Genomic DNA, 72,089 nt, shown 5'->3' on the forward strand with positions numbered 1-72,089 from the left:
CAATGTATTTATTCTGCAAGTGTACAGTGTGTATACTGTCTCCCAGTGTTCTCAAGTGTACTTACTTTTGCAGAGTTCCCAGTTTAGTTACTCTCTCACAGTGATGCTAGTGTATTTACTCTCCCTGTGTTCCCAGTGTATTTACTCTCCCAGGTGGCCCATTATATTTACTCTCCCAGTCTTCACAGTGCATTTACTCATTCCCGGTGTGCCTAGTGTATTTACTCTCTCCCTGTTTACCCAGTGCATCTACTCTTAGTGTTCCCAATGTATTTATTCTCAAAGTGTTCTGGTGTGTTTACTGTCTCCCAGTGTTCCAAGTGTACTTACCTTTGCAGAGTTCCCAGTTTAGTTACTCTCTCACAGTGATCCCAGTGTATTTACTCTCTTCCTGTGTTCCCAGTGCATTTATGCTCCCAGTGTTCGCAGTCTATTTACTCTCACAGTTACCAGTGTATTTGCCCTCTCCCAGTGTTCCCAGTTTAATTGCTCTCCCAGTGTCCCCAATGAATTTACTCGCCAATGCACCCAGTGTTTTTTCTCTCCTAGTGTCCCCAATATATTTACTCTTCTAGTCTTCCAATTGTGTTTACTCTCTCCCAGTGTTCCCAGTTTATTGACTATCCGATTGTTCCCATTATATTAACTCTCCGAGTGCTCCCAGTGTATTTATTCTCCCTGTGTTCCTGGTCTATTAACGATTCTAGTTTTCCCAGTGTAACTGCTCTCCCAGAGCTCCCAGAATACTTATTCTCCCCATGTTGCCTGTGTTTTTATCCTCTCCTACTGTTACCAGTGTATTTACTGTCCCAGTTTTTCCAATGTACTTACTCTCTCAGTGTTCGCAGCTTATTTGATCTCCCAGAGTTCCCAAGTTTTTTACTCTTTCGCAATGTTCCTAAGATACTTATTCTGCCAATGCCCCCAGTGTATTTCCTCTCTCCCTGTGTTCCCAGTGTATTTCCATTCTCCGAGTGTTCCCAGTGTATTTACTTTGTTTTCCCAGTGTAGTTACTCTCTCTGAGGCTTCCCAGTGTATTTACTCTCCCACTGCCCCCAGTGTATTTCCTCTCTTCCTGTGTTCATAGTGTATTTGCTCCCTCCCAGTGTTCCCAGTTTGTATATGCTCCCAGTGTTCCCACGGTATTTACTCTGTGTCCCAGTGTAGTTATTCTCTCCGAGGCTTTCCAGTGTATTTATTCTCCCACTGCTCCCAGTGTATTTCCTCTCTCCCTATGTTCCTAGGGCATTTTCTCTCTTATTGTTCCCCGTGTATTTACTCTCCCAACGTTCCCAGTGTATTTACTCTCTCCTAATATCCCCAGTGTATTTACTCTCCCAGTAATCCCAGTTTATTTAGACTGCCAGTATTCACAGTGTATTTACTCTGGGTGTTCCCAGTGTATTTACTCTCCCAGTGTTTCCAGTGTTTTTACATTCCTAGATGGCCCATTATATTTACTCTCCCAGTTTTCCCAGTGCATCAATTCTTAGTGTTCCCAATGTATTTATTCTGCAAGTGTTCTGGTGTGTTTACTGTCTCCCAGTGTTCCAAGTGTACTTACTTTTGCAGATGTCCCTGTTTAGTTACTCTCTCACAGTGATCCCAGGGTATTTACTCTCCCTGTGTTGCCAGTGTATTTACTCTCCCAGTGCTCCCAGTGTACTTACTCACTGCCTGTGTTCCCAGTGCATTTATGCTCCCAGTGTTCGCAGCCTATTTACTCTCCCAGTTAACAGTGTATTTACCCTCTCCCAGTGTTCCCAGTGTAATTGCTCTCCTAGTGTTCCCAATGTATTTACTCCCCAATGTACCCAGTGTTTTTTCTCTCCTAGTGTCCCCAATATATTTACTCTTCTAGTCTTCCAATTGTATTTACTCTCTCCCAGTGTTCCCAGTTTATTGACTCTCCGAATGTTCCCATTATATTTACTCTCCCAGTGCTCCCAGTGTATTTATTCTCCCAGTGTTCCGGGTCTATTAACGATTCTAGTTTTCCCAGTGTAATTGCTCTCCCAGTGCTCCCAGTATACTTATTCTCCCCATGTTCCCAGTGTTTTTATCTCTCCTACTGTTACCAGTGCATTTACTGTCCCAGTTTTTCCATGTACTTTCTCTTGCAGTGTTCGCAGCTTATTTGATCTCCCAGAGTTCCCAGGGTTTTTACTCTTTCGCAATGTTCCTAAGATATTTATTCTGACAATGCCCCCAGTGTATTTCCTCTCTCCCTGTGTTCCCAGTGTATTTGCTTTCTCCGAGTGTTCCCAGTGTATTTACTCTGTTTTCCCAGTGTAGTTACTCTCTCTGAGGCTTCCCAGTGTATTTACTCTCCCACTGCCCCCATGTATTTCCTCTCTTCCTGTGTTCCCAGTGTATTTGCTCTCTCCCAGTGTTCCCAGTTTGTATATGCTCCCAGTGTTCCTACGGTATTTATTCTGTGTCCCAGTGTAGTTATTCTCTCTGAGGCTTCCCAATGTATTTACTCTCCCACTGCCCCCAGTGTATTTCCTCTCTCCCTGTGATCCTAGGGCATTTTCTCTCTTATTGTTCGCCGTGTATTTACTCTCCCAATGTTCTCAGTGTTTTTACTCTCTCCTACTATCCCCAGTGTATTTACTCTCCCAGTAATCCCAGTTTATTTAGTCTGCCTGTTTTCCCAGTGTATGTACTCTCAGTGTTCCCAGTGCATTTACTCTCCCAGTGTTCCCAGTGTTTTTACACTCCCAGGTGGCCCATTATATTTACTCTCCCAGTCTTCACAGTACATTTAGTCTTTCCCGGTGTGCGCAGTTTATTTACTCTCTCCCTGCTTTCCCAGTGCATCTATTCTTAGTTTTCCCAATGTGTTTATTCTGCAAGTGTACAGTGTGTTTACTGTCTCCCAGTGTTCCAAGTGTACTTACTTTTGCAGATGTCCCTGTTTAGTTACTCTCTCACAGTGATCCCAGGGTATTTACTCTCCCTGTGTTGCCAGTGTATTTACTCTCCCAGTGCTCCCAGTGTACTTACTCACTGCCTGTGTTCCCAGTGCATTTATGCTCCCAGTGTTCGCAGTCTATTTACTCTCCCAGTTAACAGTGTATTTTCCCTCTCCCAGTGTTCCCAGTGTAATTGCTCTCCCAGTGTTCCCAATGTATTTACTCCCCAATGCACCCAGTGTTTTTTCTCTCCTAGTGTCCCCAATATATTTACTCTTCTAGTCTTCCAATTGTATTTACTCTCTCCCAGTGCTCCCAGTTTATTGACTCTCCGAATGTTCCCATTATATTTACTCTCCCAGTGCTCCCAGTGTATTTATTCTCCCTGTGTTCCGAGTCTATTAACGATTCTAGTTTTCCCAGTGTAATTGCTCTCCCAGTGCTCCCAGTATACTTATTCTCCCCATGTTCCCAGTGTTTTTATCTCTCCTACTGTTACCAGTGCATTTACTGTCCCAGTTTTTCCATGTACTTTCTCTTGCAGTGTTCGCAGCTTATTTGATCTCCCAGAGTTCCCAGGGTTTTTACTCTTTCGCAATGTTCCTAAGATATTTATTCTGACAATGCCCCCAGTGTATTTCCTCTCTCCCTGTGTTCCCAGTGTATTTCCTTTCTCCGAGTGTTCCCAGTGTATTTACTCTGTTTTCCCAGTGTAGTTACTCTCTCTGAGGCTTCCCAGTGTATTTACTCTCCCACTGCCCCCATGTATTTCCTCTCTTCCTGTGTTCCCAGTGTATTTGCTCTCTCCCAGTTTTCCCAGTTTGTATATGCTCCCAGTGTTCCTACGGTATTTACTCTGTGTCCCAGTGTAGTTATTCTCTCTGAGGCTTCCCAATGTATTTACTCTCCCACTGCCCCCAGTGTATTTCCTCTCTCCCTGTGATCCTAGGGCATTTTCTCTCTTATTGTTCGCCGTGTATTTACTCTCCCAATGTTCTCAGTGTATTTACTCTCTCCTACTATCCCCAGTGTATTTACTCTCCCAGTAATCCCAGTTTATGTAGTCTGCCTGTTTTCCCAGTGTATTTACTCTCAGTGTTCCCAGTGCCTTTACTCTCCCAGTGTTCCCAGTGTTTTTACACTCCCAGGTGGCCCATTATATTTACTCTCCCAGTCTTCACAGTACATTTACTCTTTCCCGGTGTGCGCAGTTTATTTACTCTCTCCCTGCTTTCCCAGTGCATCTATTCTTAGTGTTCCCAATGTGTTTATTCTGCAAGTGTACAGTGTGTTTACTGTCTCCCAGTGTTCCAAGTGTACTTACTTTTGCAGAGTTCCCAGTTTAGTTACTGTCTCACAGTGATCCCAGTGTATTTACTCTCCCTGTGTTCCCAGTGTATTTACTCTCCCAGTGTTCCCAGTTTATTTACTCTCTGCCTGTGTTCCCAGTGCATTTTCGCTCCCAGTGCTCGCAGTCTATTTACTCTCCCAGTTACCAGTGCATTTGCACTCTCCCAGTGTTCCCAGTGTAATTGCTCTCCCAGTGTTCCCAATGTATTTACTCTCCCAATGCGCCCAGTGTTTTTACTCTCCTAGTGTCCCCAATATATTTACTCTTCTCGTTTTCCAATTGTATTTACTCTCTCCCAGTGTTCCCAGTTTATTGACTCTACCGATGTTCCCAGTATATTTACTCTCCCAGTGTTCCGAGTGTAGTTACTCTGCCAGTGCTCCCAGTGTATTTATTCTCCCTGTGTTCTGCGTCTGTTAACGATTCTAGTTTTCCCAGTGTTCCCAGTATACTTACTCTCCCCATGTTCCCAGTGTTTTTACTCTCTCCTACTGTTACCAGTGTATTTACTCTCCCAGTTTTTCCAATGCATTTACTCTCCCAGTTCGCAGCTTATTTGATCTCCCAGAGTTCCCAGTGTTTTTATTCTTTCGCAGTGTTCCTAAGCTATTTATTCTGCTAATGCCCCCAGTGTATTAACACTCTCCCTGTGTTCCCAATGTATTTCCATTCTCCGAGTGTTCCCATTGTATTTACTCTGTCTTCCCGGTGTAGTTACTCTCTCTGAGGCTTCCCACCGTATTTACTCTCCCACTGCCCCCAGTGTATTTCCTCTCTTCCTGTGTTCCCAGTTTATTTGCTCTCTCCCAGTGTTCCCAGTTTGTTTACGCTCCCAGTGTTCCCACGGTATTTACACTGTGTCCCAGTGTAGTTATTCTCTCCCAGGCTTCCCAGTGTATTTGCTCCCCCACTGCCCCCAGTGTATTTCCTATCTCCCTGTGTTCCTAGGGTATTTTCTCTCTTATTATTCCCCGTATATTTACTCTCCCGATGTTCCAAGTGTATTTACTCTCTCCTACTATTCCCAGTGTATTTACTCTCCCAGTAATCCCAGCATATTTAGTCTGCCAGTTTTCCCAGTGCATTTACTCTCCCAGTGTTCCCAGTGTATTTACTCTCCCAGTGTTCCCAGTGTTTTTACACTCCCAGGTGGCCCATAATATTTACTCGCCTAGTCTTAACAGTGCATTTCCTCTTTCTCGGTGTGCCCAGTGTATTTGCTCTCGCCCTGTTTTCCCAGTACATCTATTCTTAGTGTTCCCAATGTATTTATTCTCCAAGTGTTCCAGTGTGTTTACTGTCTCCCAGTGTTCCAAGTTTAATTACTTTTGCAGAGTTCCCAGTTTAGTTACTCTCTCACAGTGAGCCCAGTGTATTTACTCTCCCTGTGTTCCCAGTGTATTTAATCTCCCAGTGTTCCCAGTGTATTTACTCTGTGCCAGTGTTCCCAGTGCATTTACGCTCCCAGCGTTCGCAGCCTATTTACTCTCCCAGTTACCAGTGTATTTACCCTCTCCCAGTGTTCCCAGTGTAATTGCTCTCCCAGTGTTCCCAATGTATTTACTCTCAAAATGCTCCCAGTGTTTTTACTCTCCTAGTGTCCCCAATATATTTACTCGTCTAGTGTTCCAATTGTATTTACTCTCTCCCGGTGTAAACAGTTTTATGACTGTCCCAATGTTCACAGTATATTTACTCTACCATTCTTCCCAGTGTAGTTAATCTACCAGTGCTCCCAGTGTATTTATTCTCTCTGTGTTCCGGGTCTATTGACGATTCTAGTTTTCCCAGTGTAATTGCTATCCCAGTGTTCCCAGTATACTTACTCTCCCCATGTTCCCCGTGTTTTTACTCTCTCCTACTGTTACCAGTGTATTTAATCTCCCAGAGCTCCCAGGGTTTTTACTCTTTCGCAGTGTTCCTAAGATATTTATTCTGACAATGCCCCCAGTGTATTTCCTCTCTCCCTGTGTTCCCAGTGTATTTCCTTTCTCCGAGTGTACCCAGTGTATTTACTCTAACTTCCCGGTGTAGTTACTCTCTCTGAGGCTTCCCAGTGTATTTACTCTCCCACTGCCCCCAGTGTATTTCCTCTCTTCCTGTGTTCCCAGTGTATTTGCTCTCTCCCAGTGTTCCCACGGTATTTACACTGTGTCCCAGTGTAGTTATTCCCTCCAAGGCTTCCCAGTGTATTTACTCTCCCACTGCCCCCAGTGTATTTCCTCTCTCCCTGTGTTCCTAGGTTATTTTCTCACTTATTGTTCCCCGTTTATTTACTCTCCCGATGTTCCCAGTGCATTTACTCTTTCCTTCTATTCCCAGTGTATTTACTCTCCCAGTAATCCCAGTTTATTTAGTCTGCCTGTTTTTCCAGTGTACTTACTCTGAGTGTTCACAGTGTATTTACTCTCCCAGTGTTCCCAGTGTTTTTACACTCCTAGGTGGCCCATTATATTTACTCTCCCAGTCTTCACAGTGCATTTACTGTTTCCAGATGTGCCCAGTGTATTTACTCTCTCCCTGTTTTGCCATTGCATCTATTCTTAGTGTTCCCAATGTATTTAGTCTGCAAGTGTGCAGTGTGTTTGCTGTCTCCCAGTGTTCCAGGTGTACTTATATTTGCAGAGTTCCCAGTTTAATTTCTCTCTCACAGTAATCCCAGTGTATTTACTCTCCCTGTGTTCCCGGTGTATTTACTCTCCCAGTGTTCCCAGTGTATTTACTCTCTGCCTGTGTTTCCAGTGCATTTACGCTCCCAGTGTTCGCAGTCTATTTACTCTCCCAGTTAACAGTGTATTTACCCTCTCCCAGTGTTCCCAGTGTAATTGCTCTCCCAGTGTTCCCAATGTATTTACTCCAAAATACGCCCAGTGTTTTTTCTCTCCTAGTGTCCCCAATATATTTACTCTTCTAGTGTTCCAATTGTTTTTACACTCTCCCAGTGTTCCCAGTTTATTGACTCTCCGAATGTTCCCATTATAGTTACTCTTCCAGTGCTCCCAGTGTATTTATTCTCCCTGTGCTCCGGGTCTATTAACACTCTAGTTTTCCCTGTGTAATTGATCTCCCATTGCTCCCAATATACTTATTCTCCCCATGTTCCCAGTGTTTTTATCCTCTCCTACTGTTACCAGTATATCTACTGTCCCAGTTTTTCCAATGTACTTACTCTCCCAGTGTTCGCAGCTTATTTGATCTCCCAGAGTTCCCAGGGTTTTTACTCTTTCGCAATGTTCCTAAGATATTTATTCTGCCGATGCCCCCAGTGTATTTCCTCTCTCCCTGTCTTCCCAGTGTATTTCCTTTCTCCGCGTGTTCCCAGTGTATTTACTCTGTTTTCCCAGTGTAGTTACTCTCTCTGAGGCTTCCCAGTGTATTTACTCTCCCACCGCCCCCAGTGTATTTCCGCTCTTCCTGTGTTCCCAGTGTATTTGCTCTCTCCCAGTGTTCCCAGTTTGTTTATGCTCCCAGTGTTGCCACGGTATTTACTCTGTGTCCCAGTGTAGTTATTCTCTCCCAGGCTTCCCAGTGTATTTACTCTCCCACTGCCCCCAGTGTATTTCCTCTCTCCCTGTGTTCCTATGGCATTTTCTCTCTTTTTGTTCCCCGTATATTTACTCTCCCGAAGTTCCAAGTTTATTTAATCTCTCCTACTATTCCCAGTGTACTTACTCTCCCAGTAATCCCAGCATATTTAGTCTGCCAGTTTTCCTAGCGTACAGTGTTCCCAGTGTATTTACTCTCCCAATGTTCTCAGTGTTTTTACACTCCCAGGTGGCCCATTATATTTACTCACCCAGTCTTCACAGTGCATTTGCTCTTTCCCAGTGAGCCCAGTGTATTTACTCTTGTCCTGTTTTCCCAGTGCATCTACTCTTAGTGTTCCCAATGTATTTATTCTCCAAGTGTTCCGGTGTGTTTACTGTCTCCCAGTGTTCCAAGTGTAATTACTTTTGCAGAGTTTCCAGTTTAGTTACTCTCTCACAGTGATCCCAGTGTATTTACTCTCCCAGTTACCAGTGTATTTACCCTCTCCCAGTGTTCCCAGTGTAATTGCTCTCCCAGTGTTCCCAATGTATTTACTCTCCCAATGCTCCCAGTGTTTTTACTCTTCTAGTGTCCCCAATATATTTACTCCTCTAGTGTTCCAATTGTATTTACTCTCTCCCGGTGTACACAGTTTATTGACTCTCCCAATGTTCCCAGTATATTTACTCTCCCATTGTTCCCAGTGTAGTTACTCTACCACTGCTCCCAGTGTATTTATTCTCTCTGTGTTCCGGGTCTATTAACAATTCTAGTTTTCCCAATGTAATTGCTCTCCCAGTTTTCCCAGTATACTTACTCTCCCCATGTTCCCAGTGTTTTTACTCTCTCCTACTTTTACCAGTGCATTTACTCTCCCAGTTTTTCCAATGTATTTACTCTCTCAGTGTTCGCAGCTTATTTGATCTCCCAGAGTTCCCAGGGTTTTTACTCTTTCGCAATGTTCCTAAGATATTTATTCTGCCGATGCCCCCAGTGTATTTCCTCTCTCCCTGTCTTCCCAGTGTATTTCCTTTCTCCGCGTGTTCCCAGTGTATTTACTCTGTTTTCCCAGTGTAGTTACTCTCTCTGAGGCTTCCCAGTGTATTTACTCTCCCACCGCCCCCAGTGTATTTCCGCTCTTCCTGTGTTCCCAGTGTATTTGCTCTCTCCCAGTGTTCCCAGTTTGTTTATGCTCCCAGTGTTGCCACGTTATTTACTCTGTGTCCCAGTGTAGTTATTCTCTCCCAGGCTTCCCAGTGTATTTACTCTCCCACTGCCCCCAGTGTATTTCCTCTCTCCCTGTGTTCCTATGGCATTTTCTCTCTTTTTGTTCCCCGTATATTTACTCTCCCGAAGTTCCAAGTTTATTTAATCTCTCCTACTATTCCCAGTGTACTTACTCTCCCAGTAATCCCAGCATATTTAGTCTGCCAGTTTTCCTAGCGTACAGTGTTCCCAGTGTATTTACTCTCCCAATGTTCTCAGTGTTTTTACACTCCCAGGTGGCCCATTATATTTACTCACCCAGTCTTCACAGTGCATTTGCTCTTTCCCAGTGAGCCCAGTGTATTTACTCTTGTCCTGTTTTCCCAGTGCATCTACTCTTAGTGTTCCCAATGTATTTATTCTCCAAGTGTTCCGGTGTGTTTACTGTCTCCCAGTGTTCCAAGTGTAATTACTTTTGCAGAGTTTCCAGTTTAGTTACTCTCTCACAGTGATCCCAGTGTATTTACTCTCCCAGTTACCAGTGTATTTACCCTCTCCCAGTGTTCCCAGTGTAATTGCTCTCCCAGTGTTCCCAATGTATTTACTCTCCCAATGCTCCCAGTGTTTTTACTCTTCTAGTGTCCCCAATATATTTACTCCTCTAGTGTTCCAATTGTATTTACTCTCTCCCGGTGTACACAGTTTATTGACTCTCCCAATGTTCCCAGTATATTTACTCTCCCATTGTTCCCAGTGTAGTTACTCTACCACTGCTCCCAGTGTATTTATTCTCTCTGTGTTCCGGGTCTATTAACAATTCTAGTTTTCCCAATGTAATTGCTCTCCCAGTTTTCCCAGTATACTTACTCTCCCCATGTTCCCAGTGTTTTTACTCTCTCCTACTGTTACCAGTGCATTTACTCTCCCAGTTTTTCCAATGTATTTACTCTCTCAGTGTTCGCAGCTTATTTGATCTCCCAGAGTTCCCAGGGTTTTTACTCTTTCGCAGTGTTCCTAAGATATTTATTCTGCCAATGCCTCCAGTGTATTTCCTCTCTCCCTGTGTTCCCAGTGTATTTCCTTTCTCCGAGTGTTCCCAGTGTATTTACTCTAACTTCCCGGTGTAGTTACACTCTCTGAGGCTTCCCAGTATATTTACTCTCCCACTGCCCCCAATGTATTTCCTCACTTCTTGTGTTCCGAGTGTATTTGGTCTCTCCCAGTGTTCCCAGTTTGTTTACGCACCCAGTGTTCCCACGGTATTTACTCTGTGTCCCAGTGTAGTTATTCTCTACAAGGCTTCCCAGTGTATAAACTCTCTCACTGCCCCCAGTGTATTTCCTCTCTCCCTGTGTTCCTAGGGAAATTTCTCTCTTATTGTTCCCCGTGTATTTACTCTCCCGATGTTCCCAGTGTATTTACTCTTTCCTACTATTCAAAGTGTATTTACTCTCCCAGTAATCGCAGTTTATTTAGTCTGCCTGTTTTCCCAGTGTACTTACTCTGAGTGTTCCCAGTGTATTTACTCTCCCAGTGTTCCCAGTGTTTTTACACTCCTAGCTGGCCCATTATATTTACTCTCCCAGTCTTCACAGTGCATTTGCTCTTTCCCGGTGTGCCCAGTGTATTTACTCTCGCCCTGTTTTCCCAGTGTACCTACTCTTAGTGTTCCCAATGTATTTATTCTGCAAGTGTTCCGGTGTGTTTACTGTCTCCCAGTGTTCCAAGTGTACGTACTTTTGCAGAGTTCCCAGTTTAGTTACTCCCTCACAGTGATCCCAGTGTATTTACTCTCCCTATGTTCCCAGTGCATTTACTCTCCCAGTGTTCCCAGTGTATTTACTCTCTGCCTGTGTTCCCAGTGCATTTACGCTCCCAGCGTTCGTAGTCTATTTACTCTCCCAGTTACCAGTGTATTTACCCTCTCCCAGTTTTCCCAGTGTAATTGCTCTCCCAGTGTTCCCAATGTATTTACTCTCCCAATGCTCCCAGTGATTTACTCTCCTAGTATCCCCAATATATCTACTCTTCTAGTGTTCAGATTGTATTTACTCTCTCCCAGTGTACACAGTTTATTGACTCTCTCAATGTTCCCAGTATATTTACTCTCCCATTGTTCCCAGTGTAGTTACTCTACCAGTGCTCCCAGTGTATTTATTCTCTCTGTGTTCTGGGTCTATTAACGATCCCAGTGTAATTGCTCTCCCAGTGTTCCCAGTATACTTACTCTCCCCATGTTCCCAGTGTTTTTACTCTCTCCTACTGTTACCAGTGTATTAATTCTCCCTGTTTTTCCAATGTATTTACTCTCTCAGTGTTCGCAGCTTTTTTGATCTCCCAGAGTTTCCAGGGTTTTTACTCTTTCGCAGTGTTCCTAAGATATTTATTCTGCCAATGCCCCCAGTGTATTTCCTCTCTCCCTGTGTTCCCAGTGTATTTCCTTACTCCGAGTGTTCCCAGTATATTTACTCTAACTTCCCGGTGTAGTTACTCTCTCTGAGGCTTCCCAGTGTATTTACTCTCACACTTCCCCCAGTGTAGTTCCTCTCTTCCTGTGTTCCCAGTGTATTTGCTCTCTCCCAGTGTTCCCAGTTTGTTTACGCTCCCAGTGTTCCCACGGTATTTAATCTGTGTCCCAGTGTAGTTATTCTCTCCGAGGCTTCCCAGTGTATTTATTCTCCCACTGCCCCCAGTGTATTTCCTCTCTTCCTGTGTTCCTAGGGTATTTTCTCTCTTATTGTTCGCCGTGTATTTACTCTCCCGATGTTCCCAGTGTATTTACTCTCCCACTGCCCCCAGTGTATTTGCTCTCTCCCTGTGTTCCGAGGGCATTTTCTCTCTTATTGTGCCCCATGTATTTACTCTCCAGATGTTCCCAGTCTATTTATTCTCTGCTACTATTCCCAGTGTATTTACTCTCCCAGTAATCCCAGTTTATTAAGTCTGCCAGTTTTCCCAGTGTATTTACTCTCAGTGTTCCCAGTGTATTTATTCTCCCAGTGTTCACCATGTTTTTACTCTTTGCTACTATTCCCAGTGTATTTACTCTCCCAGTAATCCCACTTTATTTAGTCTGCCTGTTTTCCCAGTGTACTTATTCTGAGTGTTCACAGTATATTTACTCTCCCAGTATACCCAGTGTTTTTACACTCCCAGGTGGCCCATTATATTTACTCGCCCAGTCTTCACAGTGCATTTACTCTTTCCCAGTCTGCCCAGTGTATGTACTATCGCCCTGTTTTCCCAGTGCATCTATTCTTAGTGTTCCCAATGTATTTATTCTCCAAGTATTCCGGTGTGTTTTCTGTCTCCCAGTATTCCAAGTGTACTTACTTTTGCAGAATTCCAGTTTAGTTACTCTCTCACAGTGATCAAAGAGTATTTACTCTACCTGTGTTCCCAGTGTATTTACTCTCCCAGTGTTCCCAGTATATTTACTCTCTGCCTGTGTTCCCAGTGCATTTACGCTCCCAGTGATCACAGTCTATTTACTCTCCCAGTTCCCAGAGTATTTACCCTCTCCCAATGTTCCCAGTGTAATTTCTCTCCCAGAGTTCCCAATGTATTTACTCTCCCAATGCGCCCAGTGTTTTTACTCTCCTAGTGTCCCCAATACATTTACTCTTCTAGTTTTCCAATTGTATTTACTCTCTCCCAATGTTCCCAGTATATTTACTCTCCCAGTGTTCCCAGTGTAGTTACTCTCCCAGTGCTCCCAGTGTATTTATTCTCCCTGTGTTCCGCGTCTATTAATTGATTCTAGTTTTCCCAGTGTATTTGCTCTCCCAGTGTTCCCAGTATACTTACTCTCCGCATGTTCGCAGTGTTATTACTCTGTCCTACTGTTACCAGTGTATTTAGTCTCCCAGTTTTTCCAATGCATTTACTCTCCCAGTGTTCGCAGTTTATTTTATCTCCCAGAGTTCCCAGGGTTTTTACTCTTTCGCAGTGTTCCTAAGATATTTATTCTGCTAATGCCACCCGTGTATTAACTCTCTCCCTGTGTTCCCATTGTATTTCTATTCTCCGAGTGTTCCCATTGTATTTACTCTGTGTCCCAGTGTAGTTATTCTCTCCCAGGCTTCCCAATGTATTTACTCTCCCACTGCCCCCAGTATATTTCCTATCTCCCTGTGTTCCTAGAGTATTTTCTCTCTTATTGTTCCCCGTGTATTTACTCTCCCGATGTTCCAAGTGTATTTACTCTCTCCTACTATTCCCAGTATATTTACTCTCCCAGTAATCCCAGCATATTTAGTCTGCCAGTTTTCCCAGTGTATTTACTCTCAGTTTTCCCAGTGTATTTACTCTCTCAGTGTTCCCAGTGTTTTTACACTCACAGGTGGCCCATTATATTTACTCTCCCAGTCTTCACCGTGCATTTACTCTTTCCCGGTGTGCACAGTGTATTTACTCTCGCCCTGTTTTCCCAGTGCATCTAATCTTAGTGTTCCCAATGTATTTATTCTCCAAGTGTTCCGGTGTGTTTACTGTCTCCCCGTGTTCCAAGTGTACTTACATTTGCAGAGTGCCCAGTTTAGATACTCTCTTACAGTGATCCCAGTGTATTTACTCTCCCTGTGTTCCCAGTGTATTTACTCTCCCAGTGTTCCCAGTGTATTTACTCTCTGACTGTGTTCCCAGTGCATTTACGCTCCCAGCGTTCGCAGTCTTTTTACTCTAACTTCCCGGTGTAGTTACTCTCTCTGAGGCTTCCCAGTGTATTTACTCTCCCACTGCCCCCAGTGTATTTCCTCTCTTCCTGTGTTCCCAGTATATTTGCTCTCTCCCAGTGTTCCCAGTTTGTTTACGCTCCCAGTGTTCCCACGGTATTTACTCTGTGTCCCATTGTAGTTATTCTCTCCAAGGCTTCCCAGTGTATTTCCTCTCCCACTGCCTCCAGTGTATTTCCTTTCTCCCTGTGTTCCTAGGGTAATTTCTCTCTTAATGTTCCCCGTGTAGTTACTCTACCGATGTTCCCAGTGCATTTACTCTTTCCTTCGATTCCCAGTGTATTTACTCTCCCAGTAATGCCAGTTTATTTAGTCTGCCTGTTTTCCCAGTGTATTTACTCTCAGTTTTCCCAGTGTATTTACTCTCCCAGTGTTCCCTGTGTTTTTACACTCCTAGGTGGCCCATTATATTTACTCTCCCAGTCTTCACAGTGCATTTTCTATTTCCAGATGTGCCCAGTGTATTTACTCTCTCACAGTGAGCCCAGTGTATTTACTCTCCCTGTGTTCCCAGTGTATTTACTCTCCCAGTGTTCCCAGTGTATTTACTCATTGCCTGTGTTCCCAGTGTATTTACGCTCCCAGCGTTCGCAGTCTATTTACTCTCCCAGTTACCAGTGTATTTACCCTCTCCCAGTGTTCCCAGTGTAATTGCTCTCCCAGTGTTCCCAATGTATTTACTCTCCCAATGCTCCCAGTGTTTTTACTCTTCTAGTGTTCCAATTGTATTTACTCTCTCCCGGTGTACACAGTTTATTGACTGTCCCAATGTTCCCAATATATTTACTCTCCCATTGTTCCCAGTGTAGTTACTCTACCAGTGCTCCAAGTGTATTTATTCTCTCTGTGTTCCGGGTCTATTAACAATTCTATGTTTTCCCAGTGTAATTGCTCTCCCAGTGTTCCCAGTATACTTACTCTCCCCATCTTCCCAGTGTTTTTACTCTCTTCTACTGTTACCAGTGTATTTACACTCCCAGTTATTTACTCTCCCACTGCCCCCAGTGTATTTCCTCTCTTCCTGTGTTCCCAGTGTATTTGCTCTCTCCCAGTGTTCCCAGTTTGTTTACGCTCCCAGTGTTCCCACGTTACTTACTCTGTGTCCCAGTGTAGTCATTCTCTGCAAGGGTTCCCAGTTTATTTACACTCCCACTGCCCCCAGTGTATTTCCTCTCTCCCTGTGTTCCTAGGGTAATTTCTCTCTTATTGTTCTTAGTGTATTTACTCTCCCGATGTTCCCAGTGTATTTACTCTTTCCTACTATTCAAAGTGTATTTACTCTCCCATTAATCCCAGTTTATTTAGTCTGCCTGTGTTCCCAAAGTATTTACTCTCTGCCTGTGTTCCCAGTGCATTTACACTCCCAGTGTTCGCAGTCTATTTACTCTCCCAGTTAACAGAGTATTTACCATCTCCCAGTGTTCCCAGTGTAATTGCTCTCCCAGTGTCCCCAATGTATTTATTCTCCCAATGCGCCCAGTGTTTTTACTCTCCTAGTGTCCCCAATATAATTACTCTTCTAGTTTTCCAATTGTATTTACTCTCTCCTAGTGTTCCCAGTTTATTGACTCTCCCAATGTTCCCAGTATATTTACTCTCCCAGTGTTCCCAGTGTAGTTACTCTCCCAGTGCTCCCAGTGTATTTATTCTCCCTGTGTTCCGGGTCTATTAACGATTCTAGTTTTCCCAGTGTAATTGCTCTCCCAGTGTTCCCAGAATACTGACTCGCTCCTACTGTTACCAGTGTATTTACTCTCCCAGTTTTTCCAATGCATTTACTCTCCCAGTGTTCACAGCTTATTTGATCTCCCAGAGTTCCCAGGGTTTTTACTCTTTCGCAGTGTTCGTAAGATATTTATTCTGCTAATGCCCCCAGTATATTAACTCTCTCCCTGTGTTCCCAGTGTATTTCCATTCTCCGATTGTTCCCATTGTATTTACTCTGTCTTCCCGGTGTAGTTACTCCCTCTGAGGCTTCCCAATGTATTTACTCTCCCACTGCCCCCATTGTATTTCCTCTCATCCTGTGCTCCCAGTGTATTTGCTCTCTCCCAGTATTCCCAGTTTTTTCACGCTCCCAGTGTTCCCACGGTATTTATTCTGTGTCCCAGTGTAGTGATTGTCTCCCAGGCTCCCCAGTATATTTACTCTTTCCACTGCCCAGAGTGTATTTCCTCTCTCCCTGTGATTCTAGGCTATTTTCTCTCTTATTGTTCCCCGTGTATTCACTCTCCCGATGTTCCAAGTTTATTTACTCTCTCCTACTATTCCCGGTGTACTTACTCTCCCAGTAATCCCAGCATATTTAGTCTGCCAGTTTTCCCAGTGTATTTACTCTCAGTTTTCCCAGTGTATTTACTCTCCCAGTGTTCCCAGTGTTTTTACACTCCCAGGTGGCCCATTATATTTACTCTCCCAGTCTTCACAGTGCATTTACTCTTTCCCGGTGTGCCCAGTGTATTTACTCTCGCCCTGTTTTCCCAGCGCATCTACTCTTAGTGTTCCTAATGTATTTATTCTCCAAGTGTTCCGGTGTGTTTATTCTCTCCCAGTGTTCCAAGTGTACTTACTTTTGCAGAGTTTCCAGTTTAGTTACTCTCTCACAATGATCCCCGTGTATTTACTCTCCCTGTGTTCCAAGTGTATTTACTCTCACAGTGTTCCCAGTATATTTACTCTCTGCCTGTGTTCCCAGTGCATTTACGCTCCCAGCGTTCGCAGTCTATTTACTCTCCCAGTTACCAGTGTATTTACCCTCTCCCAGTGTTCCCAGTGTAATTGCGCTCCCAGTGTTCCCAATGTATTTACTCTCCCAATGCTCCCAGTGTTTTTACTCTTCTAGTGTCCCCAATATATTTACTCTTCTAGTGTTCCAATTGTATTTACTCTCTCCTGGTATACACAGTTTATTGACTCTCCCAATGTTCCCAATATATTTACTCTCCCATTGTTCTCAGTGTAGTTACTCTACCAGTGCTCCCAGTGTATTTATTCTCTCTGTGCTCCGGGTCTATTAACAATTCTAGTTTTGCCAGTGTAATTGCTCTCCCAGTGTTCCCAGTAAACTTACTCTCCCCATGTTCCCAGTGTTTTTACTCTCTCCTACTGTTACCATTGCATTTACTCTCCCAGTTTTTCCAATGTATTTACTCTCTCAGTGTTCACAGCTTATTTGATCTCCCAGAGTTCCCAGGGTTTTTACTCTTTTGCAGTGTTCCTAAGTTATTTATTCTGCTAATGCCCCCAGTGTATTAACTCTCTCCCTGTGTTCCCAGTGTATTTCCATTCTCCGATTGTTCCCATTGTATTTACTCTGTCTTCCCGGTGTAGTTACTCCCTCTGAGGCTTCCCAATGTATTTACTCTCCCACTGCCCCCATTGTATTTCCTCTCATCCTGTGTTCCCAGTGTATTTGCTCTCTCCCAGTGTTCCCAGTTTGTTTACGCTCCCAGTGTTCCCACGGTATTTATTCTGTGTCCCAGTGTAGTGATTCTCTCCCAGGCTCCCCAGTATATTTACTCTTTCCACTGCCCAGAGTGTATTTCCTCTCTCCCTGTGATCCTAGGGTATTTTCTCTCTTATTGTTCCCCGTGTATTCACTCTCCCGATGTTCCAAGTGTATTTACTCTCTCCTACTATTCCCAGTGTATTTACTCTCCCAGTAATCCCAGCATATTTAGCCTGCCAGTTTTCCCAGTGTATTTAATACAGTTTTCCCAGTGTATTTACTCTCCCAGTGTTCCCAGTGTTTTTACACTCCCAGGTGGCCCATTATATTTACTCTCCCAGTCTTCACAGTGCATTTACTCTTTCCCGGTGTGCCCAGTGTATTTACTCTCGCCCTGTTTTCCCAGCGCATCTACTCTTAGTATCTCTAATGTATTTATTCTCCAAGTGTTCCGGTGTGTTTATTCTCTCCCAGTGTTCCAAGTGTACTTACTTTTGCAGAGTTTCCAGTTTAGTTACTCTCTCACAATGATCCCCGTGTATTTACTCTCCCTGTGTTCCCAGTGTATTTACTCTCCCAGTGTTCCCAGTGTATTTACTCTCTGCCTGTGTTCCCAGTGCATTTACACTCCCAGCGTTCGCAGTCTATTTACTCTCCCAGTTACCAGTGTATTTCCCCTCTCCCAGTGTTCCCAGTGTAATTGCTCTCCCAGTGTTCCCAATGTATTTACTCTCCCAATGCTCCCAGTGTTTTTACTCTTCTAGTGTCCCCAATATATTTACTCTTCTAGTGTTCCAATTGTATTTACTCTCTCCCGGTGTACACAGTTTATTGACTGTCCCAATGTTCCCAGTATATTTACTCTCCCATTGTTCTCAGTGTAGTTACTCTACCAGTGCTCCCAGTGTATTTATTCTCTCTGTGCTCCGGGTCTATTAACAATTCTAGTTTTCCCAGTGTAATTGCTCTCCCAGTGTTCCCAGTATACTTACTCTCCCCATGTTCCCAGTGTTTTCACTCTCTCCTACTGTTACCATTGCATTTACACTCCCAGTTTTTCCAATGTATTTACTCTCTCAGTGTTCACAGCTTATTTGATCTCCCAGAGTTCCCAGGGTTTTTACTCTTTCGCAGTGTTCCTAAGATATTTATTCTGCCAATGCCCCCAGTGTATTTACTCTCCTGATGTTCCCAGTGTATTTACTCTTTCCTACTATTCAAAGTGTATTTACTCTCCCAGTAATCCCAGTTTTTTTTGTTCTGCCTGTTTTCCCAGTGTACTTACTCTGAGTGTTCCCAGTGTATTTACTCTCCCAGTGTTCCCAGTGTTTTTACACTCCTAGCTGGCCCATTATATTTACTCTCCCAGTCTTCGCAGTGCATTTACTCTTTCCCGGTGGGCCAATTTTATTCACTCTCGCCCTGTTTTCTCAATGCATCTACTCTTAGTGTTCCCAATGTATTTATTCTGCAAGTGTTCCGGTGTGTTTACTGTCTCCCAGTGCTCCAAGTGTACGTACTTTTGCAGAGTTCCCAGTTAATTACTCTCTCACAGTTATCCCAGTGTATTTACTCTCCCTGTTTTCCCAGTGTATTTACTCTCCCAGTGTTCCCAGTGTATTTACTCTCTGCCTGTGTTCCCAGTGCATTTACGCTCCCAGCGTTCGCAGTCTATTTAATCTCCCAGTTAACAGTGTATTTACCCGCTCCCAGTGTTCGTAGTGTAATTGCTCTCCCAGTGTTCCAAATGGATTTACTCTGCCAATGCTCCCAGTGTTTTTACTCTCCTAGTGTCCCCAATATATTTACTCTTCTAGTGTTCCAATTGTATTTACCCCCTCCCGGTGTACACAGTTTATTGACTCTCCCAATGTTCCCAGTATATTTACTCTCCCATTGTTCCCAGTGTAGTTACTCTCCCAGTTACCAGTGTATTTACCCTCTCCCACTGTTCCCAGTGTAATTGCTCTCCCAGTGTTCCCAATGTATTTACTCTCCCAATGCTCCCAGTGTTTTTACTCTACTAGTGTCCCCAATACATTTACTCTTCAATGTTCCAATTGTATTTACTCTCTCCCAGTGTGCACAGTTTATTGACTCTCCCAATGTTCCCGTTATATTTACTCTCCCAGTGCTCCCAGTATATTTATTCTCCCTGTGTTCTGGGTCTATTAACGATTCTAGTTTTCCCAGTATAATTGCTCTCCCAGAGCTCCCAGTATACTTATTCTCCCCATGTTCCCAGTGTATTTATCCTCTCCTACGTTTACCAATGTATTTACTGTCCCAGTTTTTCCAAAGTACTTACTCTCCCAGTGTTCGCAGCTTATTTGATCTCCCAGAGTTCCCAGGGATTTTACTCTTTCGCAATGTTCCTAAGATATTTACTCTGCCAATGCCCCCAGTGTATTTCCTCTCTTCCTGTGTTACCAGTGCATTTGCTGTCTCCCAGTGTTCCCAGTTTGTTTACGCTCCCAGTGTTCCCACGGTATTTACTCTGTGTCCCAGTGTAGTTATTCTCTCCGAGGCTTCCCAGTGTATTTACTCTCCCACGGCCGCCAGTTTATTTACTCTCTCCCTGTGTTCCTAGGGTATTTTCTCTCTTATTGTTCCCCGTGTATTTACTCTCCCGCTGTTCCCAGTGTATTTACTCTCTCCTACTATTCCCAGTGTATTTACTCTCCCAGTAATCCCAGTTTATTTAGTCTGCCAGTTTTTCCAGTGTATTTACTCTCAGTGTGCCCAGTGTATTTACTCACCCAGTGTTCCCAGTGTTTTTACACTCCATGGTGGCCCATTATATTTATTCTCCCAGTGTTCACTGTGCATTTACTTTTTCTCGGTGTGCCCAGTGTATTTACTCTCTCCCTGTTTTCTCAGTGCGTCTATTCATAGTGTTCCCAAAGTATTTATTCTCCAAGTGTTCCGGAGTGTTTACTGTCTCCCAGTGTTCCAAGTTTACTTACTTTTGCAGAGTTCCCTGTTTAATTACTCTCTCACAGTGATTAAAGTGCATTTACTCTTCCTGTGTTCCCAGTGTATTTACTCTACCAGTGTTCCCAGTGTATTTACTCTCTGCCTGTGTTCCCAGTGCATTTACGCTCCCAGCGTTCGCAGTCTATTTACTCTCCCAGTTACTAGTGTATTTACCCTCTCCCAGTGTTCCCAGTGTAATTGCTCTCCCAGTGTTCCCAATGTATTTACTCTCCCAATACTCCCAGTGTTTTTACTCTTCTAGTGTCCCCAATATATTTAATCTTCTAGTGTTCCAATTGTATTTACTCTCTCCCGGTGTACACATTTATTGACTCTCCCAATGTTCCTAGTATATTTACTCTCCCATTGTTCTCAGTGTAGTTACTCTACCAGTGCTCCCAGTGTATTTATTCTCTCTGTGTTCCGGGTCTATTAACAATTGTAGTTTTCCCAGGGAACACAGGGAGAGAGGAAATACACTGGGGGCATTGGCAGAATAAATATCTTAGGAACACTGCGAAAGTGTAAAAACTCTGGGAACTCTGGGAGATCAAATAAGCTGCGAACACTGGGAGAGAAAATACATTGGAAAAACTGGGAGAGTAAATACACTGGTAACACTAGGAGAGAGTAAAAACACTGGGAACATGGGGCGAGTCAGTATACTGGGAGCACTAGGAGAGCAATTACACTGGGAAAACTAGAATCGTTAATAGACCCGGAACACAGGGAGAATAAATACATTGGGAGCACTGGGAGAGTAAATATAATGGGAATATTGGGAGAGTAAATAAACTGCGAACACTGGGAGAGAGTAACTTCAATTGGACGACTAGATGTGTAAATATATTGGGGACAGTAGGAGTGAAAAAACACAGGGAGCATTGGTAGAGTAAATACATTGGGAACACTGGGAGCGTAAATGCACTGGGAACACAGGCAGAGAGTAAATACACTGGGAACACTGGGAGAGTAAATACACTGGGAATACAGGGAGAGTAAATACACTTTGATCACTGTGAGAGAGTAACTAAACTGGGAACTCTGCAATAGTAAGTACACTTGGAAAACTGGGAGACAGTAAACACACCGGAACACTTGGAGAATAAATACATTGGGAACACTAACAATAGACGCACTGGGAAAACAGGGAGAGAGTAAATACAGTGGGCACACCGGGAAAGAGTAAATGCACTGTGAAGATTGGGAGAGTAAATATAATGGGCCACCTGGGAGTGTAAAAACACTGGGAACACTGGGAGAGTAAATACACTGGGAACACTGAAAATAAATACACTGGGAAAACTGGCAGACTAAATAAACATGGATTACTGGGAGAGTAAATACACTGGGAATAGTAGGAGAGAGTAAATACACTGGTGGCAGTGGGAGAGTAAATACACTGGGAAGCCTCAGAGAGAATAAGTACACTGGGACACAGAGTAAATACCGTGGGAACACTGGGAGCGTAAACAAACTGGGAACACTGGGAGAGAGCAAATACACTGGGAACACAAAAAGAGAGGAAATACACTGGGGGCAGTGGGAGAGTAAATACACCGGGAAGCCTCAGAGAGAGTAACTACACTGGGAAAACAGTAAATACACTGGGAACACTCGGAGAAAGGAAATACACTGGGAACACAGGGAGAGAGGAAATACACTGGGGGCATTGGCAGAATAAATATCTTAGGAACACTGCGAAAGTGTAAAAACCCTGGGAACTCTGGAAGATCAAATAAGCTGCGAACACTGGGAGAGTAAATAAATTGGAAAAACTGGGACAGTAAATACACTGGTAACACTAGGAGAGAGTAAATACACTGGGAACATGGGGCGAGTCAGTATACTGGGAGCAATGGGAGAGCAATTACTCTGGGAAAATTAGAATCGTTAATAGACCCGGAACACAGGGAGAATAAATACATTGGGAGCACTGGGAGAGTAAATATAATGGGAATTTGGGGAGAGTAAATAAACTGCGAACACTGGGAGAGAGCAAATACAATTGGAAGACTAGAAGAGTAAATATATTGGGGACACAAGGAGAAAAAAACACAGGGAGCATTGGGAGAGTAAATACATTGGGAACACTGGGAGAGGATAATTACACTGGTAACTGGGAGAGTACATAGACTGCGAACACTGGGAGCGTAAATGCACTGGGAACACAGGCAGAGAGTAAATACACTGGGAACACTGGGAGAGTAAATACACTGGGAACACAGGGACAGTAAATACACTTTGATGACTGTGAGAGAGTAACTAAACAGGGAACTCTGCAATAGTAAGTACACTTGGAAAACTAGGAGACAGTAAACACACCGGAACACTTGGAGAATAAATACATTGGGAACACCTAGAATAGACACACTGGGAAAACTGGTAGAGAGTAAATACAGTGGGCACACCGGGAAAGAGTAAATGCACTGTGAAGACTGGGCGAGTAAATATAATGGGCCACCTGGGAGTGTAAAAACACTGGGAACACTGGGAGAGTAAATACACTGGGAAAACTGAGAGTAAATACACTGGGAAAACTGGCAGACTAAATATGCTGGGATTACTGGGAGAGTAAATACACTGGGAATAGTAGGAGAGAGTAAATACACTTGGAACATCGGGAGAGTAAATACACGGGGAACAATAAGAGAGAAAATACACTAGGAACACAGGGAGAGGGGAAATACACTCTGGGCAGTGGAAAGAGTAACTATACTGGGGAGCCTGGGAGAGAATAACTACACTGGGACACAGATTAAATACCGTAGGAACACTGGGAGCGTAAACAAACTGGGAATACTGGGAGAGAGCAAATACACTGGGAACACAAAAAGAGAGGAAATACACTGGGGGCAGGGGGAGAGTAAATACACCGGGAAGCCTCAGAGAGAGTAACTATACTGGGAAAACAGTAAATACACTGGGAACACTCGGAGAAAGGAAATGCACTGGGAACACAGGGAGAGAGGAAATACACTGGGGGCATTGGCGAATAAATATCTTAGGAACACTGCGAAAGGGTAAAAACCCTGGGAACTCTGGGAGATCAAATAAGCTGCGAACACTGGGAGAGTAAATACATTGTAAAAACTGGGAGAGTAAATACACTGGTAACACTAGGAGAGAGTAGAAACACTGGGAACATGGGGCGAGTCAGTATACTGGGAGCACTGGGAGAGCAATTACACTGGGAAAACTAGAATCGTTAATAGACCCGCAACACAGGGAGAATAAATACATTGGGAGCACTGGGAGAGTAAATATAATGGGAATTTGGGGAGAGTAAATAAACTGCGAACACTGGGAGAGAGTAAATACAATTGGAAGACTAGAAGAGTAAATATATTGGGGACACAGGGAGAAAAAAACACAGGGAGCATTGGGAGAGTAAATACATTGGGAACACTGGGAGAGGTTAAATACACTGGTAACTGGGAGAGTACATAGACTGCGAACACTGGGAGCGTAAATGCACTGGGAACACAGGCAGAGAGTAAATACACTGGGAACACTGGGAGAGTAAATACACTGGGAACACAGGGACAGTAAATACACTTTGATGACTGTGAGAGAGTATTTTCTCTCTTATTGTTCCCCGTGTATTTACTCTACCGATGTTCCCAATGTATTTACTCTCTCCTACTATTCCCAGTGCATTTACTCTCCCAGTAATCCCAGTTTATTTAGTCTGCCCGTTTTGCCAGTTCATTTACTCTCAGTGTTATCAGTGTATTTACTCTCCCAGTGTTCCCAGTGTTTTTACACTCCCAGGTGGCCCATTATATTTACTCTCCTAGTCTTCACAGTACATTTACACTTTCCCGGTGTGCCCAATGTATTTACTCTCTCCCTGTTTTCCCAGTGCATCTACTCTCAGTGTTCCCAATGTATTTATTCTCCAAGTGTTCCGGTGTGTTTACTGTCTTCCAGTGTTCCAAGTGTACTTAATGTTGCTGAGATCCCAGTTTAGTTACTCTCTCACAGTGATCCCAGTGTATTTAATCTCCCAGTTTTCCCAATGAATGTGTTCTTCCAGTGTTCCCAGTGTATTTACACACCGAGTGCCCCCAGTTTAGTTCCGCTCTCCCAGTGTTCCCAGTGTATTAACTCTCATACGTTCCCAATGTATTTACTCTCTCCCAGGTTCCCAGTGCATTTACACTCACAGTGTTCCCAGTGTATTTACTCTGACATTGAACTCTGTGTATTTACTCTCCCAGTATTCCCTGTTTTATTACTCTCCCAGTTTTCCCAGTGTATTTATTCTCCCAATGTTCCCAGTTTATTTACTCTCCCAGTTTTCTCATTTTTTTAACTGTCCCAGACCTCGCAGTGCATTTACTATCTCGAAGTGTACCCAGTTTGTTTACACTCTCCCAGTGTTCACATGCATCTATTCTAAGTGTTCCCAGTGCATCTACTGTCAGTGTTCCCAGTCTATTTACTCTCCTTATGGTACGAATATATTTACTCTCTCTCACAGTTTTTCCAGTGTATTTACTCATGCAGTGTTTCCATTGTACTTCCTTTCTCCCAGTGTTCCGGGTTTAATTGCTTTCCCAGTTTTCCCAGTGTCTTTACTCTCCCAATGCTCCCAGTTTATTTATGATCCCGTTGTTCCCAGTTTATTTACTCTCCCGGTGTTCCCAGTGTATTTACTCTCCCAGTATTCCCAGTATATTTACTCCCCCAGTTTTCTCAGTGCATTTACTCTCTCCCAGTGTTCGCAGTGTATTTGCTCTCCCAGTTTTCCCAGTGTATTTGGTCTCTCTCAGTATTCCCAGTGTATTTACTCGTTTCATTGTGCTGTTGTATTTACTCTCCAGTGTCCAAGTGTATTTATTCTCCAATTGTTCCCAGTGTATTTACTCTCCCGGTGTTCCCATTGTGTTTACTCTCTCAGTGTTCCCATTGTATTTACTCTCCAAGTGTTCCGGTGTAATTACTGTCTCGCAATGTTCCCAGTATATTTACTTTCGAAGTTTTCCCAGTTTAATTGCTCTCTCACCGTGATCCCAGAGTAATTAATCTCCCAGTTTTCGCAATGTATTTACTCTCCAAGTGTTCACAGTTTATTTACTCTCTCAGTGTTCACAGAGTATTTACTCTCTCCCATTGTTCCCAGTGTGTTTACTCCCCGACTATTCCCAGTGTATTTACTCTGTGTTTCCAGTGTATTTATTCTCTCCCAGGCTTGCCAGTATACTTTCTCGCCCAGTGACCCCAAAGTATTTCCTCTCTCGCAGTGTTACCTGTGTATTTACTCTTTCACAGTGTATTTACTCTTTCCCAGTCTTCACAGTTTATTTACTCTCCAAGTGCTCCCAGGTTATTTACTTTCCTATTGTTCCCAGTGTATTTACTCTCCCCTTCTTCCCAGTGTATTTACTCGCTCCTACTATTAGCAGTGTATTTACTCTCCCATTGTTCCCAGTGAATTTACTCTTTTGTACTGTTCCCAGTCTATTTACTCTCCCAGTAATCCCAGTTTATTTACTCTGCGAGTCTTCACAGTGTATTTACTCTCAGTGTTCCCAGTGCATTTACTCTCCACGTGTTCCCTGTGTATTTACATTCTCCAAGGTTCCCAGTGTATTTACACTCCGTGTTGCCAGTATATTTACTCTCCCAGTGTTATCAGTCTATTTACTCTCTAGTTCTCAGTGCATTTACTCTCGCAGTGTTCCCAGCGTACTTACTCTCCCAGTGTTCCCAGTGTATATACTCTCCCAGTGTCCCCAGCCTATTTACTCTTTCCCAGTCTTCCCAGTGTATTTACTCAACAAGTGCTCCCAGGGTATTTACTTTCCTATTGTTCCAGTGTATTTACTCTCGCAGTGTTCCCAGCGTATTTACTCTCCCAGTGTTCCCAGTGTATTTACTCTCCCAGTGTTCCCAGTGTATTTATTTTCTCAGTGCTCCCAGTGTATTTATTCTCCCAGTATTCCTAGTGTATTTACTCTCCCAGTTTTGCCAATATATTCACTCTCTAACTGGCTCCCTAGTGTATTTACTCTCCCAGTGCTCCCAGTCTACTTCCTCTCTCGTAGTGTTCCGAGTTCAATTTCTCTCCCAGTGTTCACAGTATATTTACTCGCCCAATGGTCCCAGTGTATTTATTCACCCAGTGTTCCCAGTTTATTTATGTTCCCGGTGTTCCCAGTGTTTTTACTCTCCGAGTGTTCCTACTATATTTAATCTCCCAGTCTTCCTCATAATTACTCTGTGTTCCCAGTGTATTTGCTCTCTCCCAGGCTTCCCAGTGTTTTAACTCTCCCTGTGCCCCAATTGTATTTCCTCTCTCCCAGTGTTCCCTAGTGTATTTGCTCTCTCCCTGTGTTCCCAGTGTATTTACTCTCCCAGTGTTCCCAGGGTAGTTACTCTCCTATTATTTCCAGTGTATTTACTCTCCCCATGTTCCCAGTATATTTACTCTCTGCTACTGTTCCCAGTATATTTAATCACACAGTGCTCCCAGTGTACTTCCTCTTTCCCAGTGTTCCAAGTTTAATGGTTCCCCCAACTGTTCCCTGTATATTTACTATCCCAATGCTCCCAGTGTATTTGTTCTCCCAGTGGTCCCTTTTTATTTATACTCCCACACTGATCCCAGTGTATTTAATCTCCCAGTTTTCCCAACGTATGTACTCTCCCAGTGTTCGCAGTGTATTTACTCTCCCAATGCACCCAGTTTATTTATTATCCCATTGTTTCCAGTTTATTTACTGTACCGGTATTCCCAGTGTATTTACGCTCCTAGTATTCCCAGTATATTTACTCTCCCAGTCTTCTCAGTGTCTTTACTCTCCCAGTGTTCCCAGTGTATTTACTCTCTCTCAGTGTTCCCAGTATATTTACTCTCCATTGGTTCCCATTGTATTTACTTTCCAGTTGTTCCCAGTGTACTTACTAGCTTCGTGTTCCCATTGTGTTTAATCTCTAAATGTTCCGGTATAATTACTGTCGCCCAGTGTTCGAAGTGTATTTACTTCCGCTGTTTTCTCAGATTATTTACTCTCTCACAGTGATCTCTGAGTATTTAATCTCCCAGTTATCCCCATGTATTTACACTCCAAGTGTTCGCAGTTTATTTACACTGTAATTTACAGTATATTTTGACCAGTTTGTTTACTCTCCGAGCGGTCCCTGTGTATTTATTCTGTATTCCCAGTGTATTTACTCTCTCTCACTGTTCCCAGTGTATTTACTCTCTTAGTGATCCCAGTTTATTTACTCTGCCAGTTTTCCCAGTGTATTTACTCAAAGTGTCCCAAGTGTATTTACTCTCTATGTTCCCAGTGCATTTACTCTCTCAGTTTTCCCAGTGTATTTATTCTCCCAGTCTTCCCAGTGTATTTATTATCCCAGTGTTCCGAGTTTATTTACTTTCTCAGTGTTTGCAGTGCATTTATTCTCCCAGTGTTCTCAGTGTATTTACTCTCCCAGTGTTGCCAATATATTTGCTCTCTAACAGGTTCCCCAGTGTATTTACTCTCCCAGTGATCCCAGTGTACTTCTTCTCTCGCAGTGTTCCGAGTTTAATTGCTCTCCCAGTCTTCCCAGTGTATTCAGTTTCCCAATGCTCCAGGTGTATTTATTCACCCAGTGTTCCCAGTTTTTTTATGTTCCCGGTGTTCGCAGTTTCTTTACATTACCGGTGTTCCCAGTATATTGACTCTCCCAGTTTTCCCAGTATATTTACTCTCCTAGTCTTCCCAATGTAGTTACTCTCTCCCAGTCTTCTCAGTGTAGCTATTCTCGCAGTGTTCCCAGTATATTTATTCACTCTCAGTGTTCCCAGTGTACTTACTCCCTCAGTGTTCCTAATGTATTTACTAACCCAGTTTGCCTATCATATTTTATCCCCCAGTCTTCACAGTGCATTTAGTCTCTCCTAGTGTGCCCAGTGTATTTAACCTTTCGGAGTGTTCCCATTGCATCTACTCTCAGTGTTCCCAGTGTATTTAATCTACCAGTGTTCCCAGTGTATTTTCTCTCCCATTGTTCACAGTGTATTTACTCTCTCCCAGGCTTCCCATTGTATTTATGCCCCAGGGCCCCCAGTGCATTTCCTCTTTCCCAGTGTTACCAGTGCATTTACTCCTCCGGTGTTCTCAGTGTATTTACTCTCTTACAGTGTATTTACAGTGTTCCCAGTCTATTTACTCTCCCAATGTTCCTAGTGTATTTACTCTCTCCACTGCTCCCAGTGTTTTTACTCTCCCAGTGATCCCAGTCGATTTACTCTGCCAGGTTTCCCAGTGTATTTACTCTCAATGTCCCCAGTCTATTTACTCTCCCAGTATTCCCGGTGTTATTAATCTCCCAGTATTCCCGGTGTTATTACTCTTCCAGTGTTCTCAGTATAATTACATTCCCTTTCTACGCATTGAATTTTCTCTCTCCCAGTGTGCCCAATGTTCTTACTCTCCCTGTGCCCCAGTGTATTTATTCTCCCAGTGCTCCCAGTGTATTTACTCTCCTAATGCTCCCAGTGTATTTATTCTCCCAGTTTTCCCAGTTTATTTATGTTCCCGGTGTTCCCAATATATTTACTTTCCATGTGCTCCTAATATATTTACTCTCCCAGTCTTCCCAATGCAGTTACTCTCTCCCAGTGTTCCCAGTGTATTTACTCACCCTCAGTGTTCCCAGTTTGTTTACTCCCTCCGTATTCCTGATGTATGTACACTCCCAGTTTGCCCATCATATTTATTCTCCTAGTCTTCGCAGTGCATTTACTCTCTCCCAGTGTTCCCAATGTATCTACTCTTCCAGTGTTCCCAGTGTATTTAATCTCTCACAGTGGTTCCAGTTTATTTACTACCCCAGTATTCGCAGTGCATTAACTCTCCTATTGTTCCCAGTGTATTTTCTCTCGCAAACCTCGCAGTGCATTTACTCTCTCCCACTGTTCCCATTGTATTTACTCTCCCAGTGGTCGCAGTGTATTTACTCTGCCAGTTTTCCCAGTGACTTTATTCTCAGTGTTCCCAGTGTAATTACTCACTCCTGGGTTCCCAGTGTATTTACATTCCAGTGTTCCCGGTGTATTTATTCTCCAGTGTCCCAGTTTATTAACTCTCTCTCAGTGTTCCCAGCATATTTACTCTCCCATTTTTGCACGTGTATGAACTCTCTAAGTGTTCCCAGTGTATTTACTCTCCTAATGATGTCAGTGTATTTACTCTGCCAGTGTTCCCAATGTCTTTACTCTTTGACAGGTTTTCCAGTGTATTTAATTTCCCAGTGTTCCCAGTACATTTACTCTCTCTTTGTTCCCAGTTTATTTACTCTCCCAGTGTACTCACTGCATTTACACTCTCCCACTGTTCCCAGTGTATTTACTCTCCCAGTGATCCCAGTGTATTTATTCTGCTAGTTTTCCTGTTTATTTACACTGTGTTCCAATGTATTTATTCTCCCAGTATTCCCAGTGTTTTTACTCTCCCAGTGTTCCCAGTGTTTTTAATCCTCCTGTGTTGGCGGTGTATTTGCTCCCCCAGTCTTCCCAATGCATTTATTTCTCCCAGTGTTGCCAATGTATTTACCCTCTTCCACTTTTCCAGTTTCAGTGTACGCTCAGTGTTCCCAGTGTATTTAACAACCTAGTGTTCCCTGTGCATTTACTCTCGCAGTTTTCCCACTTGATTTACTCTCTCCCAGTTTTCCAGCGTATTTACACTGCCAGTTTTCCCAGTGTACTTACTCTCGCAGTGTTCTCAGCGTATTTACTCTCCCAGTGTTCCCAGTGTATTTCCTCTCCATGATTCCCATTTTATTTAGTCTCTCCCAATGCTCCCAGTTTATTTACTCTCCCAGTGTTCCCAGTGTATTTACTCTCCCAGTTTTCCCGGTGATTTTGCTCTCCCTGTTTTCCAAGTGTATTTAGTCTTACCCAGTGTTCCCAGTGTATTCACTGTCTCAGTGTTCCCACTGTAATTACTCTCCCACTGTTCCCAGTGTATTTACTCTCACCCACTGTTCCCAATTTATTTACTCTCCCAATGTTCCCAGTTTTTTTAGTCTCCAATTATTCCCGGTGTATTTACTCTCCCAGTGTTCCCGGTGCATTTGATCTCCCAGTTTTCCCAGTGTATTTATTCTCACCCAGTGTTCCCAGTGTATTTATTCTCTGTGTTCCCAGTGTATTTAAACTCCCAGTGTTCCCACTATATTTACTCTCCCAATGTCTCCAGTACATTTAAACTCTCCCTGTGTTCCAATGCATTTACTATCCCAGTGTACCCATTGAATTTACCCTCTCCCACTGTTCCCAGTGTATTTACTCTCCCAGTGATCCCAGTGTATTTATTCTGCTAGTTTTCGATGTGCATTTACTCAGTTTTTCCAGTGTTTTACTGTATCAGTATTCCCAGTGTTTTTATTCTCTCACTGTTTCCAGTGTATTTACTCTCCCAGTGTTCCCAGTGTATTTACTCTCCCCATTTTCCCAGTATATTCACTCTCCCAATCTTCAAAAGGCATTTAATTTCTCCCAGTGTTGCTAGTGTATTTACTCTCTCCAAGTGCTCTCAGTGTACTTGTTCTCAGCGTTCCCTGTGCATGTATGCTCCCGGTGTTCCCAGTGTATTTAACTTGCTAGTGTTCCCAGTGTATTTACTCTCGCAGTGTTCCCACTGTATTTTTCTCTCCCAGGTTCCCAGTGTATTTACTGTACCAGTTTTGACAGTTTATTTACTCTCCCCGTGTTCTCAGTGTATTTTCTCTCTCTCAGTGTTCCCAGTGTATTTACTCCCTCGTTGTTCCCGGTGTACTTTCACTTAAAATGTTCTCAGTACATTTATTCTCCCAGTGTTCCCTGAGTCTTTACTCTCTCCCAGGTTCCCAGTGTATTATTCTCTCAGTTTTCCCAGCGTATTTACTCTCTCAGTGTTCCCAATGTATTTACTCCATCATTGTTCCCAGTGTACATTCACTTGTAGTGTTCTCAGTGTATTTACTCTCCCACTTTTCCCAGTTTATTTACTCTCCCAGTGTGTCCAGTATATTTACTTTCCAAATGTTCCCGGTGCATTTACTCTCCCAGTTTTTCAGTGAATTTACTCGCACCCAGTGTTCCCTGTGTATTTAAGCTTTCAATGTTCCCAGTGTATTTAATCTCTGTCTTTGTTCCCAGTGTATTTACTCTCTCCCACTGTTCCGAGTGTATTTGCTCTCCCATTGTCCCCAGTACATTTACACACTACCTGTGTTCCCAGTGTATTTACTATCCCAGTGTTCCCAGTGTAATTACTGTGTCCCAGTGTATTTACTCGCCCAGTTTTCCCGCTGTATTTACTCGCTCCCAGTTTACGCAGTATGTTTACTCTCCCAGTGTTCCCAGTGTATTTAGTCTCTCCCAGTTTTCCCAATGTAATTGCTGTCCCCATGTTCCCAGTGTATTTATTCTCCCAATGCTCCATAATGTATTTACTCTTGCTGTGCTCCCAGTTTATTTACACCCCCGGTGTTCCCAGTGCACTTACTCTCCCAGTTTCCCCAGTGTATTTACTCTCCCAGTTGTCCTATAGTATTTACTCTCTGCCAGTGTTCCCAGTGTATTTACTCTCCCAATGCTCCCAATGTATTTACTCTCCCAGTGTTCCCAGTGTGTATACTCACCCGGTGTTCCCAGTGTATTTACTTTCCTAGTGTTCCCAGTGTATTTACTCTCCCAGGTGTCTTCGTCTCCCCGTCCTCCCAGTTTATTTAATCTCTCTCAGTGTTCTCAATGTATTGCTCACCCAATGTCCCCACTGTATTTGCTCTCTCCCTCTGCTGCCAGTGTATTTATTCTCCCAGTGTTCCCAGTGTATTAACTCTTCCAGTGTACCCAGTGCAATTACACTCTCCAAGTGTTCTGAGTGTTTTTACTCCCCCAGTGTTTGCCATGTTTTTACTCTCCCAGTGTTGCCAGTATAATTTCCCTCGCAGTGTTCCCAGTGTAATTGCACTCCCAGCGTTTCAATGTATTTACACTCCCAGTGTATCTAGTGCATTTACACTCCCACTGTTCCCAGTGTACGTACTCTCCCCGTGCTCCCAGTGTATTTACTCTACTGATTTTCTTGGATATTTACTCCGTGTCTGGTGTGTATTTACTCTATCAGTATTCCCAGTATTTTACTCTCCCAGTGGTCCCAGTATATTTACTCTGTCAGTATTCCCAGTGTTTTACTCTCCCAGTGTACCCAGTGTATTTACTCTCCCAGTGTTCCCAGTGAATTTACTGTCCCAGTGTTCGCTGTTCAGTTACTCTCCCTGTCTTCCCAAAGCATGCATTTTCTCCCAGTGTTGCCAGTGTATTTACGCTCTCCCAGTGTTCTCTGTGTATTTACGCTCAGTATTCCAAGTGTATATAACTTCCCAGTCTTTCCAGTGTATTTACTCTCACAGTTTTCCCACTTTGTTTACTCTCTCCCAGGTTCCCAGTGTATTTGCTCTCTGCCACTGTTCCCAGTTTATTTACTCTCCCAATGTTCCCAGTTTATTTGCTCTTCAAGTGTTCCTGGTGCATTTACACTCCCAGTTTTCCCAGTGTATTTACCCGCACCCAGTGTCCCTAGTGTAGTTACTCTCTCAGTGTTCCCAGTTTGCCTACTCACCCAGTTTGCCTACTCACCCAGTTTGCCTAGTCACCCAGTGTTTGCGGTCTATTTACTCTTCCAGTTTTCTCAGTTCATTTACACTCTCCCTGTGTTCCCAGTCTATTTTCTATCCCAGTGTACCCAGTGCATTTATAATCTCTCAGTGTTCCCCGTGTATTTACTCTCCCAGTGTCCCCAGTACATTTACACTCTCCCTGTGTTCCCAGTGTAATTACTATCCCAGTGTATCCAGCGCATTTACACTCTCCCATTGTTCCCAGTTTAATTTAATCACCCAGTCATCCCAGTGTATTTATTTTTCTAGTTTTCGCTGTGCATTTACTCTGTGTTCACATGTTTTTACTCTCCCAGTGTTTCCAATGTATTTACTCTCCCAGTTTTCACAATATATTTACTCTCCCAGTCTTCCCAATGCATTTAATTTCTCCCAGTATTTATTCTCTCCCAGTGTTCTCAGTGCATTTATGCTCAGTGTTCCCAGTGTATTTACTCTCCCAGTGTTCTCAGTATATTTACACAGCCATTGTTGCTAGTGTATTTACTCTCTCAGCGTTCCCAGCATATTTACTGTCCAAGTGTTCCGATATATTTAATGTCTCCCAGTGCTCCCAGGTTATTTACTCGCCCCGTGGTCCCAGCTTATTTACTCTCTACAAGTGTTCGCAATGATTTACGCTCCCAGTGTTCGCAATTTATTTAATCTCCCAGTGTTCCCAGATTATCTACTCTCGCAAAGTGTACCCGCTGTATTTACTCTCCCAGTTTTCCCAGTTCATTTACACTCCCAGTGTTCCCAATGCACTAATGCTCCTATTGTTCCCAGTGTTTTTACTCTCCCAATGTTCCAAGTCTATTTTCTCTCTCCCACTGTTCCCAGTGTACTTACTCTCCCAGTGGTCCCAGTTTATTTATTCTGCCAGTATTCCCAGTGTTTTACTCTCCCAGTGTACCCAGTGTATTTAATCTCCCAGTGTTCCCAGTGCATTTACTGCCCCAGTGTTCGCAGTTTAGTTATTCTCCCTTTCTTCCCAAAGCATGTATTTTCTCCCAGTGTTGCCAGTGTATTTACGCTCCCCCAGTGTTCTCTGTGAATTTATACTCAGTATTCCAAGTGTATATAACTTCCCAGTCTTTCCAGTGTATTTACTCTCACAGTTTTCCCACTTTGTTTACTCTCTCCCAGGTTCCCAGTGTATTTGCTCTCTGCCACTGTTCCCAGTTTATTTACTCTCCCAATGTTCCCAGTTTATTTGCTCTTCAAGTGTTCCTGGTGCATTTACACTCCCAGTTTTCCCAGTGTATTTACCCGCACCCAGTGTCCCTAGTGTAGTTACTCTCTCAGTGTTCCCAGTTTGCCTTCTCACCCAGTTTGCCTACTCACCCAGTTTGCCTAGTCACCCAGTGTTTGCGGTCTATTTACTCTTCCAGTTTTCTCAGTTCATTTACACTCTCCCTGTGTTCCCAGTCTATTTTCTATCCCAGTGTACCCAGTGCATTTATAATCTCTCAGTGTTCCCCGTGATTTACTCTCCCAGTGTCCCCAGTACATTTACACTCTCCCTGTGTTCCCAGTGTAATTACTATCCCAGTGTATCCAGCGCATTTACACTCTCCCATTGTTCCCAGTTTAATTTAATTACCCAGTCATCCCAGTGTATTTATTTTTCTAGTTTTCGCTGTGCATTTACTCTGTGTTCACATGTTTTTACTCTCCCAGTGTTTCCAATGTATTTACTCTCCCAGTTTTCACAATATATTTACTCTCCCAGTCTTCCCAATGCATTTAATTTCTCCCAGTATTTATTCTCTCCCAGTGTTCTCAGTGCATTTATGCTCAGTGTTCCCAGTGTATTTCCTCTCCCAAGGTTCCCAGTGTATTTAACTTCCCAGTGTTTACAATGGATTTACTCTCGCAGTGTTCCCACTGTATTTATTCTTTCCCATTTTCCCATTGTATTTACTCTTCCAGTTTACTCAGTTTATTTACTATCCCATGTTTTCAGTGTATATACTCTCTCACAACGTTCCCAGTGTAGTTATTCCCTCAGTATTCCCAGTATACTTACACTCGCAGTGTTCTCAGAGAATTTAGACTCCCAGGATTCTCAGTGTATTTAACTTCCCAGTCTTCGCAGTGCATTTACTATCTCCCAGTGTGCCCAGTGTATTTACTCTCTCCCAGTGTTCCCAGTGCATATACTCTCAGTGTTCCCAATGTATTTACTCTCCCAGTGTTCTCAGTATATTTATACAGCCATTTTTGCTAGAGTATTTTCTCTCTCAGCGTTCCCAGCATATTTACTGTCCAAGTGTTCCGATATATTTAATGTCTCCCAGTGCTCCCAGGTTATTTACTCGCCCTGTGGTCCCAGCTTATTTACTCTCTACAAGTGTTCGCAATTTATTTACGCTCCCAGTGTTCGCAATTTATTTAATCTCCCAGTGTTCCCAGATTATCTACTCTCGCAAAGTGTACCCGCTGTATTTACTCTCCCAGTTTTCCCAGTTCATTTACACTCCCAGTGTTCCCAATGCACTAATGCTCCTATTGTTCCCAGTGTTTTTACTCTCCCAATTTTCCAAGTCTATTTTCTCTCTCCCACTGTTCCCAGTGTACTTACTCTCCCAGTGGTCCCAGTTTATTTATTCTGCCAGTATTCCCAGTGTTTTACTCTCCCAGTGTACCCAGTGTATTTACTCTCCCAGTGTTCCCAGTGAATTTACTGCCCCAGTGTTCGCTGTTTAGTTACTCTCCCTTTCTTCCCAAAGCATGTATTTTCTCCCAGTGTTGCCAGTGTATTTACGCTCCCCCAGTGTTCTCTGTGAATTTATACTCAGTATTCCAAGTGTATATAACTTCCCAGTCTTTCCAGTGTATTTACTCTCACAGTTTTCCCACTTTGTTAGTCTCTCCCAGGTTCCCAGTGTATTTACTCTCTCCCACTGTTCCCAGTTTATTTACTGTCCCAATGTTCCCATTTTATTTGCTCTTCAAGTGTTCCTGGTGCATTTACACTCCCTGTTTTCCCAGTGTATTTATCTGCACCCAGTGTCCCCAGTGTTGTTACTCTTTCAGTGTTCCCAGTTTGCCTACTCACCCAGTTTGCCTACTCACCCAGTTTGCCTACTCACCCAGTGTTTGCGGTGTATTTACTCTCCCAGTTTTCTCAGTTCAGTTACACTCTCCCCAGTCTATTTTCTATCCCAGTGTACCCAGTGCATTTATATTCTCGCAGTGTTCCCCGTGTATTTACTCTTCCAGTGTCCCCAGTACATTTACACTCTCCCTGTGTTCCAAGTGTAATTACTATCCCAGTATACCCAGCGCATTTACACTCCCCCACTGTTCCCAGTTGTATTTAATCACCCAGTCATCCCAGTGTATTTATTTTTCTAGTTTTCGCTGTGCATTTACTCTGTGTTCACATGTTTTTACTCTCCCAGTGTTTCCAATGTATTTACTCTCCCAGTTTTCCTAGTATATTTACTCTCCCAATCTTCCCAGTGCATTTAATTTGTCCCAGTACCTATTCTCTCCCAGTGTTCTCAGTGCATTTATGCTCAGTGTTCTCAGTATATTTCCTCTCCCAAGGTTCCAGTGTATTTAACTTCCCAGTGTTTACAATGTATTTACTCTCGCAGTGTTCCCACTGTATTTATTCTCTCCCATTTTCCCATTCTATTTACTCTTCCAGTTTTCCCAGTTTATTTACTATCCCAATGTTTTCAGTGTGTATACTCTCTCACAACATTCCCAGTGTAGTTACTCACTCAGTATTCCCAGTGTACTTACACTCGCAGTGTTCTCAGAGAATTAAGTCTCCCAGGTTTCTCAATGTATTGAACTTCCCAGTCTACGCAGTGCATTTACTCTCTCCCAGTGTGCCCAATGTATTTACTCTCTCCCAGTGTTCCCAGTGCATATACTCTCAGTGTTCCCAGTGTATTTACTCTCCCAGTGTTCTCAGTATATTTACACAGCCATTGTTGCTAGTGTATTTACTCTTTCAGCGTTCCCAGCATATTTACTGTCCAAGTGTTCCGATGTATTTAATGTCTCCCAGTGCTCCCAGGTTATTTATTCTCCCTGTGGTCCCAGCGTATTTACTCTCTACAAGTGTTCGCAATTTATTTACACACCCAGTGTTCGCAATTTATTTTATCTCCCAGTGTTCCCAGATTATCTACTCTCGCAAAGTGTACCCACTGTATTTACTCTCCCAGTTTTCCCAGTTCATTTACACTCCCAGTGTTCCCAATGCAGTAACGCTCCTATTGTTCCCAGTGTTTTTACTCTCTCCCAGGTTCCCAGTGTATTATTCTCTCAGTTTTCCCAGCGTATTTACTCTCTCAGTGTTCCCAATGTATTTACTCCATCATTGTTCCCAGTGTACATTCACTTGTAGTGTTCTCAGTGTATTTACTCTCCCACTTTTCCCAGTTTATTTACTCTCCCAGTGTGTCCAGTGTATTTACTTTCCAAATGTTCCCGGTGCATTTACTCTCCCAGTTTTTCAGTGAATTTACTCGCACCCAGTGTTCCCTGTGTATTTACGCTTTCAATGTTCCCAGTGTATTTAATCTCTGTCTTTGTTCCCAGTGTATTTAATCTCTCCCACTGTTCCGAGTGTATTTGCTCTCCCATTGTCCCCATTACATTTACACACTCCATGTGTTCCCAGTGTATTTACTATCCCAGTGTTCCCAGTGTAATTACTGTGTCCCAGTGTATTTACTCGCCCAGTTTTCCCGCTGTATTTACTCGCTCCCAGTTTACGCAGTGTGTTTACTCTCCCAGTGTTCCCAGTGTATTTAGTCTCTCCCAGTATTCCCAAGTAATTGCTGTCCCCATGTTCCCAGTGTATTTATTCTCCCAATGCTCCATAATGTATTTACTCTTGCTGTGCTCCCAGTTTATTTACACCCCCGGTGTTCCCAGTGCACTTACTCTCCCAGTTGTCCTATAGTATTTATTCTCTGCCAGTGTTCCCAGTGTATTTACTCTCCCAATGCTCCCAATGTATTTACTCTCCCAGTGTTCCCAGTGTGTATACTCACCCGGTGTTCCCAGTGTATTTACTTTCCTAGTGTTCCCAGTGTATTTACTCTCCCAGGTGTCTTCGTCTCCCCGTCCTCCCAGTTTATTTAATCTCTCTCAGTGTTCTCAATGTATTGCTCACCCAATGTCCCCACTGTATTTGCTCTCTCCCTCTGCTGCCAGTGTATTTATTCTCCCAGTGTTCCCAGTGTATTAACTCTTCCAGTGTACCCAGTGCAATTACACTCTCCAAGTGTTCTGAGTGTTTTTACTCCCCCAGTGTTTGCCATGTTTTTACTCTCCCAGTGTTGCCAGTATAATTTCCCTCGCAGTGTTCCCAGTGTAATTACACTCCCAGCGTTTCAATGTATTTACACTCCCAGTGTATCTAGTGCATTTACACTCCCACTGTTCCCAGTGTACGTACTCTCCCCGTGCTCCCAGTGTATTTACTCTACTGATTTTCTTGGATATTTACTCCGTGTCTGGTGTGTATTTACTCTATCAGTATTCCTAGTATTTTACTCTCCCAGTGGTCCCAGTATATTTACTCTGTCAGTATTCCCAGTGTTTTACTCTCCCAGTGTACCCAGTGTATTTACTCTCCCAGTGTTCCCAGTGAATTTACTGTCCCAGTGTTCGCTGTTCAGTTACTCTCCCTGTCTTCCCAAAGCATGTATTTTCTCCCAGTGTTGCCAGTGTATTTACGCTCTCCCAGTGTTCTCTGTGTATTTACGCTCAGTATTCCAAGTGTATATAACTTCCCAGTCTTTCCAGTGTATTTACTCTCACAGTTTTCCCACTTTGTTTACTCTCTCCCAGGTTCCCAGTGTATTTGCTCTCTGCCACTGTTCCCAGTTTATTTACTCTCCCAATGTTCCCAGTTTATTTGCTCTTCAAGTGTTCCTGGTGCATTTACACTCCCTGTTTTCCCAGTGTATTTACCCGCACCCAGTGTCCCCAGTGTAGTTACTCTCTCAGTGTTCCCAGTTTGCCTACTCACCCAGTTTGCCTACTCACCCAGTTTGCCTAGTCACCCAGTGTTTGCGGTCTATTTACTCTTCCAGTTTTCTCAGTTCATTTACACTCTCCCTGTGTTCCCAGTCTATTTTCTATCCCAGTGTAACCAGTGCATTTATAATCTCTCAGTGTTCCCCGTGTATTTACTCTCCCAGTGTCCCCAGTACATTTACACTCTCCCTGTGTTCCCAGTGTAATTACTATCCCAGTGTAGCCAGCGCATTTACACTCTCCCATTGTTCCCAGTTTAATTTAATCACCCAGTCATCCCAGTGTATTTATTTTTCTAGTTTTCGCTGTGCATTTACTCTGTGTTCACATGTTTTTACTCTCCCAGTGTTTCCAATGTATTTACTCTCCCAGTTTTCCCAATATATTTACTCTCCCAGTCTTCCCAATGCATTTAATTTCTCCCAGTATTTATTCTCTCCCTGTGTTCTCAGTGCATTTATGCTCAGTGTTCCCAGTGTATTTCCTCTCCCAAGGTTCCCAGTGTATTTAACTTCCCAGTGTTTACAATGGATTTACTCTCGCAGTGTTCCCACTGTATTTATTCTTTCCCATTTTCCCATTGTATTTACTCTTCCAGTTTTCTCAGTTTATTTACTATCCCAATGTTTTCAGTGTATATACTCTCTCACAACGTTCCCAGTGTAGTTATTCCCTCAGTATTCCCAGTATACTTACACTCGCTGTGTTCTCAGAGAATTTAGACTCCCAGGATTCTCAGTGTATTTAACTTCCCAGTCTTCGCAGTGCATTTACTATCTCCCAGTGTGCCCAGTGTATTTACTCTCTCCCAGTGTTCCCAGTGCATATACTCTCAGTGTTCCCAATGTATTTACTCTCCCAGTGTTCTCAGTATATTTATACAGCCATTTTTGCTAGAGTATTTTCTCTCTCAGCGTTCCCAGCATATTTACTGTCCAAGTGTTCCGATATATTTAATGTCTCCCAGTGCTCCCAGGTTATTTACTCGCCTTGTGGTCCCAGCTTATTTACTCTCTACAAGTGTTCGCAATGATTTACGCTCCCAGTGTTCGCAATTTATTTAATCTCCCAGTGTTCCCAGATTATCTACTCTCGCAAAGTGTACCCGCTGTATTTACTCTCCCAGTTTTCCCAGTTCATTTACACTCCCAGTGTTCCCAATGCACTAATGCTCCTATTGTTCCCAGTGTTTTTACTCTCCCAATGTTCCAAGTCTATTTTCTCTCTCCCACTGTTCCCAGTGTACTTACTCTCCCAGTGGTCCCAGTTTATTTATTCTGCCAGTATTCCCAGTGTTTTACTCTCCCAGTGTACCCAGTGTATTTACTCTCCCAGTGTTCCCAGTGCATTTACTGCCCCAGTGTTCGCAGTTTAGTTATTCTCCCTTTCTTCCCAAAGCATGTATTTTCTCCCAGTGTTGCCAGTGTATTTACGCTCCCCCAGTGTTCTCTGTGAATTTATACTCAGTATTCCAAGTGTATATAACTTCCCAGTCTTTCCAGTGTATTTACTCTCACAGTTTTCCCACTTTGTTTACTCTCTCCCAGGTTCCCAGTGTATTTACTCTCTCCCACTGTTCCCAGTTTATTTACTGTCCCAATGTTCCCATTTTATTTGCTCTTCAAGTGTTCCTGGTGCATTTACACTCCCTGTTTTCCCAGTGTATTTATCTGCACCCAGTGTCCCCAGTGTAGTTACTCTCTCAGTGTTCCCAGTTTGGCTACTCACCCAGTTTGACTACTCACCCAGTTTGCCTACTCACCCAGTGTTTGCGGTGTATTTACTCTCCCAGGTTTCTCAGTTCAGTTACACTCTCCCCAGTCTATTTTCTATCCCAGTGTACCCAGTGCATTTATATTCTCGCAGTGTTCCCCGTGTATTTACTCTCCCAGTGTCCCCAGTACATTTACACTCTCCCTGTGTTCCCAGTGTAATTACTATCCCAGTATACCCAGCGCATTTACACTCCCCCACTGTTCCCAGTTGTATTTAATCTCCCAGTGATCCCAGTTTATTTATTTTGCTAGTTTTCGCTGTGCATTTACTCTGTGTTCTCAGTGTTTTTACTCTCCCAGTGTTTCCAATGTATTTACTCTCCCAGTTTTCCCAGTATATTTACTCTCCCAGTCTTCCCAGTGCATTTAATTTGTCCCAGTACTTATTCTCTCCCAGTGTTCTCAGTGCATTTATGCTCAGTGTTCTCAGTATATTTCCTCTCCCAAGGTTCCAGTGTATTTAACTTCCCAGTGTTTACAATGTATTTACTCTCGCAGTGTTCCCACTGTATTTATTCTCTCCCATTTTCCCATTCTATTTACTCTTCCAGTTTTCCCAGTTTATTTACTATCCCAATGTTTTCAGTGTGTATACTCTCCCACAACATTCCCAGTGTAGTTACTCCCTCAGTATTCCCAATGTACTTACACTCGCAGTGTTCTCAGAGAATTAAGTCTCCCAGGTTTCTCAATGTATTTAACTTCCCAGTCTTCGCAGTGCATTTACTCTCTCACAGTGTGCCCAATGTATTTACTCTCTCCCAGTGTTCCCAGTGCATATACTCTCAGTGTTCCCAGTGTATTTACTCTCCCAGTGTTCTCAGTATATTTACACAGCCATTGTTGCTAGTGTATTTACTCTCTCAGCGTTCCCAGCATATTTACTGTCCAAGTGTTCCGATGTATTTAATGTCTCCCAGTGCTCCCAGGTTATTTACTCTCCCTGTGGTCCCAGCGTATTTACTCTCTACAAGTGTTCGCAATTTATTTACACACCCAGTGTTCACAATTTATTTATTCTCCCAGTGTTCCCAGATTATCTACTCTCGCAAAGTGTACCCACTGTATTTACTCTCCCAGTTTTCCCAATTCATTTACACTCCCAGTGTTCCCAATGCAGTAACGCTCCTATTGTTCCCAGTGTTTTTACTCTCCCAATGTTCCAAGTCTATTTACTCACTCCCACTGTCACCAGTGTATTTATTCTCCCAGTGGTCCCAGTGTATTTATTCTGCCAGTATCCCAGTGTTTTACTCTCCCAGTGTACCCAGTGTATTTACTCTCCCAGTGTTCCCAGTGAATTTACTGTCCCAGTGTTCGCTGTTTAGTTACTCTCCATGTCTTCCCAAAGCATGTATTGTCCCCCTGTGTTTCCACTGAATTTACGCTCCTCCAGTGATCTCTGTGAATTTACACTCAGTATTCCAAGTGTATATAACTTCCCAGTCTTTCCAGTGTATTTACTCTCACAGTTTTCCCACTTTGTTTACTCTCTCTCAGGTTCCCAGTGTATTTACTCTCTCCCACTGTTCCCAGTTTAATTACTCTCCCAATGTACCCAGTTTATTTGCTCTTCAAGTGTTCCTGGTGCATTTACACTCCCTTTTTTCCCAGTGTATTTATCCGCACCCAGTGTTCCCCGTCTATTTACTCTCCCAGTGTCCCCAGTACATTTACACTCTCCCTGTGTTCCCAGTGTAATTACTATCCCAGTTTACCCAGCGCATTTACACTCTCCCACTGTTCCCAGTTGTATTTAATCTCCCAGTGATCCCAGTTTATTTATTTTGCTAGTTTTCGCTGTGCATTTACTCTGTGTTCACAGTGTTTTTACTCTCCCAGTGTTTCCAATGTATTTACTCTCCCAGTTTTCCCAGTATATTTGCTCTCCCAGTCTTCCCAGTGCATTTAATTTGTCCCAGTACTTATTCTCTCCCAGTGTTCTCAGTGCATTTATGCTCAGTGTTCTCAGTATATTTCCTCTCCCAAGGTTCCAGTGTATTTAACTTCCCAGTGTTTACAATGTATTTATCTCGCAGTGTTCCCACTGTATTTATTCTCTCCCATTTTCCCATTCTATTTACTCTTCCAGTTTTCCCAGTTTATTTACTAACCAATGTTTTCAGTGTGTATACTCTCACACAACATTCCCAGTGTAGTTACTCCCTCAGTATTCCCAGTGTACTTACACTCGCAGTGTTCTCAGAGAATTAAGTCTCCCAGGTTTCTCAATGTATTTAACTTCCCAATCGTCGCAGTGCATTTACTCTCTCACAGTGTGCCCAATGTATTTACTCTCTCCCAGTGTTCCCAGTGCATATACTCTCAGTGTTCCCAGTGTAATTACTCTCCCAGTGTTCTCAGTATATTTACACAGCCATTGTTGCTAGTGTATTTACTCTCTCAGCGTTCCCAGCATATTTACTGTCCAAGTGTTCCGATGTATTTAATGTCTCCCAGTGCTCCCAGGTTATTTACTCTCCCTGTGGTCCCAGCGTATTTACTCTCTACAAGTGTTCGCAATTTATTTACACTCCCAGTTTTCGCAATTTATTTAATCACCCAGTGTTCGCAGATTATCTACTCTCGCAATGTGTAACCGCTGTATTTACTCTCCCAGTTTTCCCAGTTCATTTACACTCCCAGTGTTCCCAATGCAGTAACGCTCCTATTGTTCCCAGTGTTTTTACTCTCCCAATGTTCCAAGTCTATTTACTATCTCCCACTGTTCCCAGTGTATTCACTCTCCCAGTGGTCCCAGTGTATTTACTCTGCCAGTATTCCCAATGTTTTACTCTCCCAGTGTACCCAGTGTTTTTACTCTCCCAGAGTTCCCAATGAATTTACTGTCCCAGTGTTCGCTGTTTAGTTACTCTCCCTGTCTTCCCAAAACATGTATTTTCTCCCAGTATTGCCAGTGTATTTACGTTCTCCCAGTGTTCTCTGTGTATTTACGCTCAGTATTCCAAGTGTATATAACTTCCCAGTCTTTCCAGTGTATTTACAATCGCAGTTTTCCCACTTTATTTACTCTCTCCCAGGTTCCCAGTGTATTTGCTCTCTGCCACTGTTACCAGTTTACTTACTCTCCATCAATGTTCCCAGTTTATATGATCTTCAAGTGTTCCTGGTGCATTTACACTCCCTGTTTTCCCAGTGAATTTACTCGCACCCAGTGTCCCCAGTGTATTTACTCTCCCAGTGTCCCCAGTTTGCCTACTCACCCAGTGTTCGTGGTGTATTTACTCTCCCAGTTTTCTCAGTTCATTTACACTCTCCCTGTGTTCCCAGTCTATTTTCTATCCCAGTGTACCCAGTGCATTTATATTCTCGCAGTGCTCCCCGTGTATTTACTCTCCCAGTGTCCCCAGTACATTTACACTCTCCCTGTGTTCCCAGTGTAATTACTATCCCAGTGTACCCAGCGCATTTACACTCTCCCACTGTTCCCAGTTGTATTTAATCTCCAAGTGATCCCAGTGTATTTATTTTGATAGTTTTCCCTGTGCATTTGCTCTGTGTTCACAGTGTTTTTGCTCTCCCAGTGTTTCCAATGTATTTACTCTCCCAGTTTTCCCAGTATATTTACTCTCCCAGTCTTCCCAATGCATTTAATTTCTCCCAGTATTTATCCTCTCCCAGTGTTCTCAGTGTATTTATGCTCAGTGTTCCCAGTGTATTTCCTCTCCCAAGGTTCCCAGTGTACTTAACTTCCCAGTGTTTACAATGTATTTACTCTCGCAGTGTTCCCACCGTATTTATTCTCTCCATTTTACCATTGTATTTACACTTCCAGTTTTCCCAGTTTATTTACTATCCCAATGTTTTCAGTGTGTATACTCTCTCACAACATTCCCAGTGTAGTTACTCCCTCAGTATTCCCAGTGTACTTACACTCGCAATGTTCTCAGAGAATTAATTCTCCCAGGTTTCTCAATATATTTAACTTCCCAATCTTCGCAGTGTATTTACTCTCTCCCAGTGTTCCCAGTGCATATACTCTCGGTGTTCCCAGTGTATTTACTCTCTCAGTGTTCTCAGTATATTTACACAGCCATTGTTGCTAGTGTATTTACTCTCTCAGCGTTCCCAGCATATTTACTGTCCAAGTGTTCCGATGTATTTAATGTCTCCCAGTGCTCCCAGGTTATTTACTCTCCCTGTGGTCCCAGCGTATTTACTCTCTACAAGTGTTCGCAATTTATTTACACTCCCAGTGTTCGCAATTTATTTAATCTCCCAGTGTTCCCAGATTATCTACTCTCGCAAAGTGTAACCATTGCCTTTACTCTCCCAGTTTTCCCAGTGCATTTACACTCCCAGTGTTCCCAATGCAGTAACGCTCCTATTGTTCCCAGTGTTTTTACTCTCCCAATGTTCCAAGTCTATTTACTATCTCCCACTGTTCCAAGTCTATTTACTATCTCCCACTGTTCCCAGTGTATTTACTCTCCCAGTGGTCCTAGTGTATTTACTCTGCCAGTATTCCCAATGTTTTACTCTCCCAGTGTACCCAGTGTTTTTACTCTCCCAGTGTTCCCAATGAATTTACTGTCCCAGTGTTCGCTGTTTAGTTACTCTCCCTGTCTTCCCAAAACATGTATTTTCTCCCAGTATTGCCAGTGTATTTACGTTCTCCCAGTGTTCTCTGTGTATTTACGCTCAGTATTCCAAGTTTATATAACTTCCCAGTCTTTCCAGTGTATTTACACTCGCAGTTTTCCCACTGTATTTACTCTCTCCCAGGTTCCCAGTGTATTTACTCTCTGCCATTGTTCCCAGTTTATTTACTCTCCCAATGTTCCCAGTTTATATGCTCTTCAAGTGTTCCTGGTGCATTTACACTCCCTGTTTTCCCAATGTATTTACTCGCACCCAGTGTCCCCAGTGTATTTACTCTCCCAGTGTCCCCAGTTTGCCTACTCACCCAGTGTTCGTGGTGTATTTACTCTCCCAGTTTTCACAGTTCATTTACACTCTTCCTGTGTTCCCAGTCTATTTTCTATCCCAGTGTACCCAGTGCATTTATATTCTCGCAGTGCTCCCCGTGTATTTACTCTCCCAGTGTCCCCAGTACATTTACACTCTCCCTGTGTTCCCAGTGTAATTACTATCCCAGTGTACCCAGCGCATTTACACTCTCCCACTGTTCCCAGTTGTATTTAATCTCCCAGTGATCCCAGTGTATTTATTTTGCTAGTTTTCCCTGTGCATTTGCTCTGTGTTCACAGTGTTTTTGCTCTCCCAGTGTTTCCAATGTATTTACTCTCCCAGTTTTCCCAGTATATTTACTCTCCCAGTCTTCCCGATGCATTTAATTTCTCCCAGTATTTATCCTCTCCCAGTGTTCTCAGTGTATTTATGCTCAGTGTTCCCAGTGTAATTCCTCTCCCAAGGTTCCCAGTGTACTTAACTTCCCAGTGTTTACAATGTATTTACTCTCGCAGTGTTCCCACCGTATTTATTCTCTCCATTTTACCATTGTATTTACACTTCCAGTTTTCCCAGTTTATTTACTATCCCAATGTTTTCAGTGTATATACTCTCTCACAACGTTCCCAGTGTAGATATTCCTTCAGCATTCCCAGTGTATTTACACTCGCAATGTTCTCAGAGAATTTAGTCTCCCAGGTTTCTCAGTGTATTTAACTTCCCAGTTATCGCAGTGCATTTACTATCTCCCAGTGTTCTCAGTATATTTACACAGCCATTGTTGCTAGTGTATTTAATCTCTCAGCGTTCCCAGCTATTTACTGTCCAAGTGTTCCGATGTATTTAATGTCGCCCAGTGCTCACAGGTTATTTACTCTCCCTGTGGTCCCAGCTTATTTATTCTCTACAAGTGTTCGCAATTTATTTACACTCCAAGTGTTCGCAATTTATTTAATCTCCCAGTGTTACCAGATTATCTACTCTCGCAGAGTGTACCCACTGTATTTACTCTCCCAGTGTTCCAAGTTCATTTACACTCCCAGTGTTCCCAATGCACTAACGCTCCTATTGTTCCCAGTGTTTTTACTCTCCCAATGTTCCAAGTCTATTTACTCTCTCCAACTGTTCCCAGTGTATTTACTCTCCCAGTGGTCCCAGTGTATTTACTCTGGCAGTATTCCCTGTGTTTTACTCTCCCAGTGTACCCAGTGTTTTATTCTCCCAGTGATCCCAGTGAATTTACTGCCCCAGTGTTCGCTGTTTAGTTACTCTCCCTGTCTTCCCGAAATATGTATTTTCTCCCAGTGTTGCCAGTGTATTTTCGCTCCCCCAGTGTTCTCTGTGAATTTACACTCAGTATTCCAAGTGTATATAACTTCCCAGTCTTTCCAGTGTATTTACTCTCACAGTTTTCCCACTTTGTTTACTCTCTCCCAGGTTGCCAGTGAATTTACTCTCTCCCACTGGTCCCAGTTTATTTACTGTCCCAATGTTCCCATTTTGTTTGCTCTTCAAGTGTTCCTGGTGCATTTACACTCCCTGTTTTCCCAGTGCATTTATCCGCACCCAGTGTCCCCAGTGTAGTTACTCTCTCAGTGTTCCCAGTTTGCCTACTCACCCAGTTTGCCTACTCACCCAGTTTGCGTACTCAGCCAGTGTTTGCGGTGTACTTGCTCTCCCAGTTTTCTCAGTTCAGTTACACTCTCCCCAGTCTATTTTCTATCTCAGTGTACCCAGTGCATTTATATTCTCGCAGTGTTCCCCGTGTATTTACTCTCCCAGTGTCCCCAGTACATTTACACTCTCCCTGTGTTCCCAGTGTAATTGCTATCCCAGTATACCCAGCGCATTTACACTCCCCCACTGTTCCCAGTTGTATTTAATCTCCCAGTGATCCCAGTTTATTTATTTTGCTAGTTTTCGCTGTGCATTTACTCTGTGTTCACAGTGTTTTATCTCTCCCAGTGTTTCCAATGTATTTACTCTCCCAGTTTTCCCAGTATATTTACTCTCCCAGTCTTCCCAGTGCATTTAATTTGTCCCAGTACTTATTCTCTCCCAGTGTTCTCAGTGCATTTATGCTCAGTGTTCTCAGTATATTTCCTCTCCCAAGGTTCCAGTGTATTTAACTTCCCAGTGTTTACAATGTATTTATCTCGCAGTGTTCCCACTGTATTTATTCTCTCCCATTTTCCCATTCTATTTACTCTTCCAGTTTTCCCAGTTTATTTACTATCCCAATATTTTCAGTGTGTATACTCTCTCACAACATTCCCAGTGTAGTTACTCCCTCAGTATTCCCAGTGTACTTACACTCGCAGTGTTCTCAGAGAATTAAGTCTCCCAGGTTTCTCAATATATTTAACTTCCCAATCTTCGCAGTGCATTTACTCTCTCCCAGTGTGCCCAATGTATTTACTCTCTCCCAGTTTTCCCAGTGCATATACTCTCAGTGTTCCCAGTGTATTTACTCTCCCAGTGTTCTCAGTATATTTACACAGCCATTGTTGCTAGTGTATTTACTCTCTCAGCGTTCCCAGCATATTTACTGTCCAAGTGTTCCGATGTATTTAATGTCTCCCAGTGCTCCCAGGTTATTTACTCTCCCTGTGGTCCCAGCTTATTTACTCTCTACAAGTGTTCGCAATTTATTTACACTCCCAGTTTTCGCAATTTATTTAATCACCCAGTGTTCGCAGATTATCTACTCTCGCAAAGTGTAACCGCTGTATTTACTCTCCCAGTGTACCCAGTGTTTTTACTCTCCCAGTGTTCCCAATGAATTCACTGTCCCAGTGTTCGCTGTTTAGTTACTCTCCCTGTCTTCCCAAAACATGTATTTTCTCCCAGTATTGCTAGTGTATTTACGTTCTCCCAGTGTTCTCTGTGTATTTACGCTCAGTATTCCAAGTGTATATAACTTCCCAGTCTTTCCAGTGTATTTACAATCGCAGTTTTCCCACTGTATTTACTCTCTCCCAGGTTCCCAGTGTATTTACTCTCCCAATGTTCCCAGTTTATATGCTCTTCAAGTGTTCCTGGTGCATTTACACTCCCTGTTTTCACAGTGTATTTACTCGCACCCACTGTCCCCAGTATATTTACTCTCCCAGTGTCCCCAGTTTGCCTACTCACCCAGTGTTCGTGGTGTATTTACTCTCCCAGTTTTCTCAGTTCATTTACACTCTCCCTGTGTTCCCAGTCTATTTTCTATCCCAGTGTACCCAGTGCATTTATATTCTCGCAGTGCTCCCCGTGTATTTGCTCTCCCAGTGTCCCCAGTACATTTACACTCTCCCTGTGTTCCCAGTGTAATTACTATCCCAGTGTACCCAGCGCATTTTCACTCTCCCACTGTTCCCAGTTGTATTTAATCTCCCAGTGATCCCAGTGTATTTATTTTGATAGTTTTCCCTGTGCATTTGCTCTGTGTTCACAGTGTTTTTGCTCTCCCAGTGTTTCCAATGTATTTACTCTCCCAGTTTTCCCAGTATATTTACTCTCCCAGTCTTCCCAATGCATTTACTTTCTCCCAGTATTTATCCTCTCCCAGTGTTCTCAGTGTATTTATGCTCAGTGTTCCCAGTGTATTTCCTCTCCCAAGGTTCCCAGTGTACTTAACTTCCCAGTGTTTACAATGTATTTACTCTCGCAGTGTTCCCACCGTATTTATTCTCTCCATTTTACCATTGTATTTACACTTCCAGTTTTCCCAGTTTATTTACTATCCCAATGTTTTCAGTGTATATACTCTCTCACAACGTCCCCAGTGTAGATATTCCTTCAGCATTCCCAGTGTACTTACACTCGCAGTGTTCTCAGATAATTTAGTCTCCCAGGTTTCTCAGTGTAATTAACTTCCCAGTCTTCGCAGTGCATTTACTATCTCCCAGTGTGCCCAGAGTATTTACTCTCTCCCAGTGGTCCCAGTGCATATACTCTCAGTGTTTCAATGTGTATTTACTCTCCCAGTGTTCTCAGTATATTTACACAGCCATTGTTGCTAGTGTATTTAATCTCTCAGCGTTCCCAGCATATTTACTGTCCAAGTGTTCCGATGTATTTAATGTCTGCCAGTGCTCACAGGTTATTTACTCTTCCTGTGGTCCCTGCGTATTTACTCTCTACAAGTGTTCGCAATTTATTTACACTCCAAGTGTTCGCAATTTATTTAATCTCTCAGTGTTCCCAGATTATCTACTCTCGCAAAGTGTACCCACTGTATTTACTCTCCCAGTTTTCCCAGTTCATTTACACTCCCAGTGTTCCCAATGCACTAACGCTCCTATTGTTCCCAGTGTTTTTACTCTCCCAATGTTCCAAGTCTATTTACTCTCTCCCACTGTTCGCAGTGTATTTACTCTCCCAGTGGTCCCAGTGTATTTACTCTGCCAGTATTCCCTGTGTTTTACTCTTACAGTGTACCCAGTGTTTTTATTCTCCCAGTGTTCCCAGGGAATTTACTGTCCCAGTGTTCGCTGTTTAGTTACTCTCCCTGTCTTCCCGAAACATGCATTTTCTCCCAGTGTTGCCAGTGTATTTACGCTCCCCCAGTGTTCTCTGTGAATTTACACTCAGTATTCCAAGTGTATATAACTTCCCAGTCTTTCCAGTGTATTTACTCTCACAGTTTTCCCACTTTGTTTACTCTCTCCCAGGTTCCCAGTGTATTTACTCTCTCCCACTGTTCCCAGTTTATTTACTCTCCCAATGTTCCCAGTTTATTTGCTCTTCAAGTGTTCCTGTTGCATTTACACTCCCTGTTTTCCCAGTGTACTTACCCGCACCCAGTGTCCCCAGTGTAGTTACTCTTTCAGTGTTCCCAGTTTGCCTACTCACCCAGTTTGCCTACTCACCCCGTGTGCCTACTCACCCAGTGTTTGCGATGTATTTACTCTCCCAGTTTTCGCAGTTCATTTACACTCTCCCCAGTCTATTTTCTATCCCAGTTTACCCAGTGCATTTATATTCTCGCAGTGTTTCCCGTGTATTTACTCTCCAAGTGTCCCCAGTATATTTACACTCTCCCTGTGTTCCCAGTGTAATTACTAACCCAGTGTACCCAGCGCATTTACACTCTCCCACTGTTCCCAGTTGTATTTAATCTCCCAGTGATCCCAGTTTATTTATTTTGCTAGTTTTCGCTGTGCATTTACTCTGTGTTCACAGTGTTTTTATTCTCCCAGTGTTTCCAATGTATTTACTCTCCCAGTTTTCCCAGTATATTTACTCTCCCAGTCTTCCCAATGCATTTAAATTCTCACAGTACTTATTCTCTCCCAGTGTTCTCAGTGCATTTATGCTCAGTGTTCCCAGTATATTTCCTCTCCCAAGGTTCCTAGTGTATTTAACTTCCCAGTTTTTACAATGTATTTACTCTCGCAGTGTTCCCACTGTATTTATTCTCTCCCATTTTCCCATTGTATTTACTCTTCCAGTTTTCCCAGTTTATTTACTATCCCAATGTTTTCAGTGTGTATAATCTCTCACAACATTCCCAGTGTAGTTACTCCCTCAGTATTCCCAGTGTACTTACACTCGCAGTGTTCTCAGAGAATTTAGTCTCCCAGGTTTCTCAGTGTATTTAACTTCCCAGTTATCGCAGTGCATTTACTATCTCCCAGTGTTCTCAGTATATTTACACAGCCATTGTTGCTAGTGTATTTACTCTCTCAGCATTCCCAGCTTATTTACTGTCCAACTGTTCCGAAGTATTTAATGTCTCCCAGTGCTCCCAGGTTATTTACTCTCGCAAAGTGTACCTGCTGTATTTACTTTCCCAGTTTTCCCAGTTCATTTACACTCCCAGTTTTCCCAATGCAGTAACGCTCCTATTGTTCCCAGTACTTTTACTCTCGCAATGTTCCAAGTCTATTTACTCTCTCCCACTGTTCACAGTGTATTTACTCTCCCAGTGGTCCCAGTGTATTTACTCTGCCAGTATTCCCAATGTTTTACTCTCCCAGTGTACCCAGTGTTTTTACTCTCCCAGTGTTCCCAATGAATTTACTGTCCCAGTGTTCGCTGTTTAGTTACTCTCCCTGTCTTCCCAAAACATGTATTTTCTCCCAGTGTTGCCAGTGTATTTATGAACTCCCAGTGTTCTCTGTGTATTTACGCTCAGTATTCCAAGTGTATATAACTTCCCAGTCTTTCCAGTGTATTTACTCTTGCAGTTTTCCCACTGTATTTACTCTCTCACAGGTTACCAGTGTATGTACTCTCTGCCACTGTTCCCAGTTTATTTACTCTCCCAATGTTCCCAGTTTATTTGCTCTTCAAGTGTTCCTGGTGCATTTACACTCCCTGTTTTCCCAGTGTTTTTACTCGCACCCAGTGTCCCTAGTGTCTTTACTCTCTCAGTGTTCCCAAGGCACTAACGCTCCTATTGTTCCCAGTGTTTTTACTCTCCCAATGTTCCAAGTCTATTTACTCTCTCCCACTGTTCCCAGTGTATTTACTCTCCCAGTGGTTCCAGTTATTTACTCTGCAAGTATTCCCAGTATTTTACTCTCCCAGTGGTCCCTGTGTATTTACTCTGCTATTATTCCCAGTGTTTTACTCTCCCAGTGTACACAGTGCATTTACTCTCCCAGTGTTCCCAGTGAATTTACTGTCCCAGTGCTCGCAGTTTATTTACTCTCCCTGTCTTTCCGAAGCATGTATTTTCTCCCAGTGTTTGCAGTGTATTTACGCTCTCCCAGTGTTCTCAGTGTATTTACGCTCAGTATTCCAAGTGTATATAACGTCCCAGTCTTTCCAGTGTATTTACTCTCGCAGTTTTCCCACTGTATTTACTCTCTCCCAGGTTACCATTGTATGTACTCTCTGCCACTGTTCCCAGTTTATTTACTCTCCCAATATTCCCAGTTCATTTGTTCTTCAAGTGTTCCTGGTGCATTTACACTCCATGTTTTCCCAGTGTATTTACTCGACCCAGTGTCCCCAGTGTATTTACTCTCTCAGTGTTCCCAGTTTGCCGACTCACCCAGTGTTCGTGGTGTATTTACTCTCCCAGCTTTCTCAGTTCATTTACACTCTCCCTGTGTTCCCAGTCTATTTTCTATCCCAGTGTACCCAGTGCATTTATATACTCGCATTGTTCCCCGTGTATTTACTCTCCCAGTGTCCCCAGTAGATTTACACTCTCCCTGTGTTCCCAGTGTAATTACTATCCCAGTTTACCCAGCGCATTTACACTCTCCCACTGTTCCCAGTTGTATTTAATCTCCCAGTGATCCCAGTTTATTTATTTAGCTACTTTTCGCTATGCATTTACTCTGTGTTCACAGTGTTTTTACTCTCCCAGTGTTTCCAATATATTTACTCTCCCAGTTTTCCCAGTATATTTACTCTCCCAGTCTTCCCAATGCATTTAATTTCTCCCAGTATTTATTCTCTCCCAGTCTTCTCAGTGCATTTATGCTCAGTGTTCCCAGTATATTTGCTCTCCCAAGGTTCCCAGTGTATTTAACTTCCCAGTGTTTACAATGTATTTACTCTCGCAGTGTTCCCACTCTATTTATTCTCTCCCATTTTCCCATTGTATTTACTCTACCAATTTTCTCAGTTTATTTACTATCCCATTGTGTTTTGAGTGTATATTCTCTCTCACAACGTTCCCAGTGTAGTTACTCCCTCAGAATTCCAAGTGTACTTACACTCGCAGTGTTCTCAGAGAATTTAGTCTCCCAGGTATCTCAGCATATTTAACTTCCCAGTCTTCGCAGTGCATTTGCTCTCTCCTAGTGTGCCCAGTGTATTTACCCACTCCCACTGTTCCCAGTGCATATATTCTCAGTGTTCCCAGTGTATATACTCTCCCAGTGTTCTCAGTATATTTACACAGCCATTGTTGCTAGTGTATTTACTCTCTCAGCATTCCCAGCATATTTACTGTCCAAGTGTTCCGATGTATTTAATGTCTCCAAGTGCTCCCAGGTTATTTAATCTCCCTGTGGTCCCAGCGTATTTACTCTCTACAAGTGTTTGCAATTTATTTACACTCCCAGTGTTCGCAATTTATTTAAATCCCAGTGTTCCCAGATTATCTACTCTTGCAAAGTGTACCCGCTGTATTTACTCTCCCAGTTTTCCCAGTTCATTTACATTCCCAGTGTTCCCAACGAAGTAACTCTCCTATTGCTCCCAGTGTTTTTACTCTCCCAATGTTCCGAGTCGATTTAGTCTCTCCCACTGGTTCCCAGTGTATTTACTCTCCCAGTGGTCCCAGTTTATTTACTCTGCAAGTTTTCCCAGTGTGTTTACTCTGTGTTGCCAGTGTATTTACTCTCTCAGTGATCCCAGTGCATCTACTCTCAGTGTTCCGAGTATATTTACTCTCCCAGTGTTCCCGGTATATTTACACCCCCGTGTTTCCTGTGTATTTACTCTCCCTGTGTTCCCAGTGTATTTACTCTCCCAATGTTCTGAGTGTATTTACTCCATCCACTGTTCTATTGTATTTACTCTCGCAGTTTTCTCAGTGTATTTACTCTCTCGCCGTGTTCCCAGTGTATTTACACTCCCAGTGTTCCGAGTGTATTTGCTCACTCTCAGTGTTCCCATTGTATTTACTCCTTCAGCATTCCTGGTGTGTTTACTCTCCCAGTGTTCCCAGTGTATTTAGTCTCTCTCAGTGTTCCCAGTGTATTTACTCTACCAGAGTTGCAAGGGTATTTACTCTCTCAGTGTTCCTAGTGTATTTACTCTCACATTGTTGCCAGTGTATTTACTCTCCCAGTGTTCCCAATGTATAGCCTTTCTCCCAGTGTTCGCAGTGTATTTATTATCTCCTCGTGTTACCATTGTATTTAATCTCCCAGTGATCCCGTGTATTTACACTCTCAGTGTTCCCAGTGTATTTACTGTCTCCTCGTGTATTTACTCTCCCATATCCCAAGTGCATTTAATCTCTTCCAGTGCTCCCAGTGCATTTATTCTCTCCCAGTGTTCACAGCTTCTTTACTCTAACAGTTTTCCCAGTTTTTTTTCTTTCCAATGTTCCCCGTTTATTTTTTTCACAGTTTTCCCAATGAACTTACTCTCCCAATGTTCCCAGTTCATTTACTCTCCCAGTGTTCCCAGAATATTTAATCTCTTCCAGTTATCCCAGTGTATTTACTCTCGAATTGTTCTCAGTGTATTTCTGCTTCCAGTGTTCCCAGTGTGTATACGCTCTTCCAGTGTTCCCATTGTATTTAGTCTCTCCTGGTGCTCCCAGTGTATTTACTCTCCCAGTGTTTCCAGTTCATTTACTCTCTCAATGTTCGCAGTGTATTTACTCACTCCCAATGTTCACAGCGTATTCACTCTCTGCCAGTGTTCCCAGTGTATTTACTCTCTCCTAGTAGTCCCAGGGTATTTACACTCCAATGTTTCCATCGTATTTAGTCTCCCAGTACTTCCAGCGTATTTACCCCTCCAGTGTTCCCAGTATATTTGCTCTCCCAGTATTCCCCTTGTATTTACTCTCCCAGTTTTATCATGCATTTACTCTCCCAGTGTTCGCAATTCACTAACACTCCTATTGTTCGCAGTGTTTTTACTCTCCCAATGTTCCATGTCTATTTACTCTCTCCCATTGTTCCCAGTGTATTTACTCTCCCAGTGGTCCCAGTCTATTTACTCTGCCAGTATTCCCAGTGTTTTACTCTCCCAGTGTACCCAGTGTTTTTACTCTCCCAGTGTTCCCAGTGAATGTACTGTCCCAGTGTTCACTGTTTAGTTACTCTCTCTGTCTCCCCAAAACATGTATTTTCTCCCAGTGTTGCCAGTGTATTTACGCTCTCCCAGTGTTCTCTGTGTATTTACGCTCAATATTCCAAGTGTATATAACTTCCCAGTCTTTCCAGTGTATTTACAATCGCAGTTTTCCCACTTTGTTTACTCTCTCCCAGGTTCCCAGTGTATTTACTCTCTCCCACTGTTCCCAGTTTATTTACTCTCTCCCAGTGTTCCCAGTGCATATACTCTCAGTGTTCCCAGTGTATTTACTCTCCAAGTGTTCTCAGTATATTTACACAGCCATTGTTGCTAGTGTATTTACTCTCTCAGCGTTCCCAGCATATTTACTGTCCAAGTGTTCCGATGTATTTAATTTCTCCCAGTGCTCCCAGGTTATTTATTCTCCCTGTGGTACCAGCGTATCTACTCTCTACAAGTGTTCGCAATTGATTTACACTCCTAGTGTTTGCAATTTATTTAATCAACCAGTGTTCCCAGATTATCTACTCTCACAAAGTGTACCCGCTGTATTTACTCTCCCAGTTTTCCCAGTTCATTTACACTCCCAGTGTTCCCAATGCACAAACACTCCTATTGTTCCCAGTATTTTTACTCTCCCAATGTTCCAAGTCTATTTACTCTCTCCCACTGTTCCCAGTGTATTTACTCTCCCAGTGGTCCCAGTGTATTTACTCTGCCAGTATTCCCAGTTTTTTACTCTCCCAGTGTACCCAGTGTTTTTACTCTCCCAGTGTTCCCAGTGAATTTACTGTCCCAGTGTTCGCTGTTTAGTTATTCTCTCTGTCTTTCCAAAGCATTTATTTTCTCCCAGTGTTGCCAGTGTATTTACGCTCTCCCAGTGTTCTCAGTGTATTTGCGCTCAGTATTCCAAGTGTATATAACTTCCCAGCCTTTCCAGTGTATTTACTCTCGCAGTTTTCCCACTGTATTTACTCTCTCCCAGGTTACCAGTGTATGTACTCTCTGCCACTGTTCCCAGTTTATTTACTCTCCCAATGTTCCCAGTTTATTTGCTCTTCAAGTGTTCCTGGTGCATTTACACTCCCTGTTTTCCCAGTGTATTTACTCGCACCCAGTGTCCCCAGTGTATTTACACTCTCAGTGTTCCCAGTTTGCCTACTCACCCAGTGTTCGTGGTGTATTTACTCTCCCAGTTTTCTGAGTTCATTTACACTCTCCCTGTGCTCCCAGTCAATTTTCTATCCCAGTGTACCCAGTGCATTTATATTCTCGCAGTGTTCCCCGTTTAATTACTCTCCCAGTGTCCCCGGTATATTTACACTCTCCCTGTGTTCCCAGTGTAATTTCTATCCCAGTGTACCCAGCGCATTTACACTCTCCCACTGTTCCCAGTTGTATTTAATCTCCCAGTGATCCCAGTGTATTTATTTTGCTAGTTTTCGCTGTGCATTTACTCTGTGTTCACATGTTTTTACTCTCCCAGTGTTTCCAATGTATTTACTCTCCCAGTTTTCCCAGTATATTTACTCTCCCAGTCTTCCCAATGCATTTAATTTCTCCCAGTGTTTATCCTCTCCCAGTGTTCTCAGTGTATTTATGCTCAGTGTTCCCAGTGTATTTCCTCTCCCAAGGTTCCTAGTGTATTTAACTTCCCAGTGTTTACAATGTATTTACTCTCGCAGTGTTCCCGCTGTATTTATTCTCTCCCATTTTCCCATTGTATTTACTCTTGCAGTTTTCCCAGTTTATTTACTATTCCAATGTTTTCAGTGTATATTCTCTCTCACAACATTCCCAGTGTAGTTACTCCCTCAGTATTCCCAGTGTACTTACACTCGTAGCGTTCTCAGAGAATTTAGTCTCCCAGGTATAGAACTTCCCAGTCTTCGCAGTGCATTTTCTCTCTCCCAGTGTGCCCAATGTATTTACTCTCTCCCAGTGTTCCCAATGCATATACTATCAGTGTTCCCAGTGTATTTACTCTCCCAGTGTTCTCAGTATATTTACACAGCCATTGTTGCTAGTGTATTTACTCTCTCAGCGTTCCCAGCATATTTACTGTCCAAGTGTTCCGATGTATTTAATGTCTCCCAGTGCTCCCAGGTTATTTACTCTCCCTGTCGTCCCAGCATATGTACTCTCTACAAGTGTTCGCAATTTATTTACACTCCCAGTGTTCGCAATTTATTTAATCTCACAGTGTTTCCAGATTAACTACTCTCGCAAAGTGTACCCGCTGTATTTACCTTCCCAGTTTTCCCAGTTCATTTACACTCCCAGTGTTCCCAATGCACTAACACTCCTATCGTTCCCAGTGTTTTTACTCTCCCAATGTTCCAAGTCTATTTACTCTCTCCCACTTTTCCCAGTGTATTCACTCTCCCAGTGGTCCCAGTTTATTTACTCTGCCAGTATTCCCATTGTTTTACTCTCCCAGTGTACCCAGTGTTTTACTCTCCCAGTGTTCCCAGTGAATGTACTGTCCCAGTGTTCGCTGTTTAGTTACTTTCCCTGTCTTCCCAAAACATGTATTTTCTCCCAGTTTTGCCAGTGTATTTATGCACTCCCAGTGTTCTCTGTGTATTTATGCTCAGTATTCCAAGTGTATATAACTTCCCAGTCTTTCCAGTGTATTTACTCTCGCATTTTTCCCACTGTATTTACTCTCTCCCAGGTTACCAGTGTATGTACTCTCTGCCACTGTTCCCAGTTTATTTACTCTCCCAATGTTCCCAGTTTATTTGTTCTTCAAGTGTTGCTGGTGCATGTACACTCCCTGTTTTCCCAGTGTATTTACTCGCACCCAGTGTCCCCAGTGTCTTTACTCTCTCAGTGTTCCCTATGCACTAACGCTCCTATTGTTCCCAGTGTTTTTACTCTCCCAATGTTCCAAGTCTATTTACTCTCTCCCACTGTTCCCAGTGTATTTACTCTCCCAGTGGTTCCAGTTATTTACTCTGCAAGTATTCCCAGTATTTTACTCTCCCAGTGGTCCCAGAGTATTTACTCTGCCATTATTCCCAGTGTTTTCCTCTCCCAGTGTACACAGTGCATTAACTCTCCCAGTGTTTCCAGTGAATTTACGGTCCCAGTGTTCGCTGTTGATTTACTCTCCCTGTCTTTCCGAAGCATTTATTTTCTCCCAGTGTTGCCAGTGGATTTACGCTCTCCCAGTGTTCTCAGTGTATTTACGCTCAGTATTCCAAGTGTATATAACTGCCCAGTCTTTCCAGTGTATTTACTCTTGCAGTTTTCCCACTGTATTTACTCTCTCCCAGGTAACCAGTGTATGTACTCTCTGCCACTGTTCCCAGTTTATTTACTCTCCCAATGTTCCCAGTTTATTTGCTCTTCAAGTGTTCCTGGTGCATTTACACTCCCTGTTTTCCCAGTGTTTTTACTCGCACCCAGTGTCCCTAGTGTATTTACTCTCTCAGTGTTCCAAGTTTGCCTACTCACCCAGTGTTCATGGTGCATTTACTCTCCCAGCTTTCTCAGTTCATTTACACTCTCCCTGTGTTCCCAGTCTATTTTCTATCCCAGTGTACTCAGTGCATTTATATTCTCGCAGTGTTCCCCGTGTATTTACTCTCCCAGTGTCCCCAGTACATTTACACCCTCCCTCTGTTCCCAGTGCAATTACTATCCCAGTGTACCCAGCGCATTTACACTCTCCCACTGTTCCCAGTTGTATTTAATCTCCCAGTGATCCCAGTTTATTTATTTTGCTAGTTTTCGCTATGCATTTACTCTGTGTTCACAGTGTATTACTCTCACAGTGTTTCCAATGTATTTAACGTCCCAGTGTCTCCAGTGTATTTACTCCCTCAGTGATCCCAGTGCATCTACTCTCAGTGTTCCGAGTGTATTTACTCTCCCAGTGTTCCACGTATATTTACACCCCAGTGTTTCCTGTGTATTTACTCTCCCTGTGTTCCCAGTGTATTTACTCTCTCAATGATCTGAATGTATTTACTCTCTCCACTGTTCTATCGTATATACTCTCGCAGTTTTCTCAGTATTTTTACTCTCTCGCAGTGTTCCCAGTGTATTTACACTCCCAGTGTTGCGAGTGTTTTTGCTCACTCTCAGTGTTCCCATTGTATTTAATTCTTCAGCATTCCTGGTGTGTTTACTCTCCCAGTGTTCCCAGTGGATTTAGTCTCCCATTGTTGCCAATGTATTTACTCGCCCAGTGTTCCCAATGTATAGACTTTCTCCCAGTGTTCCCAGTGTATTTTCTCTCCCAGAGTTGCGAGGGTATTTACTCTCTCAGTGTTCCCAGTGTATTTACTCTCCCATTGTTGCCAGTCTATTTACTCTCCCAGTGTTCCCAATGTATAGCCTTTCTCCCAGTGTTCGCAGTGTATTTATTATCTCCTCGTGTTACCATTATATTTAATCTCCCACTGATCCCGTGTATTTACACTCTCAGTGTTCCCAGTGTATTTACTGTCTCCTCGTGTATTTACTCTCCCATATCCCCAGTGCATTTAATCTCTCCCAGTGCTCCCAGTGCATTTATTCTCTCCCAGTGTTCACAGCTTCTTTATTCTAACAGTTTTCCCAGTTGTTTTACTCTCCAATGTTCCCCGTTTATTTTTTCTCACAGTTTTCCCAATGAACTTAGTCTCCCAATGTTCCCAGTTCATTTACTCTCCCAGTGTTCCCAGAGTATTTAATCTCTCCCAGTTATCCCAGTGTATTTACTCTCGAATTGTTCTCAGTGTATTTCTGCTTCCATTGTTCCCAGTGTATATACGCTCTTCCAGTGTTCCCATTGTATTTAGTCTCTACTGGTGCTCCCAGTGCATTTACTCTCCCAGTGTTTCCAGTTCATTTACTCTCTCAATGTTCGCAGTGTATTTACTCACTCCCAATGTTCACAGCGTATCCACTCTCTGCCAGTGTTCCCAGTGTATTTACTCTCTCCTAGTGGTCCCAGTTTATTTACTCTCCCAGTGTTTCCATCGTATTTAGTCTCCCAGTACTTCCAGCGTATTTACCCTTCCAGTTTTCCCAGTATATTTACTCTCCCAGTATTCCCCTTGTATTTACTCTCCCAGTATTCTCATGCATTTACACTCACAGTCTTCCCAATGCACTAACGCTCCTATTGTTCCCAGTGTTTTACTCTCCCAATGTACCAAGTCTATTTACTCTCTCCCACTGTTCCCAGTGTATTTACTCTCCCAGTGGTCCCAGTGTATTTACTCTGCCAGTATTCCCAATGTTTTACTCTCCCAGTGTACCCAGTGTTTTTACTCTCCCAGTGTTCCCAGTGAATTTACTGTCCCAGTGTTCGCAGTTTAGTTACTCTCCCTGTCTTTCCGAAGCATGTATTTTCTCCCAGTGTTGCCAGTGTATTTACGCTCTCCCAGTGTTCTCAGTGTATTTACGTTCAGTATTCCAAGTGTATATAACTTCCCAGTCTTTCCATTGTATTTACTCTCGCAGTTTTCCCACTGTATTTACTCTCTCCCAGGTTACCAGTGTATGTACTCTCTGCCACTGTTCCCAGTTTATTTACTCTCCCAATGTTCCCAGTGTATTTGCTCTTCAAGTGTTCCTGGTGCATGTACACTCCAAGTTTTCCCAGTGTATTTACTCGCACCCAGTGTCCCCAGTGTCTTTACTCTCTCAGTGTTCCCAATGCACGAACGCTCCTATTGTTCCCAGTGTTTTTACTCTCCCAATGTTCCAAGTCTATTTACTCTCTCCCACTGTTCCCAGTGTATTTACTCTCCCAGTGGTTCCAGTTATTTACTCTGCAAGTATCCCCAGTATTTTACTCTCCCAGTGGTCCCAGTGTATTTACTCTGCCATTATTCCCAGTGTTTTCCTCTCCCAGTTTACACAGTGCATTTACTCTCCCAGTGTTTCCAGTGAATTTACGGTCCCAGTGTTCGCTGTTGATTTACTCTCCCTGTCTTTCCGAAGCATTTATTTTCTCCCAGTGTTGCCAGTGGATTTACGCTCTCCCAGTGTTCTCAGTGTATTTACGCTCAGTATTCCAAGTGTATATAACTGCCCAGTCTTTCCAGTGTATTTACTCTCGCAGTTTTCCCACTGTATTTACTCTCTCCCAGGTTACCAGTGTATGTACTCTCTGCCACTGTTCCCAGTTTATTTACTCTCCCAATATTCCCAGTTTATTTGCTCTTGGTGCATTTACACTCCCTGTTTTCCCAGTGTATTTACTCGCACCCAGTGTCCCCAGTGTATTTACTCTCTCAGTGTTCCCATTTTGCCTACTCACCCAGTGTTCATGGTATATTTACTCTCCCAGCTTTCTCAGTTCATTTACACTCTCCCTGTGTTCCCAGTCTATTTTCTATCCCAGTGTACTCAGTGCATTTATATTCTCGCAGTGTTCCCCGTGTATTTACTCTCCCAGTGTCCCCAGTACATTTACACTCTCCCTCTTTTCCCAGTGTAATTACTATCCCAGTGTACCCAGCGCATTTACACTGTCCCACGGTTCCCAGTTGTATTTAATCTCCCAGTGATCCCAGTTTATTTATTTTGCTAGTTTTCGCTTATGCATTTACTCTGTGTTCACTGTGTTTTTATTCTCCCAGTGTTTCCAATATATTTACTCTCCCAGTTTTCCCAGTATATTTACTCTCTCAGTCTTCCCAATGCATTTAATTTCTCCCAGTTCTTATTCTCTCCCAGTGTTCTCAGTGCATTTATGCTCAGTGTTCCCAGTATATTTCCTCTCACAAGGTTCCCAGTGTATTTAACTGCCCAGTGTTTACAATGTATTTACTCTCGCAGTGTTCCCACTGTATTTATTCTCTCCCATTTCCCCATTGTATTTACTCTTCCAGTTTTCTCAGTTTATTTACTATCCCAATGTTTTCAGTGTATATTCTCTCTCACAACATTCCCAGTGTAGTTACTCCCTCAGTATTCCAAGTGTACTTACACTCGCAGTGTTCTCAGAGAATTTAGTCTCCCAGGTATCTCAGCGTATTTAACTTCCCAGTCTTCGCAGTGCATTTACTCTCTCCCAGTGTGCCCAGTGTATGTACTCTCTCCCACTGTTCCCAGTGCATATATTCTCAGTGTTCCCAGTGTATTTACTCTCCCAGTGTTCTCAGTATATTTACACAGCCATTGTTGCTAGTGCATTTACTTTCTCAGCGTTCCCAGCATATTTACTGTCCAAGTGTTCCGATGTATTTAATGTCTCCAAGTGCTCCCAGGTTATTTACTCTCCCTGTGGTCCCAGCGTATTTACTCTCTACAAGTGTTCGCAATTTATTTACACTCCCAGTGTTCGCAATTTATTTAATCTCCCAATGTTCCCAGATTATCTACTCTCGCAAAGTGTACCCGCTGTATTTACTCTCCCAGTTTTCCCAGTTCATTTACATTCCCAGTGTTCCTAACGAATTAACTCTCCTATTGTTCCCAGTGTTTTTGCTCTCCCAATGTTCCGAGTCTATTTACTCTCTCCCACTGGTTCCCAGTGTATTTACTCTCCCAGTGGTCCCAGTGTATTTACTCTGCCAGTTTTCCCAGTGTATTTACTCTGTGTTGCCAGTGTATTTACTCTCTCAGTGATCCCAGTGCATCTACTCTCAGTGTTCCGAGTGTATTTACTCTCCCAGTGTTCCCAGTATATTTACACCCCAGTGTTTCCTGTGTATTTACTCTCCCTGTGTTCCCAGTGTATTTACTCTCCCAATGTTCTGAGTGTATTTACTCTCTCCACTGTTCTATTGTATTTACTCTCGCAGTTTTCTCAGTGTATTTGCTCTCTCGCAGTGTTCCCAGTGTATTTACATTCCCAGTGTTCTGAGTGTATTTGCTCACTCTCAGTGTTCCCATTTTATTTACACCTTCAGCATTCCTGGTGTGTTTACTCTCCCAGTGTTCCCAGTGTATTTAGTCTCTCTCAGTGTTCCCAGTGTATTTACTCTCTCAGAGTTGCGAGGGTATTTACTCTCTCAGTGTTCCCAGTGTATTTACTCTCCCATTGTTGCCAGTGTATTTACTCTCCCAGTGTTCCCAATGTATAGACTTTCTCCCAGTGTTCGCAGTGTATTTATTATCTCCTCGTGTTACCATTGTATTTAATCTCCCAGTGATCCCGTGTATTTACACTCTCAGTGTTCCCAGTGTATTTACTGGCTCCTCATGTATTTACTCTCCCATATCCCCAGTGCATTTAATCTCTCCCAGTGCTCCCAGTGCATTTATTCTCTCCCAGTATTCACAGCTTCTTTACTCTAACAGTTTTCCCAGTTTTTTTACTCTCAATGTTCCATGTTTATTTTTTCTCACAGTTTTCCCAATGAACTTACTCTCCCAATGTTCCCAGTTCATTTACTCTCCCAGTGTTCCCAGAGTATTTAATCTCTCCCAGTTATCCCAGTGTATTTACTCTCGGATTGTTCTCAGTGTATTTCTGCTTCCAGTGTTCCCAGTGTATATACGCTCTTCCAGTGTTCCCATTGTATTTAGTCTCTCCTGGTGCTCCCAGTGTATTTACTCTCCCAGTGTTTCCAGTTAATTTACTCTCTCAATGTTCGCAGTGTATTTACTCACTCCCAATGTTCACAGCGTTTTCACTCTCTGCCAGTGTTCCCAGTGTATTTACTCTCTCCTAATGGTCCCAGTGTATTTACTCTCCCAGTGTTTCCATCGTATTTAGTCTCCCGGTACTTCCATCGTATTTTCCCTTCCAGTGTTCCCAGTATATTTACTCTCCCAGTATTCCCCTTGTATTTACTCTCCCAGTTTTCTCATGCATTTACTCTCCCAGTGTTCCCAGTCTATTTACCTTTCCATTTTCCGAGTGCATTAAGTCTTTCCCCGTCTTCACAATGTATTTATTCCTCCAGTGTTCCCAGTTTATTTACTCTATCCCAGTGTTCACCGTTTTTTACTTGCTCCGTGTTCCCAGTGTATTTACTCTCCCAGTGCTCCCAATGTACTTACTCTCCCAGTGTTCCAACTGTATTTATTTTCTCAGTTCTCGCAGTACATTTACTCTCCCAGGCTTCTAACTGCATTTACTCTCTTACAGTTTTTCCAGTGCACTTTCTCTCTCACAGTGTTCCCAGATATTTACTCTGTGTTCCCAGTGTATTTACTTTATCCCAGGCTTCCCTGTGTATTTACTCGCCCTGTGCCCCCAGTGTATTTCCTCTTTCCCACTGCTCACAGTGTATTTAATCTTACCCAGTGTTCCCAGTGTATTTACCTCCCAATTTTCCGAGTGTATTAAGTCTTTCCCCGTCTTCACAATGTATTTACTCCTCCAGTGTTCCCAGTTTATTTACTCTATCACAGTGTTCACCGTGTTTTACTTGCTCCGTGTTCCCAGTGTATTTACTCTCCCAGTGTTCCCAATGTACTTACTCTCCCAGTGTTCCAACTGTATTTATTCTCTCAGTTTTCGCAGTACATTTACTCTCCCAGGCTTCTTACTGCATTTACTCTCTCCCAGTTTTCCCAGTGCACTTTCTCTCTCACAGTGTTCCCAGATATTTGCTCTGTGTTCCCAGTGTATTTACTTTATTACAGGCTTCCCTGTGTATTTACTCGCCCTGTGCCCCCAGTGTATTTCCTTTCCCACTGCTCACAGTGTATTTACTCTTACCCAGTGTTCCCAGTTTATTTACTCTCTGCCAGGTTCCTAGTGTATTTATTCTCTCCCAGTGTTCCCAGTGCATTTACTCTCCAAGTGTTGCGAGTCTATTCACTCTCTCTCTATGTTCCTAGTGTAATTACTCACCCCCTGTTCCAGGTGTATTTACTCTCCCAGTGTTCCCAGTGCATTTACTCACTCTCAGTGTTCCCAGTGTAATTACTCCCTCGGTGTTCCTGATGTATTTAATCTCCCAGTGTGCCCATCCTATTTATTCTCCCAGTCTTTTCAGTGCATTTACTCTCTCCCGGTGTGGCCAGTGTACTTACTCTCTCAGCATTCCCAGCGTATTTACTCTCCCAGTGTTCCCAGATTCTTTACTCTCTCCCAGTATTCCCAGGTTATTTACTCTCCCCTTGGTCCCAGCGTATTTACTCGACCAGTGTTCCCAGTGCATTAACTCTCCCACTGTTCAGTGTATGTAATATACCAGTGGCCCCAGTGTATTTACTCTGCCAGTGTTCCCAGTGTATTTACTCTGCCAGTGCCCCCATTTATATGTTTTCCCAGCGTTCCCAGTGTATTTTAACTCCCAGTTTTACCAGTGTATTTACTCTGCCAGTGTTGCCTATGTGCTTACTTCCCCAGTGTTCCCAGTACATTTACTCTTCCAGTGTTTGCAGTGTATTCACCCTCATCCAGTGTTCCCAGTTTATGTACTCTCCCAGCGATTCCGTGTATTTGCTCTCCCAGTGTGCCCACTGTATTTACTCTGCCATGTTCGAAGTGTACTTACTCCCTCTTTGTTCCCAGTGTATTTACTTTCCCAGTGTTCGCAGTGTATTTACTCTGACAGTGTTCTCAGTGTATTTACTCTCTATGGGTTACCGGTATATTGACTCTCCCCCAGTGTTCCCAGTGTATTTACTCTCCCAGTTTTCCCAGTGTATTCACTCTCAGGTTTCCCAGTGTATTTACTCTCCCAGTGTTCCCAGTGTATCTAACTTACCAGTGGTTCCATGGTATTTACTTGTGCAGTATTCCCACAGTATTTACACTCTCCCAGGTTCCCTGTGTATTTACACTGCCAATTTGCCCAGTTTATTTAGACTCCACGTGTTCCCAGTGTATATAACCTCTCTCAGTGTTCCCAGTATATTACTCTCGCAGTGTTTCCAGTGTATTTAACTTCCCAGTGTCTCCAGTGTATTTACTTTCGCAGTGTTCCCAGTGCATTTACTCTCTTCCAGGTGCCCAATGTATTTACACTCCCAGTTTTCCCCGTTGATTTAATCTTCCTGTGTTTCCAGTATATTTGTTCTCCCCCAGTGCTCCCAGTATATTTACTCATGCAGTGTTCCAATTGTATTTATACTCTCAATGTTCCCAGTGTATTAAGTCTATGCCTGTGTTCCCAGTGTATTTACTCTCTCCGAGTGTTCCCATGTATTTACTCTCTCCCAGTGTTCAATATTAATTACACTCCCAGTCTTCCCAGTGTATATACTCTCCCAGTTTCCAGTGCATTTAATCTCCAGTGTAGTTTCTCCTACCCAATGTTCCCCGTCGATTTACTCTTCCAGTGTTCCCAGTGGATTTACGTTCTTCAAGTGTTCCCAGCATATTTACTCTACCAGTTTTTCCAGTGTTTTTACTCTCCTGTTGTTCCCAGTGTTTTTACTCTCCCAGTTTATCCAGTGTATTTTTTCGTGTAATGTCCTCAGTTTATCTATTCTCCCAGTATTCCTAATGTATTTACTCTCTCCCTGTGTTCCCTGTGTATTTATGCTCGCAATGCTCCCAGTGTATTAAATCTATGCCAGTGTTACCATTTTATTTACTCTGTGTTCCCAGTGTATTTACTCTCTCCCAGGTTTCCCAGTGTATTTACTCTCCCAGTGCACCTGCGTATTTCCTCTTTCCAAGTGTTCACAGTTTATTTACTCTCTCGCAATGTTCCCAGTGTATTTACTCTGTATTCCCAGTGTATTTACTCTCTCGCAGGTTTCCCAATGTATTTACTCTCCCAGTGCCCCCAGTGTATTTCCTCTTTCCCAGTGTTCCCAATGTATTTACCCTCCTACTTTTCACAGTAAATTTACTCTCCCCGTTTTCCCTGTGCATTTCCAGTATTCCCTGTCTATTTACTCTCTCACATTTTTCCCAATGTATGTTCTCTCTCCTAGGTTTCCCCGTGTAATTACTCACTCAATGCCCCCTGTGTATTTCCAGTTTTCCCAGGGTATTTACTCTTCCAGTCTTCCCAGTGTATTTAATCTCTCCCAGTGTTCCCAGTTTATTTACTCTCCCAGAGTTCCTAATGTATTTATTCTCCCAATGGTCCCAGTATATTTAATCTCTCCCACTGTTCCCGGTGCATCTATTCTCCCATTGATCACAGTGTATTTACTCTGTCAGTTTTCTGTGTGTAATTTCTCTCAGCGTCCCCAGTGTATTTACTATCCCAGTATTCGCAGCTTTTTTACTCTCCCAGTATTCCCAGTGAACTTACTCTCTATGTTTCCAGTGTCTTTACTCCCAGTGTTCCCAGTGTATTTACTCTCACAGCGTTCCCAGTGTATTCAATCTCTCCCATGTTACCAGTGTATTTACACACACAGTGATCCCAGTGTATTTACTCTCTCAGTGTTCCCATAGAATATACTCTCTCTCGATGTTCCAAGTGTATTTATTCCCTCAGTGTTCCCAGTGTATTTACTCTCCCAGTGTTCCCAGTTTATTACTGCCCCAGTGTTCCAATATATTTAATCGCCCAGTCCTCCCAGTGAATTTACTTTCTTGCTGTTTTCCTAGTGTATTTTCTCTACCAGTTTTGCCAGTGTATTTGCTCGACCAGTTTTCCACGTGTATTTAATCTCCCAGCATTGCCATTGTATTTACTCTCACAGATTTCCCAATGTACTTACACACCCAGTGTTCCCAGTTTATTTGCTCTCCCAGTGTTTCCAGTATATTTATTTTCTCCCAGTGTTCCCGGTAGATATCATCTTGCAGTGTTCCCAGTGTATATACTCTCCCAGTTTTCCCGTGTATTTACTCTCCAATTGCCTCCAGTCTATTTCCCCTTTCTCAGTTTTCCCAGTCGATTTACTCTTCCAGTGTTCCCGGTGTATTTACTCTCTCCCAGTGTTCCCAGGTTATTTGCTCTCCCAGTGAACGTAGTGTATTTACTCTCTCCCACTGTTCCAGGTATATTTAATCTGCCAGTGATCCAGTATATTTACTCTCAGTGTCCTCAGTGTATTCAAACTTCCAGTATTCCCGGTGTTTTTATTCTTGCAGTGTTCCCAGTTAAATTACTTTCCCAGTTTTCCCAGTGTATTTACTCTTCCAGTCTTCGCAGTGCCTTTACTCTCTTCCAGTATTCTGCATATATTTACCCTCTGCCAGTGTTTTCTCTGAATTTACTCTCAATGTTCCCAGTTTTGTTCCTCTCCCAGTGTTCCCTGTATATTTACTCTCCCAGTATTTCCAATGTATTTACCCTCCCAGTGTTTCCAGTGTATTTATTCTCTCTCAGGTTCCCAATGTATTACTCTCCCCGTGTCGCAATGTATGTACTCTCTCCCAATGTTCCCAGTGTATTTACTCTCCCAGGTTCTCAGTGTATTACTCTCCCCGTGTCCCAATGTATTTACTCTCTCCCAATGTTCCCAGTGTATTTATTCTCCCAGTGTTTCCAGTGTATTTACTCGCCCAATGTCCCACGCGTATTTACTCTGTCTCGGTATTGCCAGTGTATTTACTTCCTCAGTGTCCCAGTGCATTTACTCTCTGTTTTCCCAGTGTACTTACTCTCCCAGTGTTCCCAGTTAATTTACTCTCCCAGTGTTCCCAGTGTGTATACTCTCTGTGTTCCCAGTGTATTTACTCTGACAGTGTTCCCAGTGTATTTGCTCTCACAGTTTCCCCAGTGTATTTACTCTCACAGTATTCCCAGTGCACTTACCTCAAAGTGTTCCCAGTGTACTTCATGTTTGCAATATATTTACTGTCCCAGTTTAGCCAGTGCATTTAATCCAAACCAGTGTTCGCAATTTATTTACTCTCGCAGTGTTCCCAGTGTCTTTAATATCCCAGTGTTTCCAGTATATTTATTCTCTTACTGTTCACAGTGTATTTACTCTATCTCGATGTTTCCAGCATATTTGCTCTTCCAGTTTTCCCATTGTATTTACTCTCCCAGTGCCCCCAGTGTCTTTCCCAGTGTTCCCAATGTATTTATTCTCCTACTTTTCACAGTGCATTTACTCTCCCGGCCTTCCCTGTGCTTTTCCATTGTTCCTATCTATTTACTCTCTCCCATTGTTCCCAATGTATTTTCTCTCCCCTAGGTTTCCCCGTGTAATTACTCACCCAGTGCCCCCTGTGTATTTCCTCATTTCCAGTTTTCCCAGTGTATTTAATCTCTCTAGTGTTACCAGTTTATTTACTCTCCCAGAGTTCCAAATGTATTTACTCTCCTCGTGTTCCCAATGCCTTTACTCTTTGACTGGTTTTCCACCGTATTTACTCTCCCAATGCTCGCAATGTATTTGCTCTCCCATTTTTTCCATTTTATTAACTCTCCCTGTGTTCTCAATGAATTTACTCTCTAGAAGTGTTCCGAGTGTGTTTACTCTCTCTTAATGTTCCCTGTGTATTTACTCTCTCTCAGTGTTCCCAGTGGATTTATTCCCTCCGTCTTGCTGGAGTATTTACTCTCCCGGTGTTCCCAGTGTATTTAGTCTCTCTCAGTTTTCACAGTGTATTCACTCTCACAGTGTTCCCTGTATATATACATTCTACCAGTGTTCCCATTGCATCTACTCTCTCCTTATGCTCCCAGTGTATTTACTCACCCAGTGTCACCAATGTATTAATTCTCCCAGTGTTCCCAGTGTATTTACTCTCCCAGTGTTCCCAATATATTTACTCTCCCAGTATTCGCAGTGTATTTACTCTCTCCCAATGTTCACAGAGTATTTACTCTCTGCCAGTGTTCCCAGTGTATTTACTCCCTGCTTGTGGTCCCAGTGTACTTACTCTCCCAGTGTTTCCATCATATTCACTCTCCCTGTGTTTCCAGCGTATTTACTCTCCCAGTGTTCCCAATTTATTTACTATTCCAGTTTTCCCCGTGTATTTACTCTCACAGATTTCCCAATGCATTTTCTCTCCTAGTGCTCCCGTGTTTTTACTCTCCCAGTTTTCCCATTGTATTTACTCTCGCGTGTTCCTAGTGTATTTACTCTCTCCCAGTTTTCCCAAATGTATTTATTCCTCCAGTGTTCCCAATTTATTTAGTCTCACCCAGTGTTCACTATTTATTTACTTGGTCCGTGTACCCAGCGTATTTATTCTCCCAGTGCACACAGCGTATTTCCTCTTTCTAAGTGTTCACAGTGTATTTACTCTCTCCCAATGTTCCCGGTGTTTTTACTCTGTATTCCCAGTGTATTTCTCTCTCCCAGTATTCCCAGGGTATTTACTCTCACCCAGTGTTTCCAGTGTATTTACTCTCTCTTTGTTCTCGGTGCATTTACTCTCTCACTGGTCCCAGTATACTAACTCGCCTAGTTTTCTAAATTTATTTATTCTCCCAGTATATTTACTCTCCAAGTGTCCCCAGCATATTTACTCTATGCCAGTGATTCCAGTGTATTTAATCTCCCAGTGTACCCAGTACATTTACTCTCTCTCTGTTACCAGTTTATTTACTCTCACAGTGTACCCACCACATTTACACTCTCCCACTATACCCAGTGTATTTACTCCCCCAGTGATCCCAGTTTATTTACTCTGCTAGTTTTCCTGTTTATTTACTCTGTGTTCCAAGTGTATTTATTCTCCCAGTATTCCCAGTGTTTTTACTCTCCCAGTGTACCCAGTGTATTTACTCCTCCTGTGTTTGCGGTGTATTTGCTCTCCCAGTCTTCCCAATGCATTTACTTTCTCCCAGTGTTGCCAATGTATTTACCCTCTTCCAGTGTTCCAGTTTCAGTCTATTTACGCTCAGTGTTCCCAGTGTATTTAACAACCCAATATTTACTGTGCATTTACTCTCGCAGTTTTTCCACTTTATTTACTCTCTCCCAGTTTTCCAGTGCATTTACACTCCCAGTTTTCCCCGTGTACTTACTCTCGCAGTGTTCTCAGTGCATTTACTCTTCCAGTGTTCCCAGTGTATTTTCTCTCCATGATTCCCATTTTATTTACTCCCTCCCACTGCTCCCAGTCTATTTACTCTCTCCCAGTGCTCCCAGGTCTATTTACTCTCCCAGTGTTCCCAGTGTATTTACTATCCCAATTTTCCCGGTGATTTTGCTCGCCCTGTTTTCCCAGTGTATTTACTCTCTGTTGTTCCTAGTGTATTTACTCTATGCCAGTGATTCCAGTGTATTTAATCTCCCAGTGTTCCCAGTACATTTACGCTCTCTCTGTTCCCAGTTTATTTACTCTCTCAGCGTACCCACCTCATTTACACTCTCCAACTGTTCACAGTTTATTTACTCTCCCATTGATACCAGTGTTTTTACTCGCCCAGTGTTCCCAGTGCATTTGCTCCTCCTGTGTTTGCGGTGCATTTGCTCTCCCAGTCTTCCCAATGCATTTACTTTCTCCCAGTATAGCCAGTGTATTTACCGTCTTCCAGTGTTCCAGTTTCAGTTTATTTACGCTCAGTGTTCCCAGTTTATTTAACAACCCAGTGTTTACTGTGCATTTACTCTCGCAGTTTTCCCACTTTATTTACTCTCTCCCAGTTTTCCACTTAATTTACACTCCCAGTGTTCCCAATGTATTTTCTCTCGCAGTGTTCTCAGCGTATTTACTCTCCCAGTGTTCCCAGTGTATTTTCTCTCCATGATTCCCATTTTATTTACTCTCTCCCACTGCTCCCAGTGTTCCCAGTGTATTTACTCTCCCAATTTTCCTGGTGATTTTTCTCTCCCTGTTTTCCCAGTATATTTACTCTTACCCAGTGTTCCCAGTGTATTTACTGTCTCAGTGTTCCCATTGTACTTTCTCTCCCACTGTTCAAAGTGCATTTACTATCATCCACTGTTCCCAGTTTATTTACTATCCCAGTGATCCCAGTTTATTTAGTCTGCTAGTTTTCGATGTGCATTTACTAAGTTTTCCCAGTGTTTTTACTCTCCCAGTGTTTCCAATGTATTTACTGTCCCAATATTCCCAGTGTATTTACTCTCCCAGTTTTCCAATATATATCCTCTCCCAGTCTTAC

Source organism: Pristiophorus japonicus, chromosome Y (assembly GCF_044704955.1).
Source record: "Pristiophorus japonicus isolate sPriJap1 chromosome Y, sPriJap1.hap1, whole genome shotgun sequence".
NCBI classification, from domain to species: Eukaryota; Metazoa; Chordata; class Chondrichthyes; family Pristiophoridae; genus Pristiophorus; species Pristiophorus japonicus.